Source organism: Lichenostomus cassidix, chromosome 2 (assembly GCF_008360975.1).
Source record: "Lichenostomus cassidix isolate B80296 chromosome 2, HeHo_3.0, whole genome shotgun sequence".
Taxonomy (NCBI): Eukaryota; Metazoa; Chordata; class Aves; order Passeriformes; family Meliphagidae; genus Lichenostomus; species Lichenostomus cassidix.
Window position 1 is genome coordinate 69,776,329 of NC_139482.1, and position 60,948 is coordinate 69,837,276.

Here is a 60,948-nt window from a genome sequence, read left to right on the forward strand (position 1 = left end):
GGGGAACAATTTTTAAACTTTTAACAATAAAATCTCTAAGGTGCACAGAGCTATATAAAGCTGTTAAGTCCTGTGACTATGAAAACATTTCAAAAAGAAATGCTGCTGCACCAAACTCAACAATGCATAGCACAAAATCCCTGAACTCATATATGTGTAAAAGAGATGGCAGTTTCCAGCTGGCAAAATTGTATATTTTAAATGAAAATGAGTCAACCAGTCCAGCCCTGAGACCACATCTGCTCAACTGTACAAAAAGTCATCATTGAAGAGATTTTATTCCATTCAATCTCAACAAGCTGTCAAGACCTAACATACAAAATGCTATGCAGAAAAGACCTAGGTGAAATATTTGTCCTTGGTCTCTTATATAGAATGCCTGTGAATGTCCCTGTCTACTGAGTTCAAGATGATAAAAGCCTCAGAAATCTGCACTTATGCTCATAGAGGGCAAATATTGCCCTTGAAGATACATGCAAAATTAAGAAAAATACAGTTTCAGATTTCATTTTTATTCATGACAATTTATGCTGGTACTTATGTAACAGTAGGAAAAAAAAGTCCTGAAATTCACTATGCTAAATGTTGTTCAACAAACATAGTAGTAGCAGCAGACTGTATATTTCGCAATTTAAGAAAATAAGTTACATTTTTATTTCTGTCCTCTGTAAAAAGATCAAGTGAACAGTAGCAAAATGTGCCCTGAGTTATACCTGCAATCATTTTCTTAGGCTATTTTCATGTGCTGAATGAATCTCACTATGAACTACAGGAATATACATCCTGAGTCATTCCATTGCCTGGAATAAACTAACTTAATCCAGAAGACAACACATGTATATATACACACCTGATTCGAAAATCAGCATGCCTTCAAGCATTTACATATTTTGAATTTCCAACTTTAAACACTAAACCAGGAGTGAAAATTAACATAACTGAGAAATATTAAGAGTTTAGCTCAAAAGTGACAAATTTAAGTTTTCTTCTCTGGGGAGGCACAATCAGAACCATTAGTGTACTGTGGCAGGAAATATTGTCACCATCCACTTCAGACCCATGGAGAACCAGGAACCATGGAGAATCCCAGTCTGAGGACCATGAACTCCTCAAAATCCAGTGCCTCAACTCTTGCCCCAAAGCTCATTCTTGTCTCTAATATCATAAATTTTGTTGTCAGTCTTTCTGGTCCTGAATACAGCTTTAATTCTTTCCCTCCTGGGCTCCATAGCTGCACAACACCCTCTCTGCACCCAGAGCACTTAGTGCCCTAGGAATAAGAGCTCTTAGGACACAGCCCTCCTCCATCAGGCTGCTGTGGTTTCAGTGCTATTAAAAGTGGTTACGTATGGCAGCCATCCAGCTGGGAATACCACAGCAGCAGTACCCCTGCAGGCACTATGGAAAACGCAGAAAAGTTCCCAAAGACAGCTGGTGGCTTGCAGTGCTCCTGCTTTTCAGCCCAGAACATTTCCCAGTGCAGAGGAGGGACACAGTTGCACCACAAGTCCATTGCATGCTGTGTCCCAAGTGCATGAGCTTTGTACATCTAACTGGATTGAGGTACCGTAATGGGATTTGGACAATCTGAATTTTACTTGCTAGTGATGCTACTGACAGCCTTTGTTACCTAAGTCAGATTGATCTGGCCAGATTCAGCATCATTTTATCAGCTAGAAATATACAGAGAAACAGAGGCTATATCTTCCTGCCTTCTCTGCCTTGTCTTTCTGCACTGTTAAGCTCTCTCAGGCAGTGACTTCCCTTCCCTGCATGGTTCTTGAATTATCCAGTTAACAGCAGTCTCACTCTGATACAACATCAGTCATCTCTAGCTACCCCTCAGCTGCCATGGCAGAGGAGAATCATAGATATGACACCTGGCTGTGCTGTAGGCATGACTTGTTTTATTGATGTATCCATCTACTCTTGGCCCAAGGTGTCCAGGCTACATGCAGTGTGGGCTCCTTCCCTGCATACCAAGATATGGCAGCAGGAAGCATTCTCCACAGCAGCTTACACAGCCTTAGGAAATGCAGGAGATCATCAGTGCCTGTGCCACATAATGCCACAGCAATGTGAGCACCAGTGCCCCAGGCACTTATGGGATGGACTTAGCTGAGGCCAATACCTATCCATATTAACATCTTTAACATGTTTTATTTTCATTACACTTAGTTGCACACAATCATTCTTAGAATATGGTAACACAGGAACTTCAGCACTGGGAAGTATTAGATAATGCAACAGTACTTATGCCTCAAATTGAAGTAATACCCTTAACATGACACTTCATTAGCTTCTCAATAAATAATCTTGATGTCATTACTCAGCATTCATGCATTCTTTCCTCAGGCAAAACTAGCTGCAAAGTCAAATTATAGCAGGAATATTATATGAGTAACACTTAAATGAGTGCAAGATTTAGCCTGTTATCTGTAAATGACCGAGGTGCCTTTTCTGATTTACTTTTTTAAATCACATTTGCAGAAAACAGCTGTTTTTTCTAGAGTTTCAGAAGCCAGGTCAGTGTGACTGGAAAGGCATATTTAACACTACAGTGATGTACTTACTGTTTTAGAGCTAGGTCTGAAAGCTAAATATAACATTAAATAATTAAAAATCATAGGTACAGATGACACAGACAGAATTACTAGCATCAGAAACGCATCTGAGAATACTCTGTTACACTAATCAGAATGAGAAGGTAAAGCCAAAAAGAAATTATACCCTGAGGAAGTAGTCTGTTTTAAATAAAAAGGAGGTTAAAAGTAGCCCAAAGGCTTCATGGTGGCATAATCAACCATGAAAGAGTAAAAGGGATGGTGTTGCCTCATCCTTTGAAGATGTAATAAGAAAGAAATGGATATATGTGATTTAACCCACAGTTTTCTTGAGCACTTCTCACCATTGATGCTATGCTTGAATCCTGATGACCACACAGCTATAAGGTTCCTTAGGAAATCACCATCTCTCCTTTCACTTTGGCCAATTTCATTTGTCTTCCACAACAAACTCTCTTTACCAGCTCATTTCCCAAAGCCTGATTACATGACTTAATCTTTCCTACATCACATCTTTACATGTTTGCAGTCGAGCCAAGGAGAACAGCTGTTAATGACCATGTCTAAAAATCAACCAAAGTATCCTCAACATGTGAGGACATTTCCCAAAATAAACCATCAACCAGATCACTTGAGGAAGAGATAACCACAACCTTCTCTGGTACAGGGGTGATTGTTGATGTGCCTTTTTCCCTCTGCCCAGAACACACGGCCTACTGACCATATCAAAAAGGTCCAGTGGACTTTTATTGCAAAATAAACCCAAAAAAGTTACACTGGAATTATTAAGTCACACTTGCACTGTAGTAATGGAGAGGTATTTGGAAGAATGGGGTTTACTGTAGTTAAGTTTCCCAGATACTCCGTTTTTTCCCTGAAGGAATTAAAGTACCACAGGGGAGGACGGGGCACTTATTCAGCAGACGTCCCCACATGCACACAGCAAGTTGGCTTTCCAGAACTGGTTTGTAGTTGGCTGCATGTTGAGTCACTTCCTCCTGCGCACTCCTGAGTATCGCACGTCACTTAGCCTCATCACTAACCCACGGTGACACTTGCTCACGGCTGTGTCAGCAGTGATGACACAGGGCTGGCCTGTTGAGTCTGGGGAAGGCTGAGAGGGGCTCTTGTTTAATGCAGCTATCTCCGAGGTGAGTGCCAAGAGGATGGTGCCAGACTCCTTTGGTGGTGCCCAGCGACAGGACAGGGAGCAATGGCCATAACTAAAACACAAGCAGTCCCACCTCAACATGAGGAAGAACTTTACACTGAGGGTGGCACAACACCGGGACAGGCCGCCCAGGGACATGGTGGAGTCTCCCTCTCTGGAGACGTTCCAAGCCCCACCAGGACACGATGCTGCGTCACCTGCTTTAGGTGACGCTGCCTTGGCCTTGGGGTCGGACTGGACGATCTCCAGCCTCCCCTCCCAGCCCAACCACCCGTCGGGAGCGGCAGGCGGGGCGGGCATAGCCGGGCGCTCGGGGCGGGCCGGAAGCGGAGGCGGAAGCGGAGGCGGAAGCGGCGCTCGGCGCTCGGTGCGGAAGCGGCGGCGGAGGTTTCGGTTCCGCGGGCGGCGGGGCAGGGGCGCTGCGCCACCGGGAGCTGGGCCCGCTCCCGCTCCGGTCTCCTCCCGCTGCCTCCCCTGCGCCATGGCGGGCAACACCGGCAACCTGCAGGTAGAGCCACGGCGGCCCTGCCCGGGGCGGGGCGGACCCGGCGAGCGGCGGCGGGCGGGGGGCGGCGCCAGGAAGGAGCGGGCTGGGGGTGTCCCGGGCCGGGCCGGGACTGCGGGCGGAGCCGGGGCACGGGCAGCGCCAGTGCCTGCTGCTCCGCGGGTTGGCGTGCCGCCGGGAGGGTAGGGCAGCCGCGGCCGAGGGGGCGCGGGGGGGCTCGGCTGGGGGCGCGGCGAGGCAGAGCCCGCAGGGTCAGCCCCCGCAGAGTCAGCCCGCACACGGCGGGCGCTGAGAGCCTGGGAAGGCGGGCCCGGGAAGGGAGGCCCTGGAAAGGGAGACCCTGGGGGCACTAGCCCCGCGGGACGCGGGCAGAGGGGCCTAATGTCCGCCCGGGAAGCGCTGTTGCCTCTTGCGGTGTGGTTTGCTTGTGTTGCCTGTGAGACTGACTGCTGGGGCTGTAGGAAGCCTTGCCTGCTCTGCTGTTCCGCTTGTGTTAACCCGCGGCTGGGGCTGTGCAATCGCTTCTGCGGCTGCCGGCAAAACAGAGCCCGAAGTGAAATAAGTGCGTTCCGAACAGTCCTTTTTTTCTGCTAGGTTGTCTGAACCATGATCATTTCCGTACGCAGTGTTTACACTGGCAGTGCGATGTTTGCATTGGCAGAGTTAAAGGAGATGTTACAGGGTCTATAACGAGCAGGAAAAGAAAGACACCTCTTTAAGCTGACATTCTTTTCTTGGGTGATGTTCATCAACCTGTAAACCCCTGGCCTGATATAACGTAGTTTGTGCCTCAGGGGTAGTTAGAGCTGGTCATCTATGCCCTAGTTCATACAACTTTCTAATAATGATTTTCTGTTTGATAGCAGAGGTGTTCTTCACAGTAACAGGCTGAGATGCAGCTGATGTAATGAAGTATTAGAGCTGAGAATCTAATAGCCAGGTAACAGATATTGGCTGTTCACAAAACGAGAGTATAGCAAAACCAGGCAATATGTGATGCAGACTTTTACCTATTTCAGAGTAGCAGGTCTGCGATGTGCCCTGTTTTCTCACAGTTCTGTTTTAGAAGGTGATCCTTGCCATTCTTTGGAATTAGTGTCACATGTATCACTGTCTTTGTTGTACTGGATATTGGGCTGCTCCATGGTAATTAAAGTCACTGACAGGACTTAAGAACTTTCTGAGCAGTTAATTTTTGCTCTGTTGCTGGATTTGAATGGTGCACAGAGGTGCCTAAGAGAGTCAGCACAAACTGGGCAGCAAGGAGGCAGCTGTCCATTCATACCAGGGAAATTGCTCATCAGCTCCTGGCCTCTCCAAAAAGGAAAGGCTTCAGTTCTGTTCTGAAGAAACAGATACTTACTGTGCTCCAACACTTTCCACAACAGAGCCACAGGGTCTGTTTAATTAGTTCATTGTTTTTAAATACCTTTGATTTCAGGTAGATCTGTTGAGATGATCTTTGCCTCCAAGACAGCAACACAAAACAATAGAATGCAATATTTTGCTGTTTTTTTCATTACTATTGTTTACTAGCTTTGTTCTGCCTGAAACACAGTAGAGTGTCTGGATAGTGGCAAGAGTATCTGTAGTGAAATGTCTAATGGAAACTTTTTGCTGCAGTTCAAGCCCTCAGCCCTGCTCCCTGACATTACATAATCATCCTGAGCATACCAACAATGCTTAGGAGAAGGAACCGCATGGGAAAAAGTAGGTGAGGGACTATAGAAGATTTTGTTGGTGTTGGTTAGCTTTGACCAACTGCTCCTTTTTAACTTAGGTGAACCAGTGGTCAAAATGACAGTTTTAATTGTCTTCAAGTGGTATGGCATTCCAAGGAGGAAAGTGTAATAAAAAGTAATAAGCACTTAAGAGCAATGGAATAGCGGCAATACCAGTAAATCTGCAGGGCAGTGTGTGCAGTACAGTGGCTTAGATCACAGTCAGATTTATTTGAAACTAGCTGAACAAATTAAAAATCCGTTCATAGCTTCTCACAAACTCTTTGAAGCTTGAGATTTGGATATGTTCTCTGTCTGTTTTGGGAGGTTTTTTCCTCTTCTCCCACTGGAATGATGGTTAGAATTTCTCACTGGGATATCGAGAACCTAAACCCTTCTAGAGAAGCCAAACAAGTAGTCTTCGAAGATGTCTCCCAGCATAATGGTTGAAGAGTGGTAGTGCTAGTTTCAGTGATTGTAATCAAGTACTTCCTGTATTGACTTTGCTGTTTACAGGGTTTATTGATGTCATCAGTCTTAGAATCATAGAATGGTTTAGGTTGGAAAAGACTGAGTCCAACTGTTAACCCAGCCCTGTCAAGTGCACCACTAAACCATGCCTTAAACAGCACATATTTATCATAGTTCAAATTGTCTAGGTCTGTTATAAAAAAATGCCAAGCCTTATAATGGATTTCCAAATCTTTCCATAATAAATGCAAGAGATTGGTAAGAAAAACTGCATAGACAAAATAGTAGTAGTTTCAGCTTAGTACACAGAAACTTGTCTTTCTCACTTGCACTTTTTTGTGTGCTAGTAAATTTCAGCAGTTTGTTAATTCTGCTGTTCAGAAAAGGATGGAAATACTGTGTCATGTACAGAACACCACCTGAGACAATCAATTGCCTCCAACTTTGAGGGGGTAAATGCTGAAGAGCAGGAAAAACTGGCCATGAAAGAACAGTAACAGTTTAAATGGTCTCTGGTCATGGAAGATGCTCTTGCACAGAAATTAATGATTTGTTTGTGTTACAGAAAGCAATAGACCTTGCTAGCAAGGCAGCACAAGAAGACAAAGTAGGAAACTATGAGGAAGCCTTCCGCTTGTACCAACATGCTGTGCAGTATTTTCTCCACGTTGTTAAATGTAAGTGTAATGTATTAGGTGATTAAGTAGAGTTTAGTAGTCAGATTGCACAAGAGTAATCTCTTATGTTGACATCAGTATTTAAATTTTTGCTCTCACCAACAGTTGATACTCGCTAGTTGTAGTTTGACTGAGGTAATATATTTTGCAGCTTTTGCCTTTACTGTGTTGTGTGCTTGCTCCATTCTTGTAAGAAATCAGATTATTTTTTACTTGTGTTTTGTTTTAGGTTTTTTTAAGACAGGAGGCAGGTGTTTGCTGGGTCTCCTCTGGACTTTTGTAGCAGTGTTTCAGCTGGCCACTGCACGAGGAAATATGACAATAAGTACAGGGATCCCTGTATTTCTGTTGTGCTGAAAACCATGTTGCACATGAAGTCTTTGCTGTATCTGCAGAGTGGTTTTTGCTCCTTTAATTCATGCTGCTTGCCTTTCTACAGCCTCTCTGCTGACATTTTTTATACCTTAATGTCATAGTCTTGATGTTCATCTTGGCCAAAAATATGTACGAGATGGACTTGTATGTAACAATTTTTCTTCAGTTTTCATATTCTCATTATTTTATGCCTTTTCACACTTCTGTGTACCTTTTGTGCCATGTTCAGTGTTTGTATGCAAGGAGTGGGCTTTCTTAATGTAGGTACAGCCCTAATGTAAGTGGGCTAGGGTTGCTTGCCTGACAAAAGTACACTTGCAGATCTCCATGATTTGAAAAAAATATTGTTTTCTTTATAGTCCTTTATTATTAGGATAATCTGTGTTTATTGCTTCCCATTCTTTTAAATCATACAAGCTTTCTCAGAATATAATTTTCTGTGCATTTAACAATATTGATGTACTTCTGGTAACTTGAAACATAAGCCCAATGTTAAATTTTGATTGTCAATTTAAATACTGTAATAGTGGCGATGAGAACAGTGTGGCTATTGAAACACACCGAACTCTTTCAGATGTTTTATGTAATGTGTCTTTTAAAATTAGCAGCCTATGGAAGAATCAAGTATGCTTCTAAATAAAAATTGCCTGGCACAAGCAGCTTCTTGATTAGCTATTTTAGAAAAGCAGTTATTAAGGCAATGTCTAGCAGCTTAAAAGGCTGACAGAAAAGCTTGCAGGGCTGTTGTCCTTAATCCTTTGGAGTCAAATTCTAAGCCAAGGCAACGTTCAGGTGTATATTGGATTTCTGTTACATGAAGACATCCTTCTGGTCACTTCTTTCCAAGGTGTAAAATAAGTAGTTGAGATGTTAGGTTATGTGGTAAGGCCTGAGAAAGGTAATTGATAAGAGACATAGAAGACAGATTTTTAGTCTTGGTTTTTTGATTGATGCACATGTGTTTTGCTGTTAACAAATTGTTTCTCTTCAAACTCTTAGATGAAGCACAGGGTGATAAAGCAAAACAAAGCATTAGAGCAAAATGTACAGAATACTTGGACCGAGCAGAAAAGCTGAAAGAATATCTGAAAAAGAGAGAAAAAACTGCACCAAAACCAGTTAAAGAGTCTGGGTCTGGTCCTACTGATGGAAAAGGGTATGTTTTCAGAGAAGGTAAAGCAAAATACTTTCTGAACTCAGCTTATTCTAAACTTCAGCTATTCAAAGATCATTTTAGCTTGTGTTTTTGAAATGCTTCAGATGACTGCTAATGCTGAAATACAGTGGGCTAGTAAAAATAACATGAATTACCATCACAAGTATTTCTGTGCTTGTTTACTAAAATGTGAGCATTTGCATAGGAAATTCACTCAAGAATGAAAGCTGCTGCAGACTAACAGGTGAATCCAATGATTATTGGATATAATGGCAGTGAGCCTGATGACCTTTAAAGTTTTTCTGCATTTAAATACTTACTAACTAGAACATAGTTGCAGAGTGATGATTACTGGGGTTACTGAGCTTGATCTGTCTCACACTTGATACGAGATGAAAAGCCCTATGTAGGGTAAAGTTCTGTAAGGTGGACTGAATCCCTCTAACGTGTTGCTGCTGCCTGGTCTCTCCACTGCTTCCCTTCTCTTAGATATGTTTTTCACTTTGCATGTCAGAGAGTTGAACAAGCACAGCTACCCAAACAAGCCCAGCCTCTTTTGTATTTGCTATTGCCTTTGTGGGATAGAAGAGAAGAAGGATTCAGGGTGATACCTTCTGGTGGGACTGCCCTTTTAGCAGTCCTGAACATCTAAAGTTGCTCAGTTGTCTCTTAAAACTTCACCAGATTTCCAGTCTTTTCCACTGTCTTCTCATCTCATGAGTTTTATTTTTTGAGCTGTACTGTGTTCTTCTTATTTATAATAGAAGGAAATAGTAATACCACAGAGGCTACACATATTTTCATGACCTCCACTCCAGTGGTTCACTATCTAGTCTCTTTTCCTTATTTAACTTCCAGTTTACTTTGCTCTGATAAGATGGGGGTTTCGTAGTACTAGATGGAATTGGCCAAGTCGTGTTGCAAGATGGAGGACAAGTGCCAATGTCTATGAACAAACCATTGTAGCACTTCTGTGTTGCTGGATATAAAGGCTCTGTTTCCTTAAGGCTGGCTCAAAGCATGCAGAAGTGTGCTAGAGGGCTCAGACCCGTAAAAGGAAGTTGAAATGGCAAAGGAGGGCGAATTGGGAAGAAATTGTAGTAAGGTGTGCTTCTACTTTTCTACAGTCAAGTAAGCCAGTAGAGGTCTGAAAGCATCTCAGCATTTCTTTCATTCTTCAGCCTGGTGGGTTTTCTGCTGTTTGCATTCTGATTTTTATCCTAAGAGAGCAGTTTCTCTAATTATATTTCAATATTTTGTTTCCAAATCAGGAACGACAGCGATGGAGAAGGAGAATCAGAGGACCCTGAAAAAAAGAAGCTACAGAATCAACTTCAAGGTAATTTGAAGCATCCTTTTTTTTAAATAGGGGTGATTTCAGTCAAGCAAGTTCCTATACTTCTGCCATCTGAATGTTGTGGATTAACCTAACGTCTGTAAGTGGCTCAAATAGTATGTAGTCTTCACATGCAAAAGCATAGTCTTTATGGAAGTAAAAGGACTTGCATGCCATGAACTTATACAGTCACTATATTGAATTGTATCTCCTGTACCCTGTGCTTCATGTTAAAATTGTATCAGCTATCAAACTAGCATTTTCCAACAGAAGTTGCAAAATCCCAGGTAGCTATTGGCTAAACTGAATCAGTATTTTTACTTTGAAGTGCATTAGAGTATTGCCTAGAGGCTAAGGAAATGATAATACAAATACTTAGTGTATTTACTTACTAGTGTAAGCAGGACTGTTTTCACAAACAGACTTGTATTCATGTTTAGGAGTTAAAAAACATGGATTCTTGCCCATTTATAATAACAGGCAGCATTTTCTCATATGCAGTGATGATACTCTCCCTGCTCAGTAGCATAGTTTGGGTTTTTGAACTCAACTACAAAACACAGTGAAGCAATGTGTAGCAGCTGCCAGCATTTTTGTGTGCAGTAAAAAGGAGGCTTTTTTGATATTTATTTCTCTTTAATTATGAAAAACTGTTCAGAGCTTCCCTACCAGAAGGTGCTTATAGAGCTGAAGAAACCTCATTGTTCTTCTGTTTTTCAGAGTAACAAAGATCAAATGCATTTACCAGATCTTGTGCCTGTGTAATTTCAGGAGCTGTTGGATCACATTTGGAAACTGCCATGCTTTTTCTACTTCTCTGCGCATTTATTTAAACCTATGCACAGTTACAAGGGACAGTTTCCTGGTTTTTAAAAGTAACAGAAAGTTGATGAGCACTGAACTCTGATCCTGTCTCTCATTATAAAGACTTTATTTCTTCCCACATGAATCTGACCTCAGATAGTGGAAGTAGTGGCTAGGATTACAAGATGTAATATTTTAGATCTAATAATCTATTACTACCTGAGTTCCAGGTTTTCCCATCTAGAAGTAGTTAAGACAAAATTTTTAGCATGTCAGACTAACCAGTCTGAAGAGAAGGCTAAATTATAGCTCACTTGACTGAACTCATTGGTTGAGGAAGATGAGACTTGGTGTTCAACTTTGAGAGAATGTGCCTTGACTAAGAAAATACTTCTGCAGCTAAGGAGAATCCATATAACCTTTCTGATGCTCTCAGCCCTAGCTCTCAAACCTCTTTTCCATTAAATCATCTATTTGTTTGCTGCACATCTGGAGATATCAAATAAGGTACTTCATCTGCTGGAGAATCTTAAAAATCCTGAGCCAGTGCAGCTAGGTTGTTTAAAATGACATTTCAAATCTTCTGGGAAGTGCAGTGGTGGTTTAGTGAGGAGATGGTGCCAGGACTTCTACTAACTCATTAATATTCTATTCATCCATGGTTTATTGTGGTAAAACAATGTGACAGATTTTTGTAAAAATAACATCCATTTGACTAATGAAATCTGGTGTTTCTATCATCTTAGAAAGGCCTTGTTTTTATTCAGCATAGACATGGGCATAGATTTTTTTTCACCAAATGGAATTTATTGTAGTTGTGAAGAGTTATGTGCATCGCTAACTTAGACAACCTTTTCTTACAGGAGCAATTGTTATGGAGCGACCAAATGTCAAATGGAGTGATGTTGCTGGCCTTGAAGGTGCCAAAGAAGCACTTAAAGAAGCAGTCATCCTGCCCATTAAATTTCCACACCTGTTTACAGGTCAGGATTACAGCATTTATTTACTATTGGCCATTCAGGACTGACATTGGGGCCTGTGAAGTGTTTATGCCATTGTATCAGAGACTCAAGCTGAGCTCTCAGCAAAGAGATTGTGATATATCTGACAGAAGTTTCATGGGTGGATGTGGAAAACCTCTGAGCACTCTAGAGGAGCATAATCTGAAAATAGCTTCAGTGTTTCTGTAATATTTTGAAGACTGCTGGTTTCTGTATTGCAGGCAAGAGAACACCCTGGAGAGGGATTCTCCTATTCGGACCACCAGGAACAGGAAAGTCTTACTTAGCAAAAGCTGTGGCGACAGAAGCAAACAACTCTACCTTCTTCTCAGTATCTTCATCTGACCTTGTCTCAAAGTGGTTAGGTGAAAGTGAAAAGTAAGTTTGAGTTGCCAGAGGCCCAGGAAAACATTGTCAAGAAGAAATTAATATAGAGTGAGATAAGTCGCTGTAAAGAATTTGAGGGAATGGTCTAGTCTTTTTAAAAACAAACTACAGGTGTTTCTGTGCTTCATGTTGTGGTGCCATGTAAAGATACCATCATGTGCTGCATTTTGAAAAACTATCTTCAGTGCTCAAGATAGTTTTTTAAACCTACTCAGAAAGATTTTGGGAGCACCACAAAGCTCATTTCCCTTCTGAATTCAGCTGTGATTGTACACTGTGTCAGTTTCATGTGCTGGGTTACTTTGCTTCTTGGCATCTTCCCACTCATCTGTCCTAGTAGCTATGTGGCATTTCTTTGTCTACATGGAGGTGGGCTTTTTCTTCATCCCAATTTCAAATAAAATCTGAAAGACATAAGATACTTGCAAAAATAGGTTGAAGGACAAGAGCAGCCATGAAAGGCAATTTTATGGGTCCCGGTTCAAACTCTTCATTTGTTACTGTGTGATATGTGAAGAAGAACAGGAAGCCAGAAGACCAGGAATGACATGTTGGCTGCAGTCTAGAAGCCTAGGAATTTGTCCATCTAGTCTTCCAAAAAAGATTTCCTGAATTAATAAAAAGCTCTGGGTTTACATAGAAAGGATTTTCATACAATGATAAGCATACTTGTCACAACCATGCTTTAATAGTTTGAAGTGTTGGACAACTGAGCAATGCTATTTAAAGTTGATAGAATGAGGAAGAAAGACTATTAGATAAAGTGTTTGAACTTACTTATTTTTTTCCCCAGAAAGCTGGAAACCTTAAGCTGCTTTTCTTCTGTTGCAAAAGGAATACAGAACGGGAGACTAGCTTGGCATTAAATTTTATGTTTGACTTTATTTGAGACTGTTGCCTGAGATTTAGTGCTGTAATATGAAGAATTTCCCAACATGTTCCTATTTATTTTTATTTTTTAACCTAGTAAAATGTGTTCATGAGAGATGGCAAGATGGCTAGGAGTATTTTGGTGTTTGTTTTAGGCTGTTTTGTTTGTTTTGCAAACCAATGTTTCTTGTCATATAAAAATGATCTAGTAAGTAAAGTTGTATAACATAAAGATTCATGTTATTTCTTACAGAATCTCTAGAATTAATTTAAGTTAGAAATGTTAAGAGAAAGCCTTGTTCTTTGGAATCTTTCTAGAGTGTTGGTTTTCTATAGTTGAGGCTGCCATGTAGAAGTGTAAACTGAAAAAGGGCTTTTTCTTGCAAAACTGGGCCTGGAGCACTCTAATTTTTTTCTCATTATGCTGGACTCTCTCACTCAGTATAATACTGAGTCTTGGAGTGGGAAGAATGTTGTGTCTTAGAGTAGCTTTATGTTAATTTCCTCTTGCTTTCGCTAGAGGAAATGACTGTGTCACAACTGGAAGTTATGTGTTTCTACTGTTGTAATCATTAATATAACTGAAGCTGTTTCCTTCTTTAAGATTAGTGAAAAACTTGTTCCAGCTTGCCAGAGAAAACAAACCCTCTATCATTTTCATTGATGAGATAGATTCCCTCTGCGGGTCAAGAAGTGAAAATGAAAGCGAGGCTGCTAGACGGATAAAAACAGAATTTCTAGTCCAGATGCAAGGTAAGTTTATTTGGTTTTCAAAATCAGACAGAGAAATTAAGATATGTATTTGAAGTGTACCTTGCATGAGAAAATATCTGCAGTTCCACTGTGTTAAATTTTCATTACTTTTTTAAACAGTCTGTGTTTATAATCTAAATAGTGAAATTATTTCTGCCCTAATATAGGGGTTGGTGTTGACAATGAAGGAATCTTGGTCTTAGGAGCAACAAACATACCCTGGGTTTTGGATTCTGCTATCAGGAGAAGGTATGACGGCATTGTTTTCACGGTGTGAAATTCACAGCTGGTGTGAGCCTTCAGCCAGAGAGTACTTGAGGTGTTCATCCAGCTCATGTTTGCAGACATGGTTAATGTTCTGCAACTCAATACCATGAAGTGGACTTAGCCAAAATAATAACCACTTGCCCTTTTAGAGAGAGGTAAGTTGTTCACTCTTATATTGGTCCTGTAGTTTATTTGATTTCTTGTTAGATGATTGTGCTTGAAGGAAAAGACGAGTTTTCTGCTTGCTTTTTGGTTTTCTGGCAGACTTGGGGGACAAGTTAGAAAATACACTCAGAAGGGCAAGAGTGGGTAGAGCTTTCATTTTCAGCTGTTAACAAATTGGTGAGTAGCTTGAGTTCTTTCATGGAAATGAAAGACCTTACACAGAAGCACCATGTTTTTCTACTGGCCAGTCACAACTTGTGATTTTTAACTGCTCTCTTGCAGATAAAGGGCTTCCATGCCTGTACCTGATTAGCTGTATCTTTCTCTGAGCTGCAGAGCAAGCAGAGGACAGACATAGTTATGTGACAAATAGGAATGTGTTATGATGAGGACACAGCTTGGATGATGGCCATTTTTGTAGGTTAAAGAATCATTGATTTTTTTTTTTTGTGACTGACACTGACTTTTATTTATATACTTAATTCGAACTGGCCTTACTTTGATTCAATTTGAGGCTGGACCAGGTGGCCACCAGATGTCACTTCCCATCTGTATGACTAGTGTTGTGTGAGCCAGATTTAGAGGTGAAGGTGTTGCTGAAAATTTCAAGTCATTCTTGAAATTCCAGCTTTGGTCAGGGGCCATGAAAATGACCAGAACGCCTTTCCTCTAAAGGCAAGCTATAAGAGTGGGGGCTGTTCAGCCTGGAGAAGAGAAGGATCCAGAGAAACCTTATTGTGGTCTTTCAGTATATAAAGGGAGCTTATTAGAAAGGTGGAGAGATGTTCCTTGTGTTTTTTTCCCAGGCCTGTAGTGCCAGGACAGGAGGCAGTTGTCCAGAATTGAAGAGGATAGTTTTAAATTGGGCATAAGGAAGAAATTTTTTATGAAGAGGGTAGTGAGACACTGGCACAGGTTGCCCAGAGAAGTTGTGGATGTCCCATCATTGGAAGTATTCAAGGCCAGGTTGGATGGGGCTTTGAGTCTGGTCTTGTGGAAGGTGTCCCTGCGCATGGCAGTGGGGTTGGAACTAGATGATCCATCTCAACCCAAACCATTTTCTTTTTCTCAGCAACATGCAAGTTCTCTAGCTCTTGCCCACAAGAACTAAAGGAGCTTGTACAACAATGGCTGTAATAAAATTAGTTTTTCGTGGACTTGGGCCACTTTCTCATGTGTATCTGGTTGTGTTCAACAGAATTTGGAGTTGCTCTTAGTTTGGTGGTGAGATGTAATCTCCACTCTGAGAACAGATGCTGCATCAAAGGAGGAGCTGCAGTTAGGAATGTTTTCTTTAGAATTACTTCAGATTTACTTCCATCTAGGGTGTTTTTTCTTAATTTAGTTGGAGACTGTAGAAAGTTGTTCCATCAATTTGTTATCAGGCAGTTCTTTCTTTGAGTGTGAAATCTGTTCAAATACACATCCACACTTACAGACTTCTTCCTCTCTGTTTTTTCTTTTAAGACTCAAACTCTGCTGGAAAAACGTTGGTCTGAAGAGAAGGTTTTTATAATGTAAAGGAAGCAGTTGTTATATTTTGGATGTTGGCTTATACTAATTAAAGTATTATTTATGAGAACAGGCTGCTGAATATTTGCCTCAGATTTTTTATTTAAAGGTTTGTTGTACTGAAACTGCTTCTTTCTAATACTGTTAGGAGCAAACTCATTTGCATGAGCTCTTTCCACTGTGCACCTGCGTGAGCTGTCATCTTGGGAACATTTTGGTTTTTTCTTTTTTAAACCAGGTTTGAGAAGCGTATTTATATTCCTTTACCTGAAGACCATGCTAGGGCTGCAATGTTCAAACTTCACCTTGGGTCAACTCCAAATGAACTAACAGAATCGAATTATCGAGAGCTTGGGAAGAGAACTGATGGCTATTCTGGTGCAGATATAAGCATCATAGTCCGAGATGCATTGATGCAGCCTGTTAGAAAAGTGCAATCGGCAACTCACTTTAAAAAAGTAAGTAGGAATCAAAATTTTTCAAGTTATTTCTTCCGTGAGAACAGTCTTAATTTGAAAATTCCTTGCAAATAAATTGAGTTTGGTTTTGGATAATACTGCATGCTTATGAATATTCCTTTTATTGACTGGAATTGACTGGGGAGAGCTGTTCTTCCTTCCCCCATAGACCCCCTAGTCCTGCCATAAGTCTGGTAGAGCTAATTTCTGAATATTCATGCTCTGACTCTGAATGTCTCTAGAGAGTGTTAAAAGCATTCAGTTTGCAGTTTGATTTAAATGGCAATGTTACAGAAGTGCTCTTTTTCTATTTCAAGTTAAGTGGTTCTTAACATGCCGAAAAAGAAATGTATCCCTCATCCACTTGAGAACAGATGGATTACACTTAAGCACATTCTGTTTACTTGGTGTATTTTTCAAAGTGAAAAATTAAGGTTCTTGTAGAGTTCTGGTAGAAACATTGAATCAGTGTTACTTGTGACAGTAATAAAGATGCAACACAACTGAGCAAGGTCTGTGTTTCATTTACACTGCTGTAATGTAAAAACCACTTTACTCTTATTTAGGTGTACACTGAAGAGCCTATTCAAACTATATTGTTTGGCTTATTTTCCAGTTGCCTCTACATGCTGTGCACAATATTTAGATCTCAGAAACTTTATCTGTGCAAGAACCAATTGGCATTCTTTACCACCAGTCTAAATCCATTAAATCTGGGAATGTCATTCCCCTGGAGAATTTACACAGATGGGCCTTGTTCAGTCAAACTAATTGTTCCCTACAAACTGTTAAATTCTTAAATGAATTTTTAAAACAAGAGTAATAATATCAATGGCTTTAAACAGTGTCTAAAATACATACAACACATGTATCAGTTAAATAAAACTTTATTTTTCCTGTGTAGTGCATTTTAAAGTAGACCCAGACTAAAAGTGGGTTTTGTTAATATTTTTAGTGCAAAGTTTGATTTTTACAGAAATTCATGTATCTTGGGTGAAGGTGGGTCAGGAAATTCTGCAGAGGTGCTAATTGCTGTAAAAAGAAGCTTAAATTTTTTGCTTCTTAAAAGAGCAGGTGTTGTAGGAAAAATTTTAGATCCTAAACTGTCAAGTACCATGTATGTTGTGTTGGCAGCAACTCTTTGTCATCTCAGTTACAATTATAGTTTTTTTAGGAGTCACTCAACCTGACATAAAAGGGTTAAGGGCTCTGAACTGAACAGTTACACTCACTTTGAAGATAGGCTCTTTTTTTCGATTTAGTTTCTTCCAATGATCTCATTCAGCCTAAGATTCAGAGAGAAAGACACACTTAAATCCAGTAGGGTACAAAATATGAGAGGACAGTAAGTTTTAACTTCTGGGGACAACTCACAGTAACAATGTGATGTAAGCTGTATTTGTTGATAAATAAGCAGTTATTTTGATACATCCAGGATCTTCTAGATGCTTCCCTCCCTTAAGCAGTGATGTCTGAAATACTTGTTTATTGTTGACTTTAAGTGACAATGGCATTTCTGACTAAAGGGCTGTTAGCTTTTAGCGTTTTGTTCAAATTTGGAACAATCTGAGGCATGTTTCAGCTTGCCATGGAGCAATGAAATAACCTCAGTTGTCACAGTTTGCAGAATAACCCAAAAGGACTTCTTGCATCTTACCTATTTTTGCTCAAAAAATATAAAAAAAGGGAAAAACCCACAACTGCAATAATTTTAAGGCTCTGACATCTGACATAAGCCAAGCTGATTAAACTTGTGTTGTTAATGCTTTAATTGGATGTTATTTCATATTTTTATATGCAAAATCTTAGAGTTACTATTTGCATCATAACAGACGGCTACCCTCAGTTTGGCAGAGCTTTCCTCAGTTGTCAGTAATTAACTGTAAACCCTTCCTTGCCTTCCTTGCCCTATCCGTATGTGATAATGCAGGTTTGTCAGAGTACATTTTGAATATTACAATCAGCTCTCCAGCATCTTGCTCTACGTGCAGTTTGGAATAGCAAAGCTAGTTTTGTCAAAAATAGCCAGTTACTGTGTTGTCCTCTGCATATGCTCTGAGTTCCTGTGGGTGTGTGGTGCTTCAGGTACACCAAGGGAGGGCAAAATCATTGGTACCAGGGAGTGTACTGTAGAAAGGGAGCAGACGCCTGCTGCAGCTTTTTTGGGTCTGTCCATCTGTCTAGCCGGGGAAAAAAGGGATTTTTTGTTCTCCCGCTAAGTGGCGCTGTTTTCTGCGGAGCGCTGCTCAGGTGGTGTTGGGAAAGGTGCTGGGAGCTTTGAAACGCGGGATGTCAGCGCGAAAAGCACCGACTGGAAAGCTTTTAGAGAGCTGTTAACCGTGATGAATGAACTCCTAATGTGACCAGGGACCAGGAAGGGTGGTCTTCACCATGCAGATTTCCTGGCATGTCAGTTTTCCACAGAAATCCTCAGTCTTAAGAGGACATGGCTTCTGGGATTTGACCTGATGTGAATTTAAGTATCTGGCCACATCTGCTTGTTTTCAAGGTGAATAATACCAGTACACTTATACAATTTCACTTTTTCAGGACATGTCTTCCCAATGGGTAAGGCATCTGCATAAAATCAAGGAATGTTTTTGCTTAGGGTGCTGTTCAGCTTCTGGTTTCTGTCTTTAAAATAATAACTCCTATAAACTGAGTGTTTTCTTATTTTTAGGTAAAAGGACCATCAGTGTCTAATCCAAATATGATGGTAGAGTTATTCACCCCTTGCTCTCCAGGTGATCCTGAAGCCATAGAAATGACATGGATGGAGGTCCCAGGTGATAAATTACTGGAGCCTAAAGTTTCCATGGTAGGTATTCTTTGTAGCATTTCTCTCTTGCTTTGCAGAACTCTGAAAAGACTTTAAGGTGAAGAGTCTTTTTCAGGACAATTGGATGAGATGTTTGTTTTCAGAAATGCTGGGCGTACCAGATAACATTTGAATTTTCAGCATAGAGCAATACAGTGTGGCATGCTTATGAAAAAGACAGCTGTCTATCCCTGATAAGCACTTCTTATTATTGTCTGCTGGCGTGCAGCTGCCATTCTTTCATCCATAGACAGTATCTGGCTCTTCCACTGTTCTTTCAGTTGGCTTTTATTAATTTAAAACCTTTAGGGTCCCTGTGCCATGATACACTTTCCTTCCATCACTGTGGCATTAATACTGGGAAACAGAAAATTGCATTCCCTGTAAATTGGGAAGTGATGCACTATAGGTAAATATTGCCCATGAAATAGATAAAAGTATAAAAAACAAAATGTAAAAAGATTTTGGATGTAATGGTAGTTTTGGTTGAAATTCATCATAGGTGATCCACCTCCTTCTGCTGTTTTCTTTGTGGATATTAAAAAACCTGCTTTGGCCTAGGGAATTAAATATGTAAGACAGTTTTCAATTTTAGTTCACTGCTTAAGAAAAAAAAATTGCTGGACACTCATTCTGTATTTTTCCCCAAGAGCAGCAAAAGAAGATCTTGAATTGAAGTACAAAGTTTGTGGGAAGCATTTAGTAACAAATCTGTGCTGCTGTAGTTTCCTGTGTGCAAACATTCCTGTAAGGAATGAAGGAAATCAATGCATTTCATGGGGATCACAGGCACTGCTTTGTAAATAGAACAGTCACTGTATTTCAGAAAATAACTTCCTGTGTGTATTTGCATACTGAGGAGCAGAAAAAGATTTATGCAGGTGCAGGCCTGCCCTAAAACTTTTGACTGCATGGTCTAATTGGATTTTTAATCAGTCTTTCCTGGAATTAAAGACAGAAGCTCCTTGTGTGCTGCTAATGGTACCTGGGCTCTGATGCACTACAGGCAGCTGTTTCAGTGTTCAAAATCAGTTCTTGTCCTTAAAAGATAAGGTTTTAATTCTTTTTAAGCTGGGTACCTCTGGTCTTATGAGACAAATATCATGTGTAGAAAATAATGATACTAACTTTTAGATTTACCCATAATTTTATAGTAACATGAGGTGTTGGGCATCTACTTTTTTTGGTTGCCCTTGGCTAGGAATTGATTAGTTTTCTTTCCCCTTTTTATTCATAGGGTATTTTAACTGCTGCTTTCAGCTTCGTAGACCTATGAATTTTTTTCTAAAGTCCATTTCCTAGGATCTAAATATTTATCTAGGAAATTGACTGAATTGAAGAGACACTAATTACCTGTCATGAGCAGTAAAACTTCTCTAGAGGTGAATCACAAACTACTGTTCTACATTGCTGGACTGTGAAGAGTACATGGGAATATCTGATGATTTTCCACTCTAATCTGCGGTAGTTAATCACGTATTGAAAACAGCAACCTACCAAAAAAAAGGAAGTTCAGTTCTTTTCAAAAAAGAGATGAATAAAACTTGACTGGATGAATGGCTTAAATCTAAAGTGAGGTGGTGATGTTACTGGAAAACTCACTGACTGTTGAATGTCTTCAAAGGGTTAAAATGCTGCCTCTGTGTAGAAGTGTTCAGGCTTACTTAAAGTTTTGTGTAAATAGGAAATTTTTAATTTTTTTTTTAATGCATATTTGTCCTGGCAGCAAAATTGTTTGCAGTAGTGCTATACTTGTTTCTGAAAAAATATTTGGTTTTTTTTCTGACAGACTGATATGCTCAGGTCGCTTGCCAGCACAAAACCAACAGTGAATGAACAGGACCTGGAGAAGTTAAAGAAGTTTACAGAAGACTTTGGTCAGGAAGGCTAAACCAAAGATATGTGTGAAACATTAGAACTTTTTTTTTTCTTTTTAAAGTATTCTTGTGTCTTTATTGATGGCACTTCAAATAAATGCCAATAAAATCACTCCTTTCTTACTTTGCAGAAGGAACAGAAGATACCTTTGCAAAGACCCTTAAGCTTTTATATTGTATTGTTTTCCTCAGATGTCTATTAAATGTCTTCTATTGAAAAATAATACAAAAATGCAATTTTAGGGTGAGACAGCAAAGTGATGTGGTAATGTCTAATAAATACTAGAAAGCTTTAAATTACTAGTTCCATTTTAGGTAGCATATCAGACCTGGATACCAGTGAGTTTTAAACCTCCAGTAGGCTCAAAAACTTTTTTGAGGGGTGGAAGAAAACATATTTGTCAAGTGTCTTTAGTATCAGTCAATCAGCATACGTGTTAATTGCTCTCATTTTATTTAGGAAAACGCAACAAAATTTTCTAATCAAGCATACTGCAAGTGTGAGTTTGCTGTTAAAGTAAGAAAGAAGACTGTGAGGATAAGACTACATGGGCCAGTACTTTGATTAAATATTGATGGACCTGTTATTTGGCTTTTTTCTGCTATGCTGTGTTAAAATTTTGCCTTAAACAGCAAGCTTTCATTTTTAACTCTTTAGTAGCTGGTACACATGTCACTATGCAATTTAACAGAAGTTTGTTAAATGCAAGTAACTCAGAAGATGTTTTGCTGGCTGCTCTTGGGGGGGTGGTTTGGATTTGGTTTATTTGTTTTGGTTTTTTAAATCTGGATTCACTTTATGCAGAGGTTAGACGGAATTTAGAAAAAAGCATTAGTGATACCCTGTAAGATCCCACATGTTGAGGCTGGCAATGTATATGTAGTTTTTGGAGAATGTCTGGGAGGTATTTTGGGAAATAGCATACTTTCACATGCAAGGAGATTAGAAGAGATGTTTTAAGCCACAGATTTTCCAGTGATAAATTAACCCAGAACCCCACTGGTAATTGTAGCATATAGGTTACATCAATTTAGTGCTTAAACTTGGAGGGAATGCTGGCAGTTTAGTCTAGAAGTAGCACTTCCATTGCTCTTTTTCTGAAGAACTGCAAATGGAGATGTGCCTGAATGTAACTTAGAACACTACAGCATCAGCATTGAGTTTTGTGCCTTGTAAGTTTGCACTGGCTGTAGATAAAAAACACCATTAGGATATCTAGAATATTCTTATCTTCCATTATCATTGTACAACTCTATCCTGCAAATGGTTTGTTTAACCTGCATTAAAAGAAATTTGCACATTTTAGGTGTGTATGTTCTATGTACATATGCACATATATGATCATCGATCATCTTTGGATGGGGTTTGGTTTCTTTTATGTACATATTTTGTGTACTTTATAAATCATAGGATGGGTGACATTTTCTGTACTTAAATGAAGTAAAATGTTATAGTACAACATCAGCTATGTTATTTGAGTATTTCTTCAATGTTATGTTCAAGTTTTTACTGCTTTGTTATCTGCTTAGACTTTTGTTTCTGTGTTTAATAGCCAAACAAAATAGTTAAATATTCTTTGATCTGCAAGGTGCTGAGCTTTTTTTTTTACTAACATGATGAAACATTTTTTTCCAAAACCCTTCAGTCACACAGAGCTTTACCTTTGTCTTACATCAGAATGTATGTATGTGAATCAGTGGGCTGCAAATCTTTCTGTCAGCCTTTGGGGGCATGGCAGGAGAGGGAGTGGGTGAGGGCAGGAATTCCAGCGTAGGTACAGGCAACTATGGTTAGTAAACTTAATCCTCATTGCAACAAGATCTGTTTGTAGTTTTCTCTTGTAAACACTTTAGAAATGAGCCACATACTAGCAGACCTGTCATTCAGAGGTTTGAAGCCACTGTCTGAAGTATTTGTCTCTTGACTGTTTTAAAAATGAGTCCTTACTGCAATCCTGCAATCTTAAAATTCTCAGGAACATTTTCTTTTTTTCTTTCTTTTTTCCTTTTTGTGGTAAACTGATTTGTCCTATGGGTTTCCATTATGTTTAACTGTGTCATCTCATATCTTTAATGCAAAAGAGGAATATACTGTATGTTTTAAAGTTACATCTTGCTGCTTGCTCAGATGACATCTGTAACAGAACTTTTAATATTTGATGTTGAAAGTTGTTTTTAGAAATATATTCCAAATAAACTTTGCTGCTTAGAGTTGCAGCTACAAGGGTAACTTTTTGGTTTGCTGTCTTTGTAAAATGACAAAAAATTAATATATATCACAGAGCTTCTTAGGCAAGTTATCCATAGTAGGTGATAGCCAAATGAGGGAGCATGCAAAATCACTTTTTGGTTTTCAGTGTTAATTAAAAATGCTCTAAATTAAAGAATTAATTAGAAACTGTATTTGCTTTGAACAATCAAAACCTCTGTAAATACTGGAAAAATCAGTTGTACATTTTTAACAAGGTCTGATCTTTGGCTGGTTAGCTTACAAATATTTTTCATACCTTCTGGTGATACTGCTTACTCTGACTGCAATATGAAAAAATGTCATTTTTTTTCCTGTGTGTAAAATAATTTTTCAGTTACGTCACTTGTGTATGTGCTTGAGTTCTTCACAGATGGTTTCATCACACTGGCATTAAGTTTTAGATATCCTACCATTTGTGGTTTATCTCTTAATGCACATACTTACAGGGTTAGAATAGCTCAGTAAATTAACTTCATATTTCCTACATTGCCTTATGGACTTCAGGTTCCAGAGTCTTGTTTTCTCCCTGATTTACTTGTTACCCCTTTGACATTCTCTAGCATAACACAAACATACAATTTTTTAAAGTTTTCCATAAATCTCTTAAGTTTTTCATTTGGTTTTGTTTTTCAAGTCTTCTGGTCTTTGAATATACTGATATGCTTCTGTTTAATTAGTGGAGCAGAACAAATGTAGCTGAGGGAGATACTCTGGAATCTGCTTTTTTCATGTTCCTGCCTGTCGGAATTTGCTCTTTTTGTCAACTGAAGCAAAGAAGCTGCTGAATGTTCTCTAGTCAGGTGTTTTGATCTACTTTTTCTGTTTATTTAGTGTTCTTAATAAGAGTATTCCACACTTTTTGGTTGTTTTTCTGATGATTATTTTGACAGGAAGCTCTTTAATAGTTCTGAATTTGTTGAAATATACAGGAACATCTTAATTTTGCTGTTTACTCTCCTTCCTCCAGAATGACAAGGTTGTTTCATGATTGGCTTCCATACATGTTTTTGGTCTTAACCAGATTCGCCCTAGTAATCATGGTTGACTTAAAGCCATTCCTGTAACTTACGTAAACTATTGCAAGAACTCAGTGGACTGTTTGTTTCATACTGTGCTGCTATTCCAGCAGATAATTAATTCTTATCAAAACATTGTTCCTTTTATTTCTGAGCAGGCAGCTTTTATTGTAGCTCTTATGGCATAGCTTCAGTGCTTACCCCTTCAATTTTTCTTTAGCTTTTTATTAACATACTAATCTAGGGGTTTTATTCCACAAATCCTCTGTCATCATAATAAGCTGTGTAAAAACTTTTTTAATTGGTCGTTCATCCTCTGTCCTGGCATTTGTGTAGTGACAGCCCAGGTATTAGATAAGATTGTCCTGTTTTTATCTCTTGGTCCCTGTGACCTAATTACAATTCTTCCTCTCCCTCCCTACCCCTATCTGCACACACACCCTTCTGATGGGAGCTTTTTGACGAGGTCACTGGTTTGTGCCATTTTCTGTTTACTTGCCTTTGCAGCCTTTCTACCTGAGAGGCTCCAACTTGATGAGTAAACACTCAAGGACACTTCTGCCCTTTGTCATATCAATTCCAAGTTTGGGGATGCTGGATTTCCATCTGTCCATGCCACCTGTGTGTGGTACCTGCCACATGTACAGTCTGCTAGTCTTTTGCAGAAATACTTGACATTTTTGGGCTCATTGATCTGAATTTCTCAATCATTAGTCATGGAAACACAATACAATGTCTTTCTGCACCATGGCAGGAGCTCAGTTCCCTTCTAAATAGGTTTTGGTTGTGTTTTGAGACATCTCCAGGAAATAAGTCATTGACACCTGACACAGGCCTGATGTTGATAATGCAGCCAGAGATTTCTTTCCTGCTTGGTGACCTATTATCAGCAGTGTGACATGAATTGGCAGGACTTGCTTTTGCTTGCCCTCACTCCTCCTCTGCTGCCTCAACTCATTTAAATCCAAGCTATTCAAGGCAGGGACTTTGCTTTCAAACATGCTCAGTGTCACATGCGTTCTGTCAACTATAAACAGTAATTTCCTGTGACTCACTCTGTTGTCCGCCTGATGACCATCCACAGGTAATTTGTTACAAGAATCTCAGCTGGAGTAGTTGTCTTCTGCTGCTTCTCTGTCCATGTTTCAGCAGTAGCAAGTCAGCTAGGCAAGGGACTGGGAAAGTTGCTATAAATATCACCATCTCATACAGGAAATATAATGGCAAGTGGGGACTGTTACTTGCAGCCGTGACTTAGGCTCTGGTAGGGTCAGGTGAATTGTTTGCCCAATAGAAAGTTAAGAAAAAACTATATGAATTTAAATTATCATTTCTTGTTCCTCTCCTCCCTGAAGGCTGGAGCATGGGCTTTGCTGGAAGGCTTTGACTTCTCAAGACCTTTCCTTTATGTAAGATTTTAGAAACTCTGGAAAAATTGGCTGATTACTATTTTCAAGTGTCCATTTTAAATTGCCAGTTGAAATGCTCATGCTCTTGCCTGACTAAGTATGAGCTCACTTGAAGTTTTAATCATGTTTTAATTAATTAATCACAGCTATTAGTTGCTCCACAGACAACTGAGCAGCAAAGAAATTATTACCGTTTTAATCTTTATATCTGCTCTTGTTTTGATGTTGACTGGTGTGTTTGTGTCCTGCCTTGCTCTGTCACTATAATTTAAAAATGTTTTCTTTTTTTGTTTTGTCATTCTTACTGGTCCAAAAAGCTCATGCCCACAATGCACGTGTGGGAGCACGTAGCCAGTGTGGGAGCAAGCAAGGTGCTGTGCCTGCCTGACAGCAAAGCTGGTTTAGCTGCAGCATAGCAATAGTTTCCACAGGAGCCACAGGACCAGCTGACAGAGCCCAAAACCCTTCTGTCCAGCCTTCATCTTCACTGTCCCTTCACCAGCTTCAAGACAGAGAAGAGTTATCCCTATAAAGACACTGCCATGGCCCAAACTCACACTGAGGGCACACATGCACCCGTATGCAGGAATGCTGGTGACAAACACCTCAGAACATGCAGGTTCCTGTGTGGCCACCCGCCCAACACACACCAGGGAGGCACTGCAAATTTACCTGCATCCAGCACTTGGAGCATTGTGAAGTGCCTGCCTGTTCCAGCTTTAGATGGGCTCAGTCCAGCTGGGAACAAATGTGCTGGAGCATTTATGGGGTTTCTGTAGGGCAGTAGGACAATGTTGTTCTTCCTGGGCAGTCTGAGGCTCTGCGTGGGGTAATTGAATCCACAGAAGCACGTGTAGGGTCTATGCTTCAGATCCCCTGGAGCTGGCACAGGGTGGAAGTTGACTGGTGAACAAGGGCAGTGATGCTGACACTCTGGGCTCCTATGGGGTTTTGTCCTAGTTATCAGCTGTGTAAAATGGTTTCCACGAGCTTTGAGGCTATTTGGCATATTCTCTTGGGCCTGCTTTTGTGTAAAGCGTGCTCGCTTCACTGCAGTACATACTGGAAACGCATGATGCTTCTTAGAAGAAGAAAAAGGTTTTGATGAGAGTTTTCCTTTGATGTGAATGTTAATTGGCAATTTATGCCTGCCTCTTTCCTTTTGCTTTTGACTAATTTTCTGGGTTTTTTGCTGTTCTCTCTAATTTCGGTTTCTTTCTTTTTTTGTCTGACTTACCCTCTGTCCTTCACACAATTTTTTTTCTTAAACAGAAGATAAAGCACTGATTTCTTTTTAAATCCTATTTCAAAGCTCTTTATGTTCCAATATTTCTCCAGTGTTTATAGCAAAGCAAGTTTATACCCAACAAAGCAGAAGCTGACAGAGTGTCTTTGATTTCTGTTTTTCCTTTCAAAGCGACAGACCCATCCGTACATGCTGTCTTTTCCCAGGCTGACAGCAGGAAGGCAATGGGCTGTACTGTTGTTAGAGGATGGAGATGGACTTGGAGGAGCACAAGCAACTCTGATGTACTTGGTAGCAATGCAAGGGGCAGGAATGGTTGAAAAGCTTGTGTTCAGCAACCTGTTTTGTACTTGTTTCTGGGGTTAGAGAGGGAAAACTGAGCTATGTTCATCTAAGACATCTAAATTGCCATTGCGTAGCAGCATCTTCTCTGCAGTGCATGCCAAAGATAAATTAACAGGGACTGGTGGCAAGGGCAGAGGTTGTGTAATTTCATTTAAGAAATAAACAGCAGCCTCTTGCCAGTGCTGTCAATATCCTGTGTGTTACCTGGAACTGGAAACAGACTTAATTCACGTAAAAGATTAAGCAAACAAAGTTGGCTGAATTTCTTTGACAGAAAACCTGGCATGAACATGGAGGAGGTAATTTCAATTCTTCTTGTATTTTTAAGAGTGCAACTGTAAAGCAAAGAGCAGTGGGAGAGTACAATGCTGTCCCACACAGCAACATGGGGTAGAGCAAGCAGTTCTAGAAACTTAAGAGTTGTCAGTGAGAGGCACAAAGAAGACCTGGGGAACAACGTGGTGGTTTGCAAGCACAGCAACTTCCTAAGATCACCTACAGAAGGTACATTTTTGAGAGAACCAGAGGCCTATCAAGACTGCAAATCATTAATCTGGCCTTTTGTAACATCAAATGAATGTGAGCATAATAGACATGGCTTGACTGGGGTGGTGTAACCAGTAGCTTAGTCTTGAAGCAGAGAAAATTCACAAAAGTTTAGGACCTTTAAAGATTTAGGACAATCTTTAAAGATTATCTGGAGGTGTTTCCAAGGACACAATACAAAGCAGAAAATTATTTCTATTTATGAAAAACACATTAGCAGTTTGGGTGGTAGCAACTTCATTAACAAGTTGCTGAGTAGACATGGGCCAGAAGTTGCTGGAAGTCTAACTACAAAAGTGTTCCCCATCTGTCTAAAAAGCTAAAGCATTCATGAAAATACATATCTGGGAAGGTAATGATGAGAGTAAGAGGTAAAGACTGTCTCTGAGGGAATGCAAAACATGATACAAACATTGACCAAGCAATGCAGTAGCTTCAATGGTAACTCCTAAAGGTCAGAGTTGAAAACAGCCAGAAAAGGCTCCTTCCTTCAGCTGTCTGCCTAGAGTTTCTACCTGAAAACCTAAAAAAGTATAGTGATCAAAGAGCTAATTTCTCCACTGATGAAATTCTATATTAAAGCTCTCTCTGTCAGTATTGTAATAGGAGCTTAGAGACCATAGCTGCAGCAGCTGTGGATTTTCAAACACCTGGGGCCATGTGAAGGTGAAGCCATGGCAATCCTCACATTACTCTTATCTGAGTTTGTCAAACAAAGGGGCAGAGGGGCTCAGGCCTGTGACTCTTCCCTTTCATGATCCAGTTTTCCAGCAGAAGTTAAGTGTCACAGTAAGAGCAGCCCTAATACCTTCCCCTCTTCCATCCCCCTGAAGCACAGATTCCCAGTCAATGCGTATTTTTGATCCCTCTGGTCAGCAGATCCTTGGTTTATGCCCTCAGCAGTTCAGCTCTTCCTTAGGAAACTGGGGAAAGGGGCAGCTGCAGCCAGCTGGAGAACTGTGATAGAGAATAGGAGTTGCAACTGATTTTGCTGGAAAAGGAGGAAAGGCTGTACGGCCGTGCTGACAAGTGGAAGGCTGCAATGGGAAGGTGTGGAAAGCCAGAGCAACTCCAGAAAAGGCTGACACGTGTCATATCTTGAAATACTGTTGATTGTAAGAATGGCTCTACAGACCAATGTTATGATGAAGACCTTCAAGATACAAGCACTAAGCCCTCTCCAATAAAGACTACAGCCTGTCTGCTTATTAGAAAAAGGATTGCTTTTCATTAGGAAGAAAAGAATCCCCTTACCTGGCACTCAAGGTACAATAAGTAGTGAAGAAAATCATACTACACCTGAAAGGAAGGTGATTTTGGTGGAACTGCATTTTCAAACCACCCAGTGTATCACTTCTGCTGGTAATGTGCATTTTCCTGTGCATGTTCAATGGTCGTGGCCCAGAGAGGATTCCCAGGGAATAAGTGCAATAAGGTGGGAGGGGCAGTGAGGCATTGGGGGTATTGTTACAGTGTCAGGTGTAAATTGTGTGTAAATTGTCATGGTGTCTCTGGAGCTTCATCTACTCAGACAACTGCTGTTATCTGTAATATCAGCTGCGCTATCTTGTAACATGAACTTCCATTGTAATCATCTGCTTAAATATAATTTTTGAGGTGATAAGACCCTTTGAGAGTGGGTGATCTTATGTCAAGAGACAAAGTGGGTGTCCCTATGTAAAAAGCCTGCATTCACTCCTTGCAGATACTTAGGTTTTAGCTCTAAGCCTTTCAATGCAGAGACCAGCCATAGCCTGTTCCCTCCTGTAACTCTGCCTGCTCACTTTCAGCAGTACTTTTCCATGCCACCTGAGGAGGTCGGCTGCTCGGCCTTCTCTTCCAACCCACAATCCACAGCATCCCTAGGAATATTTAGCAAGCTAAAGGAGTCTCATGTCCAAGTGTGAACAGCAAATTGTTCCCGTGTGAAGACTGGTAAAAGTAGGTGTACCAAACGAAAAGAAACACAGATACTTAAATGAAGTTCAAGATCATCTTCGTCCCAAGTTTAATTTATGTCTTTTTAAATTAGAGAATAAAGATTTGGTTTTTCTACTAGGTTGTCATTAATCTTATTTCAATAGATCTAGTGCTCAACATGCCAAATATAAGTACCGTTACTTCTTCAGCATAAAATGAAAAGAAATTGTAACATGTAATGGTTCATCATTTACAAGTAGTTAATTTTGAATATTGTTTTTCTTTAACAACTATGCCAAACATGTTAAGCAGTTACATAAGTTTTGAAGTACAGTGTAAAGAAAAAATTCTGATTCAAACTGTGCTTTGAGCATTTTTGTTTCCAGAGCATTCATCCCAAAGCAGCTGCAGCAGCCCTGGGGAAGCAGGCTGGTGGTTGGGCTATATATGTCCATGTCACCTGCTTGTGTAGCACACGATCAGGCACCAACACCTCCTCTGCTCCCAGCAGGCAGCCCTGCTTCAAACTGAGCCCCAGCTGCCTACCAGCACCACCTGCCTGCGTGCACACAATCCTGGGGAGTGATTCTGCAGCAGCCCCTGGGCCATCAGCCTTGCCCATGTTAATTGTGACAAGGGTTGGTGGCTGTGAGAGCACTGGGATCCATCCCTGCTGCAAGCAAGCACCTCCTGGGAGATATACAGAGCACAGCAGCACTGGAAATGTCCTTCCAGAAAGACCTACAGGATCAGGCTGACATTTTTTCAGCAGAAAGGGTACCTGGACAGCGTGTTGTGGCCTGAGTATTGCTCGGGGAGCTTGTGGCCCTGCAAGACAAAGACAATTCTGTGATCTCTGCCAGCGTGACCACCATACACCATCTTGTAGCACACAGGATGTTCAACAGCTACAGCAGGGCTGTTTTTTTGTTTTGGAAAGTGCAGCCAAACAGACAACTTGTGTCATACCCTTTTCAGTCACCCTATGTTTGTCACCACCATGTACTGGGCCTCATTTCATTCCTCTTTCCCAAGTATTGTCTATGGACAATGGTTAGTGACAGACAGTATGTTAGATAGATCCTTTTCTGATGGAGTACAGCAGCTCTTGTGCTCTTATTAACTATTCTTCTTCAAGAGATAAGGGTCCAAGAATGCTGGTTGACAGAAACCACCTATTTATACTGCCATTATCCTAAAACCTTGAGATTCCCAGGAATCCCTGAATGACTAACATGCCTCTTATCTCTTGTAATGCTAATTTCTTAAGAGGGTTGTTAGGTGCCACATCTATGCTTGCTACAAGAAAAAAAAAAGGAGGGGTGGGGAAGGGTAGGACAGAAAGCAAGTTATTTTGGAAAGATAAAAGAAAAAAGTTATTTTCCTTGACCATGGAAGTTACTCTCTCACTGCTATTTGTTTTTCGAAATGCAGTAGGACGGGCTGGATGGCAATCGCACCAAGGAGTCTCCAGCTCTATCACAGTGTAGCCTATGGGACCCTCATCTTCCCTCCCCCTTCCCAACAGGCAGGAAACACAGCCAGGAAATTCAGTAGATGAATAGTCAGGCACAAGTGACTCCAAAGGCTGGAGGCTGCAACCATGCTACCTGCTCTTCCAAAACTTCATCTCTTCTCCCGAAGGCCTCTTAAAGCAAGATGTGTTTCTTTTACATGTACCTGACATCTTTTGGGAGCACTTATCTTTTAACAAGATCAAAAGGACATTTCTAATATCAGTCATTTGCCCTGCAGTATTACCAATTCACAAACTTGTTTCTACCTTGAAACGAGAACTTTGGTTCTGCATTTGCCACACTTTGGCTCATACAGAATATCTTAACTCACAAAATTGTCAACGCAAAAGTCTGTCGAAAGATTTAAATTAACAAGCTGGAGAAGCAGAAAACCACAGCTGCAACAGCTCTTATATTTTACTTTCATCCACTTGTATTCCCGGTCCTTCTCTCAACACATCACTGTTGTATTGATGCTTCTTCTGCAGATTAATTAGTAAAGTAATGTGTATGTTTTATCCATTCTTTCTCCCTCCCTGTCCTCAGGGTATATACAGACATTGGCCAGCTTGCTCTTGAAAATTATACACTTTGTGGTGTTATTTATGAAGGTCAGATTAATTAAGTATTGCTTTACGTATAACTGCAGTTTGGAGTGGTGTTGTGATGTTTATGTTAGCGTTCAATTTCCAGTTCCACAGTCATTGAGAAAACAGTTCTACTGTAAACAATTCCCTTGTGCCAGGAATGCATTTCCTCTGTGAATGAGGTCATGTGAGATGAATACAAACCAGGTAACTTGGGGAGGACAAACTTCAGTTTCCATTGGCATTCTTTAAAAGAATCAAAAAGGTTTGCTGGGGAATTCATTGGTAACTTGTATGGAGTTCATAAGGTCTTCCCCTTTGAATGCATTTCTCACACAGAAATGCACAATACTTTACAATGCAGAGAACAAAACAAGACCAAACATTATCACAGCTGCACTGTCAATTCCAAGGTTGCTAAAGTGGCCTTTTAGCCAAAAGAAAAAAGCAGTATGTTTAACCTTCATTTTACTGGGAGCTTAGTGCAGACAATTTTTTGCACTCAAGTCCTCACCTCACCTCAGTCTTGAGAGTTATATTGTGAAAGACAGATTTACCTCTGTCTGCTTTGCTTTACCCCTATAATGCTGACATTTGAGCTGCAAAAGTATCAACATCTTTTGTGGTGGAAGTCTAGAAATAGTTTATAGTTATGATCTGATTAATCTCCTCTTTTGTGTCAATTTGATATTGCTGGAAAGACAACACATATAGACTGTCCTATATGTAAAAGAGGAAATGAATATATTTGGTTGCTGCTTTTTCCTGTCCACATCTTATTTTGACTTCTGCTAACAACATAATTAAGATAATTTTCTTAGATGGATCACTAATCAACTTCCAATGTTGTCACCCTAACATTTTATTATTAATATCATCTTCCTCACTTCCTTGTACCTCAACCTTTGAAGCACTGGACTCAAAATGCCACCAAAGACATATTCCAGGTCAATCCCATTTCAAGACTAATCCTTGATTTTCTCATCCTTTTACTGCATTAAATTCAAGTTCTTTGTTCTCACCCTGAAAACTGCATAATCCCTGCCCACAACCCTGTTTCCATTTCCACCTACTCACTACTTCTAATCTCCTCCTCTCCAATATTATTTTCACGCCCTTCTGCACACCCTCTTGCCTGAGGGATTTTAGTTTTTCCTTTGTTTTGTTTTTTTTTTAGTGGGGGAACTGTTTTGTACTACCCAACGGCTGCAGATTAACTACTGAGAAAAAGTAATCTGAGTGAGTTTGTAAAATAATTGTAACTTAAATGAAAAAATATTGAATGCAGGCATTTATACGAAATAAATATCTAAATATCTAAGTCAAATATATGGAATTATTTTATTCAAACTGCTCCGGGTTTTTTGTTTTGTTTGTTTGTTTGAGTATTTGTTCTAATATTCTGCCTTAAAGCTGAAAACCATGCTTTTATCTTATTTTAATGTGAATAACATGAAAAACCTGTAGTTTCACCCAGCAGGGAACACCACACTGAAAAAACTTTTGGATTTAGGAGAGGAGAGCAGCATGAACAGAAGGCATTCAGCAGAGCCCAGTGGAGCTCAAGCACTGTGCAAACCAAGTCTCACAGAACCTGCATCTGTTTTTACTGGAGACAATGATGTAAAACAGGCTTTCAGACACACCATGATAAACTCTGTTAATTATCTTGCACAAAGGGTTTATGCTTCCTACCTCACTGACACATGATATTTCCCATAGAAGGGAGAGCTCTCTGCTCTCATCCCGTTCCGAGCGCACATCGCAGCAGCATTCTGACATTCTGACACATCAACATTTTCGTCACGGCAGTTGGTAACCTCAGGCAATGCATTAACAACTCTGTGTACGAACAGTGCTTCATACTTGGTACGAGAAGTCTGTGGAGACCTCCGAGCAACCTCCAAGTATCTGAAGGGGACCTGCGGGGAAGGCAGAGAGGGACGAGAGGGACTCTTGGTCAAGAGATGTAGTGACAGGACAGAGGGGCAGTGGGTACAAACTGAAAGAGGGGAAATTTAGGTTAGCTATGCAGCAGAAACGCGTTCCTGTGAGGGTGATGAGGAGCGGAACACCTTGCCCGGAGAAGCTGTGGATGCCCCGTGAGTGCAGCGCTCAGGCCGGACGGGGCTCTGAGCGGTCTGACCCGGCGGGAGGAGCTCCTGCCCATGGCGGAGAGGTTGCAACGAGATCTTTAAGCTCCCTGCGAACCCAAGCCACTCTACGATTCTGTGATAAACCAACATCAGGGTTTTTCCCGTTCCCCTCCCGTAGCCGGCGGTTCCCCCCTCACGGCCGGGCATTCAGGGCTAACCCCGAGCCCACGCCTCCGCGGCGAGCCGGCGCGCACCGCCCACCTCGGGCAGCGCCCGCCCTCACGCAGCCCTGTGGGGAAGGGCGGCCGGTACCGCCGCCAGGGCCGGGCTCTCCCGACCGGAGCCGCCCCTCGGTCCCGCTGGACAGGCCACAGCGGGCAGGGACCCCGCGGGGCGGCCGCACAGCGCCGCCACCGCCCCGTAGGGGAGCGCCCCGCGCCGGGAGCAGCTCCCGCTCCCCGCTCCCCGCTCCCCGCTCCCCGCTCCTCGCTCCCCGCTCCCCGCTCCCCGCTCCCCGCTCCCCGCCGCCCTTTGCCTCCATGGCTGCCCCGGCAGCGCCGCGCGCCCCAATCCCGGCCCGGCCCGCGCCCCGCCAACCCGCGCGTGCCCGCCCCCCGCCCGCCGGCCAATCGCGGCTCTCCGGCCCGCGCCCCGCCCCGGCAGCCAATCAGGCGGCGCAGCGGTGCCGGGCCCAGCCGCTCCTCCCGCCGTCCGCCCCGCCGCGCCGCGCTCGCTCCCGCCGCGGCAGCGCGTCCCCGCCGGTCCCGCCGCGGCTCGGGCAGGCGGACGGGCGGCACCGCGACCCCCGCGCCGCAGCACCCGAGGGCTCGGCCCCCCTGCCGCCCGCCGCTTCGCCTCCGCCGGCGCAGCGCGAGCCATGCTGCTCCTGGCCGCCGCCTTCATCGTGGCCTTCGTCCTCCTCCTCTACATGGTGTCGCCGCTCATCAGCCCCAAGTCTCTGAAGCTGCCCGGCGCGCACGTCGTGGTGAGTGCGGCTGCCCTCGGGAAGGGCCGGGGCGGGGGTCCCCCTGGCTGCGCCGCGGGAGGAGGCGGCGGGCGGGCTCGGCCTCGGCAGCGGGGGGGCTCCGAGCCGCCCGCCCTGCGCCGGGAGAGGGAAGCGGGGAGGGCAGGAAGCCGCTCCCTCCGAGCTGGGGGCGCAGGCTGCGGGCAGAGCCCCGCCGGCAGCCGGGGTACGGCTGCAGAACCCCGCTGCGGGAGCGGGGAGAGCGGGGAAGCCTCGGGGCGGGTAAGGCAGGTTTGGGGGCAGCGGAGCGGGGCTGGCGGCCGGGCAGCCGCAGCCTTAGGGGTGCCCGCGGGTCCCTGAGGAGTCGTGGAGAGCTGGCGGTGGCACCCCGAGCTACCAAAACACGGCAGCCACAAGTCCCGGGAGATAAGGAAATGACCTGTCCCGATGGCTGTGACAACCGCTGTGTTTCCCGGTTGGCTTACGGCGATGGTCTGAGTCACCATCTTCCAGTCTCGGCGCTGACTTTTGGAGACATTCCTTTTGTGCTCTCCAAGCCACCGGTTACCTCGAGTCCTGTTTTCTTCTAGCATCTCCCAGGATAGTCAAGCGGTGTGTGTACACGTAAAACAAAGGGCAAGAGCTATGATTTCCTTGGTCTGAAAAACCAAGTCCGGTGTGAGGAGATGGAAAAGCTAATAAAAAGGAAGTGGTCAGATGACACTTGGTTGCCTTTTCATCTTTAAGCACATAGATATGGATGTCTGTGAGCAATATTTTGACAAGATGGTAGAAGGAAGTCTTTGGAAGAGCATACTGTTGATGAGTGGTACACCCATGGATGAGTATGTGGCTTGGGAAGAGGGGACGGAACAAAGGAGAATAATATCCAGCTGCTTTCAGAGGGAATGCAAAGTAGTGAATTTGGACATGTGACAGCACATGAGTTAAGCGGTCCAAAGATTCAGGGTCCTAGAATCAGCTTCCCTAGTTTATCTCCAAATTTCCAAGGTATGTTCTGTAAGAGAAGCTATAGTTTACTGCTTGTTCAAATTTACTGTAAGTGAGTAGTTTTGGTTTGATTTTATCATTATTATTTGTTGGAGTTTTTCTTTGGAGGATGGAGCTGTCCCCAGAATGATTTAGATGTTTCCACGTTGCAACAGTGTTCCCAAGTTGCTTTATGCAGTAGGTGTTCACTTGGGCGCTGTAACTGGCTTTACAGCATCATATTCTGTGTGACGTGTGTTCGAGGTTGCATTAAGGTTTTTGGGTTATGTCTCTTTCCCCACAAGACTAATGGTTATTAAGACAAAGATGAAGGAGACTTAAGGGCTTTTTATGAAGAAATAGAATACCAAACACAAAAAGTCAAATGGATTTTATTTCTTTTTTTTTTGGTTTGGTTTTATTTATATATACAGTGGTTACCCAAAGTTTTGTTTGTTCTGTCTAGTGATTACGCTCTTTAAAAGCTACTGTGCTGGTTCTTCTGATCAGAAGGGTTATTTTAAAAAAGTGCACATTGAAAATGATGAGACTGTTCTTGTTGGAGAAGTCTTCCTGTTACTGCTATAACCTCCAATGGTTATTGCTGTTAATTGGCAGTTTAAGCTCAATTGGGTACTGTTGGAAGTCTAAAAAACAGTATTCCTGCAAGTCTTATAAAATAAGGAGCTCAGCTAGAAAAGTAAATGTATGAATATATTGATGAAGAAAAAGGCTGTAAGATATATCCAACATGATACAAATAAAATTTTGCAGGCAAACAGCTTTATTGATGCCACCACTTGTAGAACTACTTTTTCTATTTTGACTTCAGTTATGCTCTTAGTGTTCATGCAAACTAATGAAATATGAAACAGCTGGTTTGGAGGTCACTAGTTCTTAGATGTGTAGATGCTGTTAATAATGCTGGACACTTGTTCATGTGGTTCAGATTCCCTAATGCCATGCATAAGGAAAAGTATTGGATGATGGTAATGTAAATCAGAAATACTGCTCAGGAAGGTTTTACATGTTGTGTGTGTAAAGTGAATTCTTTAATGATATGCTGGGAGTGAATGTTCTCTGCTACTGAAATGACTGAGAGACTTCATGAAAATATGTAAGGACCATAATATTATCTAAGGGCTTCTTTGAAGTCTTCTCACAGAAAAATGTCAAAATCTGCTGAAGTATCAGGCCTCAGTCAAACCCACTATTGAAATAAATAAAAGAATGATGACCCACAAATTGTGTATTTAGCTGGTTGAGCCCTTTCAAGAGGGCAAGTGATTGTCATTGCACACTAAATATGGCTTTTCAAAATATACTTGAATAAATTGCTTTACCGAAGCAGAAAAAGTCAGTCTTCCCTAGAAACATTTCTTTCCAGGGGCCTGTTGAAAGTATAATGAAAATATACTGTTACCTTTTTGAAGGAAGGTCGTTGGGCAACTTCAGAGGCTATTACATACCAGTTATTGAATTTTCAACTTGAGTCAGCATTCTTTTCACTTTTAATCCTTCAAAAATTATTTCTCTTCACTCCTTACAGTTATGATTAGGAGATGTTTGAGTTATGGCTAAATAACTGACTCTGGGTGCCATTTTAGGATAGGAATTTGAAGCAGAAAACTTGTGGGTTTTTCTTCTGTCTTCTCCCAGAGTAATTTGTGTGATGGAAGCCCTTGCTGTGTCAGGCGAGACATGGTTTCTGGAGAAATCATAGAATTATAAGAGTCTCTTTCTCTTAGAAAAGAATAGAACTGCTATTCAGAGTGAGAGTCTGGAGAAATCCAAATTACTCATCGTCTAATCTTGTGGGTCCTCCCCCCACCCCGTCCTTATCTGCTATGTATTCTTCTTATCCCAGTTGGCACCATTGAGTGGTAGGGGCTTCTCTGCTGTTAAATTGGCATGGGCATTAGTTTTTTAGCTTATTTTAAGCAAAATGCTTTTTAGATGCTCAATACCTTTTTATTTCTAGCATGACTAGGAAAGTGTTCTCAAATAAAGGGTATAAAAGTTATTTTTGTGCAGCAGAGCTGCTGCTTCATGTGCTGAACTTCTTTGTGCTTTGAAATTGAGAAGACTGTTTCATACATATCTTATTTTGCCATCGGCTTTAACTCTCCCCTTTGGTCTCAGGCTACAAACTAGTACATGTCATGGATTCTGCGGGAATAAGCTAGTGTTTTGGTAGCTGGCTATAACAGTAGATAGGAATATGAAAATAGGCTAAGGCAGTCACCACTGCTTCATTTGACTTGAGCTCACCTGGACCACATTTAACTGCCCTTTGTCAGAGATGTTACACCTGCTCTATACATGTTCTCTCTTCAATTTCTCTACAGAAGTTCTTGAGTGATGTTTAAAAACTCTTTGCTGAAATATTAATGCTAATGCCCTTCCATTGTTTCAGCTTTAATCTTTCTAAAACCAAGTTGAACTTCTGAGTAAAACCCAAACCCCTGAGGTCTCAGTGTTATGAATGCAATTTATCAAAGTTTGGAGTAGCAGTGCCAGGAAATGAAAAGATGTGTATAGAACCTTCTATCAGAGCACTGTCTAAAAGCATGAAGCCAGCTTGCATCCAGTTATAAGTGAAAGTTAATAAGTTCTATTGGAGATTCCATATCAAGTCTTGATTTTGATCATTCCTGATGACAGTTTCGTTAATTTGGATTCGGATTGTCTCATCAATTGAAGTGAATTTCCAGCATCTCAAATTTGAAGCTCTAGTAGATCAATTCTCTGTACCTCACCCCACCGTTTCCTTTTATAAGGGGGAAATAAACCCTATGATTCTTAAAAATTGAACTCTGTTATTAAGGATCATAGCTCAAAAAGTTGGAGCCAGACACTTTTTGGAATACCTAGTTTGGAACATGTTCTTTTTAAGCATGGAGAAAGCTCAGTAACACGGCTCAAGGGCTGGTAGTACTGCATTCTGAACATCTGAATTAATACTAGGCTTTAATCATTCCTTCCTGTCAAAAAATTAATCTGTGATTTGAGTTGTGGTGGCAAGATTTTTATTTTTGCTCACTCCTCTGAGGCTGAGTTACAGTAAATTTAAAAATGGCATCTGTGGCAATTCAAATGTCTGGAATTAACGAAATGCAGTAGCAGTGTAGAACCACTGGCCACGAGGATAAATAATTGTAATAATGTTGTTTTTAACAGAGTAGATGTGTGTTCTTCTGTTAGTTCTGAGCATCTGTGTTAGGAATTTACCTACCTAACCTCATAGATTTGCTTAGGTTAGCTTCATTATAGCACAAAACAAACTTTTCACTGGAGTTGAGGATTTTTTTTTTTTTGCTATTGCATTAGCACTCATGGTGAATGTTCCTGAAAGATAGTGTATTAGTAATAACCTCCCACGTGCTTGTAGCTGCCTCCCACCTAAATGCTAAAGTTCTCAGCCAATTGATATTGCACTTTATCGTTGAACAATCTGACATGAGCTTTATCCAGTGTTTTGGGTGTGACTGTAAATAAAAACTTCCTTTTTCTGTTCCTTGCATGACTTCAGACATTGTCTTTCTGAAATGAACGTTAGTGTTGTTTGACAGGCTGGAGGCTTGGTGCCAGTACCTTCTCCTGCTGAGAATTCCTCAAGCACTGGTGTAGTCGACCCATTTATGACAGTCACCAGTTTGCGCTAGTAGAAATCACCTGTCTCACCAAAAATTGGAATTGTAGCAATCTTCCATGCCCATTGATTAGTGCTGGTGTACCTGCTGCTGATCTGTAGAAGCATCTCCCACGTGCTGTGGGTCTGAGGTCTGCCTGAATGTATCAGACTGTTTTAATCTTTTCAGATATGCATTGAAATATTGCAATCTATTTTAAGAATTTCAGTGTATTTGTTACTTCTTTCCATCATGAAGCATTACACTAATTCTGTGATTCTGCTGAAGTCCCAAATCAATAATTAACACTTATACTCTCATGGATTTCATTTGCTCTGAAAGCAGTAAACTACAGACAGGGTTTCACATTTCTGGAACAGGACCCACGTCTTGGAGTTATCCTCAACTGTTGGTGCAGTGTGAAGCTAATCTTGCAGAGTCAGTTAGAAGTTAATCTGAAGCAGTTCTCTCTAATAGCAGAGGAAACCCAAAGAGCTCAAATTAGTATTTTGTGAGTGTTACACCCAATCTTGGCCCATTTGTGGCTGAAGATGAACCAGTCAGAAACTGTGGATTGTGTTGTAAGTCTTTGCTGGGATTATTTTATTTGCACTAAGCTGTTTTTGAAGGCTAGGGCTAAAATACTCAAATGAAAGAAGAGTTTAGTGACTCATGGGAATGTACTTCTGACTCTTCTGACTTTACTACCTCCAGGAGTGGAAAGAATTTTGAGGATAATGCATCTCTGAAAACAAAACTGAGAAATTGCCTAATGAGGAGGCAACACAAGGCTTTTGATAGGATGTGTAGCTAGAGATTGGGATCTTTGCTCTTAGACTAAGTAGCTCAATGCCTCCATTTTCTTAAAATGGAGGAGGTAACCTTTCGCTGGAATCTTTGGAAAGCTTGTGTTAGCAAGAAAAGGATTAAGGTTTCCAGAGAAATCTGAATTTCATCTTCTTCCAATTCTTCTGAATTAATTTCATTAATGTGTTTTTCTTTATAATAACTGCTTCTAGGTATTTAGTACCAAAATTTTCTCCATAAAGTATGACTTCTATTATGCTACTAAAGGAAAATTAAGATAACCTGGGTATATAAGGAAGATACCAAAGGCACATGCAAACTGGGACTGATCCAAATTACCTGAAGATGTCAGGCAGACATTTTTATTTTAGTCAGAAAGAGAGGTGTTCTTGGGTGTGCATCAGCATCTCTACATCTTGTTCCACAGGCAGTTCATAGGTAGGTTTATTGAGGGTAGTGAGAGGGGTGGTGAGGTGACCTTCACCTGTGTGTTGGTATCATTTGGCAGGGTACCCTCTGCAGTGTGTGATGCAGGACAGTAGCCTTTACCCTGCATTTGCCTAATATTAATGAAACATTAACTTCCTGTTTGCATATAAGACTATCCAAGTGTTACAGCTCGGAGGAAGAGCAAAAGGTTGTGGAAGCTTAGGTGCTGGCATTCCCACTAAACTGAAATAGCAGGATGGCATGGGGGCAGTTCAAGGTTCAGACTGGGGGACTGAGAAATACACTGCAAAAGGCCAGTTGTTGAATTAATGGGATTTTTTGCTTCAATAAGAAAGAAGATATTTTCTGCTTATGTTTGTGATGATATCTCCAGCAGGCAGTCTGCAATAGCTGATTTTACAAATAATTTCTACTGTGGCCAGATATGAAGGGGCAGTACGTAATGGCACTATTATGGCATTAATGGTGATTTCAAACTTTTAACAACATGCTTTTAGAAATAGCCTATGGAACACGTGAGAGTGCCCACATGGGAGTGGTCTAAGTATGCCTGACAAAAGAAATGAGCAAAAATTACCACTGAGGTAAAACTGGGTTTAGGGTAGAAACAAAGGCTCATTGATCTGTTCAGATCTTATGTTTCATTCATGCTCCATAAGTAAGCTAACTTTAGTGCATCTCCTGTGTTTGTATCTCATCGGGTGGTATTTTAACCTCAGTATGTTTTTAGAATTTTCATGTGATCTGACTCATGCATATGGGAGAAGGGTTGAGAATAGTGGACTAACACTGCCATTTTCAAATAACTTTTAGGTAACTGGAGGCTCCAGTGGAATTGGAAAATGTATTGCTATTGAGTGCTATAAGCAAGGTGCTTTCATAACACTGATTGCAAGGGATGAGGTAAGTGTTTGTGTAATTTTCCTGGCTAAACTGTTCACAAAATCTGTATAGGTGGGGAATAAATTTGGAATTGACGATTATTCATACTTCTTCAGTGTATATTTTAAGGGGACCCTGAGCCTTCCAAAGTAATGCATTTGAATAGCAGAGGTGGCTGCCTTTTTAAGAAGCATAGCCCAACATGGAATTTGTGATTAGCTTGCCTTAAAACTTTGCCAATGCTATTGCTTTTGTTAATGGCATTTGTTATATCATTGTCGAGATCTGTGCCAGAGCACAAATCAGGAAAACCCCTATATTGGTAAACACTGTAGATTTTCCCTACAGTAAGTGACATCTGGGAGATTAATCATCTAAAATACATAAAATATGCTAGTGTCTAATCAGCATTACATCGTATTTTTTTACTAGAGAAAAACTTCATCAAGACTGCTTTGTGGGGGGGAAGCGTTGCTTTGTTGGTTTTTTGTTGTTTTTTAAGAGGTATTCAGAATTTAGTTGGTATTACTCTGTTTTCATAACAGGCTGTTTTATTTATTGTTAAAAAACCCAATTATTCTGGAAACAAAAGCACCTAATTTTTGGGGGGCCCTCAGTCCCAGCTGATTTGGTAATTTACTTACACTTGAGAACTTAAGTGTACATAACCTTGAATGTTGTCAGAATTAACAGAATTTTTCTTGAAAGGATTATTACTATTTGAATTTACCAAATTTTTGGGGTTTATGATTATTTCATGCCAGTGATTGTTCTTCAGGAAAGTTTATGTAATATTGCATAAATATAAAATAGAGCCCAAATAAAAGAGAAGAATCAATACCTACAGCCTTCGGTGCTCTCTGTAGCATGAAACAAAAGCATTAAATCTATAGAAGTCATTGCTGCCTTTAGAACACAGTGTGAAAAACAGAAGTGAGTTCTTGATAAATTTCATGTTTTCAAATATTTGTAAGTCTTCCAAATGACAGTAAAATGTTGTAACTAGTTGAGGATAACTTTGGGGGGGCTTTAGGGGATTTTTTTAAGCCTTATTGAAGTACTAAAGGCTGATACTGCTCTCAGAACTACAACACTTGAGCTGTTTTTGTGTCCATTTCAGAACAAGCTGTTGCAGACAAAGAAGGAAATAGAAAAGTACTCTGTTAATGACAAGCAGGTAAGATCACTGCCAAGAGGGGCTGTTGTGTGTTTTCTTTAAAACAGTCACTACAACACAGTTCACTGGTCCTATCTTTAAAACAAAGCTGTTTGACAAAACTGAGTGAGGACTCACTATTTGGATTCAGAAATACCAGTCTGTTTACATGAGATGTTCTGAGCTCTTGCTATATTTGATGTTGCCTAGCTAGTGCATTAGCCTGCTTTTCTTAGAAGATGTCTTCATCTGTAGGTGTAGAATGCTTTTTTGGATAGCTGCAATTTACTGTCACTTGATAAGCATTTTATTCTTTCAAATAAGGTGGAAGAACCAATTTTTTTCCCCCTAAAATGTCTTGTTTTTTGCAGTTCATGAATACAGCATCTGTCTCGGGAAGGAAGTTTAGTTGCTTGTTCCCAGGTTTATTTCACAACATCATATTTTTGTTCCTTTTCCTAAGTACTGTACCAGTTACACAAGTTAAAATTGTGAAGTTCGGAGACTTCTAATCATAGAAGCTGCTTTGCTGAATAGATAATGCACTCATGCATAAAAGCAATGGTTTAGAGCTTGCAGAAGTACTAGCTTAGAATAGCTGAGCTTGCTGTGTTCAAAACATGCAACCTTGAGGTGAACTGTTAGAATAATTTTTTCTCAGTACCAATAATGAAGGGGAGAGGGGAAAATAATATTGAAACTATTAACACCTTTGACTTCTTGTGTTCCAGAACTTTGTTGATCATGAAGGTAACTTAGTTACTAAGTAACTAAGTTCCTTTCATGATCACAAATAGAAGCAATTTATTTGTCCATGAAAAGGGATTTGAATTGTTAAACTAGATATTCTGTTGAAAAGAAGCAATGAAAAAAAGCTGAATATTTGCAGGCAATCATGTTAGAATAGTAGCTGATAGAAAAAAAAAAATTAACACTTCCATTTATAAGATAAGATTCTGTCTTTGCTTCCTTATACTTTTGTCAAATGGCTCAAGCTGAATTTTTTTTCTGTGCATGCTGCCTTACTCAGATCAACTTTGTTTGAAAATCTAAGCCATTTGAGGTGAGGAGAAGCTGTATTTTGCCCATTAAAGAAAAAAAACCCAACCTGATAACCATTTTCTTTTAGCTGCTGTAGCAGTTTCCCAAGCTTAGCATTACTGTTAATCCCTTGTCAAACACTGTGTCAGGATGTTCTTGTAAAAATCTGTCCTAGCTTGATAGAGGCAGACTTTTAAAAAGAGTATTACTCGTTGCATGTTCCTAAGAGTTTCGGTGAAAATTTCCAAAAGTACCTTCAAGCTTGAGCAAGCTCCAGTGTGAACTGACTAGGACTTTTTTGCAGAAACAGTTTTAGGCTTGCAGCCAGTTTAAGCTGTAGGCAGCAAAGGTGATGGGCAGGCTGGCACTTTTGTAGCTGTTGTTGGGTTGTGGACATGGTCTCAGGGAAGCCTGCCTGATCTGAATGCAAAGAACAGAACAGGGAGTCTGGGGCAGAGCTCGCACTGGAACTGCAGATCAAAAGCTGGAAATTGACAGTAGGTGAACAGAGAAGCTGTAGAAAAGGATTACTGAAAGGGTGTAGAGAAAGGCCATGTCTGGTATGGATAACATACGCAGACTGGTACCTTTACTAGATGACAGAGTCATAGAATACTTTGGGCTGGAAGGGACCTTAAAGATCACCTAGTTCCAATTCCTCTGCTGTGGGCAGGGACACCTTCAGAGCTCCTCAGAGCTCCATCCAACCTGGTCTTGACCTGATGAGGCATCCACAGCTTCCCTGGGTGATCTGTGCTGGTGCCTCACAGTAAAGATTTTCTTCTGATATATGCAATCTAAATGTACTCTCAGTTTAATGCCGTTTCCCCTTGTTCTGTCATTACACCCTCTTCAGCTTTCTTTTAGGCCCCCTTTAGGTGCTGAAAGGCAGCTGTAAGTTTTGCCTGGAGCCTTTTCCATGCTGCACAACCCCAGCTCTCTTAGCCTGTCTTCTTAAGAGGGTTGCTCCATCCCTTTGATATCTCCATGGCCTCCTCTGGACTTGCTCCAACAGGTCCATGTCCTTCCTGTCCTGGGGACCCCAGAGCTGGGTGCAGCATTGCAGGTGGGGTCTGAGCAGAGCAGAGGGGCAGAATCCCTCCCTGGCCCTGCTGGCCATGTTGCTTTGGATGCAGCCCAGGACACATTTGGCTTTCTGGGCTGCACATGCTCATTGCTGCGTCATGTCCAGCCTCTCATCCACCAGTGCCCCAAGTCCTTCTCCTCAGGGCTGTTCTCAGTCAATTCATCCCCCAGCATCAGTAGCGGGGATTGCCCCAATCCAGGTGCAGCACCTTCTACCTGGTCTTGTTGAACTTCATGAAATTCCCAAGGGCCCACTTCCGAAGCTTGTCCAGGTCCTTCTGGATGGCATCCTGTCCTTCAGGTGTGTCAGTTGTACCTCCAAGCTTGCTATCATCTGCAAACTTCCTGTAGATCTCTGTCTGTGTCATTGAAGACATTGAATGGTGCCATGTCAAGCTAAGAGGCAGAGATCCTCAGGAAAGATTACTTTTTTTCTTGGGCATGTGCTGTCACTGTTCAGCTCTTGGATACATACTTGAAACCAAGTTGCACTGACAGCCAGAGTCTGACCTGTATGTACCTTTAGTGTTTCATGTTTGCATGCGATACAGTTAGAGTGCTGATGATGTAGCCTTTATGGATATAGGTGTGTACTGGAGCAAAATCCTTACCCTTACAGGTTTTTTCCAATATTTTTTAAATCCTTTTTCTAATCTAGAATATTCCCAATTACTTTGCTGGGGGTTGAGTCGATCTTTTATTGGGAAAGCTTTATTAATGATCCAACACAAGGCAATATTTAGAACAAAATGTTATGAGCAGGGCTGGGCACATCAGACTACTTCTGGTAGCGTCTTCTGTGTCCTAGATGTGGATCTACAGTCCATATTTTGGAGTGAAGGTAATTAGTATATGGTAGCAGAAAGAATGTTTGATAGCAGATGCAAAAAGGTGAATTGTAAAATGTGGTAGCAGTCAATAAAAGCTATAGTGGCTCCTGAGTGTGTTGTTCACAGTATAACTAACCTATGCAATCTGTTAAATTAACAAATTGCTCCAATTTTGATAGAGGACTGTGATTTACCTAATCTCCCCAGTGGTCTTGCAAAGGCATCCAAGTAATAATTCAATGTTGTTTGCATTCAGCTGCTGTTCTGTTCCTAAACTTACGAAAAAGAGAAATGTTTCCAAAATGTAGTAAATGCCTTAAGGGGATTCCTGCCAATAACTTGTGCCACAAGTTTACTCTGATGTCCAACTACACACAGTGCTGGGAGGCAGGAATAGCCAACCTGCTGTACAGGAATGGCAGGCAGATTCTGTTTATGCAGCTAAGAAGTGTCGCAGTCTGACCAGGGGCAGGACTGACAAATCACTGGCTGCCAAAGCAGTTAGTTACACTGTGGTAAACCTTTTTTTTGTGTGTGTGTGTTTGCCCAGGTGCTCCATGAAAAGTGGTCATGAGCGTACTTGTTACAAACTACTGATGACTTTTAGTTCACTTCTGAGTTTAAATTAATTGACCAAGGTAACAGAAAGGATAAATTTGGAACGAGAATACTGGAATCACTCATTTTATTGCAACAGGAGATGGCTTTTCTTTTGAAAATGAGGAATTGCCCCAAAGCTCTGTTGATGGATTAGCAGAGGGGGTACCTTATTTGTCAGCACCTGGTGTTTGCAGCAGTCTTACAGTTTGGAAATGGTAACCCAAAAGAAGCAGTGCTTTCTTTGGCCAGAAGTTGATTTGAAGGTGCTTCAAAACACAGATTCTGAGACCATCTTGCTGAAAGTAGTCAGCAACTTTCAAGGAAAACAGCCTAACTTGCAGCTGCAAGAAAACCATACCACTGTCATCTGTGTTCTGTCATCCTGCCTCACCACCCCTACCCTTTGCTTCTTCCCTGGTTATTTTAATTTTTCTGTATCTTTCAAACTAAACCCCCTAATGTCTCATTTTCAGACAAGGAGTAGATATTCACATTACTTCACTTTTTTTAGATATTGATGACACTGTGTAATGAGTCAATATTCTTACAGATTTTTTATTTTAGTTTTGTCCTTGAGGTGTCCCAATTAAATATTATGCAACTAGATTTACTACTATTCTTAAAAAAAAAAATTATGAAATAAGGAGGTGGAGTGCATTGCAAGTACTAAAATTAGCAGGTTTTCACACTTGCTTTCTAAATTTTGGAACAGATTTTTTTGCAATGCTGGTGCTGCAGTTTCAGGGTAACACTGCAATCATGCCTTGCTGTGAGGTGGAAAAATATTTGTTTTTTAAAGATGAGCCTCAGCCACACAAATGGTTTGACTTATGCTTAGCTGATGAAAGTTAAATTTATCACTGGGAAATTTTGATTGCTTTAGTTAAAATAGCTTTTACTAAACTTCATGTAAATTACTCAGTCAATAATGTGTCTTAGTACAGTAAATTAAAAATTATATTTTGCACACGAGTAGCTGGTTTGAAGATCATGAGGTGCTTATGTGTTCTTAATGTAATCTTTATTATACTAGAACCTGTGTATGAGGGGGAAGAGCTTGGAGGGACCTGACTGCTTCCTCCAGTGTGGAAGAAGTGCAGAGTATATTGTCAAAAAGACTTGTTTTGTGGGAAATTGGGCTTGTTTCATTTTGAAAGGCTCAGAGTCAACTGGACTTAGTGTGTTGTGAAAATCTGCTTTCACTTTTCTTTTCTAGGTCGTACTTTGTATTTCTGTTGATGTGTCTAAAGACTATGAACAGGTGGAGAACGTTCTAAAACAGGTGAGAAAATAACTGATTCACTGATGTACCTTAAGAAACTTATCTCTGTGTGTTGTATTTCTATTGGAAATGCTTTCTTACATGGCATGGTGATACAGGAAAGTTTTTTCCTCTTAAAGAGTATCTTAACCTCTGTCTCCTCTTCCAGGCTCAGGAGAAGCTGGGGCCAGTAGACATGCTTGTAAACTGTGCAGGAACATCAGTTACAGGAAAATTTGAGGACATCGAAGTGAATTCTTTTGAAGTGAGTGAGCATACGTCTCTATTTCACCATGTGATAAATTCTTATTTTACCATTCTAACAATTAGATTGCGTTTCTGTGTCTGTAGACTTCAATAGTGTTACACTTGACTTGTGCTAGCTGTCTGAATAGATTTGCAAGGATTGCCTCTAAGTTCTCCTCTAACAATTTCACTTAGTTTCATTTTTTTCTGTTAAAGATTTTTCAAAAATATTTTAACCTGTTTAAGAAAAACGTAGCTTTTATCAGTGTTCAGTTCTGAGGTGCACAAATTGTTTCAGCTTGAAAAGCTGCTGCTCTGATGAAAAGACAAAAAGCAACCCTGAAACACCTTTATTTTGGTTACTTTATGCCCACAGCCCTCAGACCTCCATTCATCTGCAGATACTGTTGAATCATCTGAAAATACCAAAGCAGCATAATTTTATAATAAATTTGAATCATCCATTTTATTGCTTGTATAAGCTACCAATGGGGTTTTAGGTCTTGTAGAGAATGAAATTAAAAACTTCCCTTTATCCTGGCAAAGAATAGAATCTCTGAAACGTGTAAATACATTGCATTTTTCCTGTTTCCTGTTTTAGAAAGCTCTTTAAACTTTCAGTATGCTTTCATGCATCATGCATAAATGGATTGCTTCCTGGAGACTGTTCAGGTTAGATTTTCCCTCAAATATTCTTCTTTTCCTTCAGGGCCATGTGGTTCCCAGTATTATCAGTATCCTGGATGCTATTAAGACTTATAGGATTTCTTTTGGCTTGAAGTAACATTTTTAGCTATAAAACAGTTTATGAAGCTGTAGAATAGAAAACAGTTGTTTCTTTTGCCAGAACAGATCTGGTGAACTTGATTGTTAAAGCAGACTGAAATAGGGTGTTTTTGATAAATAAGACCAAACAGCTGAAGGATTCTGGATCTGTGGCTCAAACACTCAAATATTAATATTGTTTGTGCAGAGATTAATGGCAGTGAATTACCTGGGTAGTGTATACCCGAGCCGAGCAGTAATCGCCACCATGAAGGAACGAAGAATGGGAAGGATTGTATTTGTATCATCCCAGGCTGGGCAATTAGGCCTCTTTGGTTATACAGCTTATTCTCCAACCAAATTTGCTCTTCGAGGGTTGGCTGAAGCCTTGCAAATGGAGGTATGTGTGCAATAGTTTTAAGTCATTTTGATGATAAACGATTTTGTTTTAACTGTCAGCACAGGGCATTTTCATTTAAATAGGGGTGGGTTTTTTTGTATATAGCAGCATTGCTAATATCTGTGTGTTATTTGCCCTCATTTGGCAGCAATACAATCCTGTTGCTCTGCATGGGGTTGCAGAAACTAACCTGATTTCAATTGCATAAGAGGAAATAGATTGAATCTGTTCCTAGAACTGAGTATGACATCTGCAAGCATGTGCAGACATTTTTAATCTTTTATTTTAACAAAAAATACTGAATTTTTAAGACTTTTGATTAAAAGCCTTCTTCAAGGTTTTAAGTGCAGAATGATATTGAAGATCACATGGATGCATGAGAGACAGGCCAATGATTCCCAGTTTTTTTGTGAGCCCATGGTAAGTGGTATGTGAACCATATGAAACAGTACAACTCCTCAGCTAGAATTTCCAGATTGTCCACCAAAAAAAAAAAAAAATTGGGTAGACAGTGGCTCACCCTTCCACATTTTGATATATATGAGCTTTTTATACCACAGTGGTCTAAGCTTATGGTTGTGTTAAGACCAAAACCAAACAAACGCTATTTTCATTATTCCGTGGAACAGAGTGGGTGAGTACATTGTAGTAAGACAGAAAAAACTGTTTTGAAAATTACTTTTGTCATTTTTCTGTTAAGAATGTATATTTGAGTTGAGTGTCTGTATATAAAATGCCAGTGTTTGGTTCTAGACCCTTGCACAGTCCCTGTTGTATGCCTTGATCAGGGTAAGAATGTGGCGTAAAACTGCCTCTAATCACTTCTGGTCTGCCAAATAGAACAGTGTGAATGCAGGGTCTTTCTTCAGACTGGTGACAGATACTTCTGTGAAGACTGAATTATTCAAGACTAAAAATAGGGTGTTTATGGGCGTGTGATGTGGTATTTCAGTAAGTATTTTCAAGATAGAACAGTTCATATTATAAATAAAAATGCTTGATGTTTTACAATACTTTGCTTTACCATAGCCCTCTGAATATTTTCATTAAAAGCTTGTTTTATTTGTATTGGAGCACAGATTTGCATTGTAGCAATTTCTGAATAGTATTGCACCAAGTGATGTAATTCTATGACACATACATTCAAATACATAACTAAATACAGTCCTTGATATAGGACCTTCCATTTTTCCTCACATTTTCTACTTATTTTTTGTCTCCTTAGACTTTGACCTCTTGCAAGTTTATACCGTGGGTTGAAAAGACTTGTGACTTGAGTATACCACTTAAAGATAACTATTTGAATTTTACATTTTTGTTTTTTCCCCACAGTGAAAGCCTTTTTGGCCTTGTGTTTATAGATGCTGGGTACTGGTATTTGACAATGGTTTAGTCCTCTTTTAGAAATTGAAATTGGTAAACCTATAGGCCTAAATTACTTTAATATTCTTCCTAAGTGTTTTGAAAACCAGTTAGATTCATCAAATAATTTGCAAAGTTTTTAGAGATTTTTATTAGAAAAAGAACCACATCCACCTTTTTAAAATCTCTGCCATTTTGCTTCTCAGTTGAGAAAGCTGCAAGTCTTGCAAGTGCTGAATGCTTTACACTAGAAGCAATTTGAATTCATGCTTGCTGGATTTCTTAATTGGAAGAGAAATTAATGAAATTATAAGGGACATGTAAAGGTCATCAGTATTAAGATAACACTTAATGCTTTTGTAAAACACAGGTAAAACCTTATAATGTCTACGTAACAGTGGCCTATCCTCCAGATACTGACACACCTGGATTTGCAGAAGAAAGTAAAACAAAGGTAAATTGTCCTTCAGTTTTTGAAATCAGTATTTTTTAAAGCATATTAAGATTTTAGGAAGTACTCTTAAACGCTTCAATTTTATCAGTTTTTAACTATTCAAAGTTATATAGCTTGTAGGATAATTCTGTGTAGTTTATTGTTCTGAGGATTTAAATGGAAGAATGACTTACCTTTAAGATCTGAAACATTGCAGAGTATTCCTGCATACAATCAGAATATTGATGTGGAATGGTAAACTGTAAAATCACTATGTGTTTTGATATTAAAGCCTAATTAACCAAAAATAATATTCCTATTTTGCATCTTTGATTATGTGTGGCTGTTGTGATAGATGTGACAGATCGAAATAAACTTCAGTTATTTCAGTGGAGTTTGCAACCTAATCATGTTGTATGAATGCATGTAATGACCCAGTTCAATAATGGCTGTTCTCTAGTATTAAAGTAGAAGGAAACTCTCTTGCACTGTGTTCACAGTGGAAGTGACAGTATCATTTTTCAGAAGGATGTGTCAGCAGCAGGCTTTTTTTCTTTTGAATTACCTTAAAAGTGAAAGTTTTGACCTTTAGTCACCTCTTGTCATTTGCCATGTCCATACATATGAAGTATAATTCTAAAAACCACATTCAGGCCCCCTGTTCAGACTAAAGCATAAGGTAACCAGAAAAAAAAAATCTTATTTTTTATTTGCATACTGTGAACTAGAAATCTGGTATCTAAGGATATTGTCTTTTCGACATGCACCATCGTGTATAATTGGAAATTGAGTTTGAATTCCATTTTGTCTTTCACCCTTTGAATAGGAATCAGCAGGGATTGTGTAACACAATTCTTACTTCATCATTTCTTGATACAGATATTCTGTATTAAATGTATACTCCCACACATCCGCATAAAGTGCCAGAATTAGACATCTGCAGATACTTGTATAGCTTGCATATTCTCTAGGATTTTTTCCTTCATAATAGCCTATTTCAGGGAACCAGCAGGCACCAGCAGAATGTACTGTGCATCTAGGATTTCTCATTAAAACAGATTCAGAGAGGTTTATCTTATTTGTCAAAAAATGTCGTGTCTTTTAGGAGACAATTATGCTTTGTTTTAGCCTACATGAACTCTTTGAATGACCTGCCCTGCTCCTAGCATAATAGTGTACCTTAAATCTCTGCAATATTGCATTGCTCTGACATTTCAGATACTCCTTTATTGTTGCATTTATTTAATGCTACTGAATTTACTACTTAGAACATATGCCTCTACTTTGCATGTCCTTAGTCCTGTCCTGGCTATTTTACTCTGTAATCATTCAATATAGTAAAAGAAAATGTCAAGAGCTAGGATACAGCTTTCCTGTGTTTAGTCAATAAGTTTTGCCCCACCCCCCCTTTTTTTGGAGGTAGCTGCTTCACAAATGATAGCCATGCCTTGGCCAGCTGAGTAGCCAGATCAAGTATTTAATGGCTGATTTCTGCCTGCCTTATTCTCAACATGTCATCAATGTTAGCTGTTGCTCCTGAGAAGCTGCTATTTTTTTCCCCAGATTTAGAGTATTTGAATTACTGTTGATATCCCTATATCTCATTCGGATTTGTTTGATACCGGCCAGTAAGCTCAAAAGTAAATAGGGGCTATGAAATTGAGATCTGATCACATAAGCTGTATCACTCTAGTAAAGCATGTAAAAAGTATTTGTATGTGATTTCTGCTGACAAAGACACTGATGTCCCCCTGGCCACCCTTAAAATACACATACTAAAAAAAAAAAAAATTCAGTTGCTTGGTTGATGAAATCAGAACTCATAATTCTACAGATGTTGGGAAGTAGTCCCCTTTCTGTGAAATAAAGTTACTGTAGTACTTTGAATTGATGATGAGAAACCTGTAGTTGTTAAACTTTTCCCTAGAAGTGCTTTTTTTAACATAACAAACTCAGAATTAATTTCGTCCCAGTATTAAAATAGGCCTGAAAAAAAGAAAAAGCAAGCTGTTTTGTAGGATCTTAAAATATTTCAGGCCTATCTTTTACTTCATTTGTGGCAAAAAATGAGCTATTGAGGAGAAATAGTTTAAGCATTTTGATAGCTTCTACTGGAAATAAAATACCTGGGGGAAAAACCACTTTTTCATAGTAGTAATAAACTACATACAAGAAAAGTACTAAAGGAAAAATTGTCATTTCCCTTTGTAAAATTGGACTATTGTTTATGCACATGCTTATACCTTGCTTTAAATGGATGTTTTTGATGACAGTATGATACCACTTTCTAGCAGTGATGTCATCCATGAAAAAAGACCCAAACCTAAAATTGACATTTGTATTTTTCTCTCCTGCTTGTTGTTAGTCAAACTTAAATTGGTGTTTTTCTATTAAAGCCCTTAGAGACGAAGCTGATTTCTGAAACCTCATCTGTTTGCCAAGCAGAACAAGTCGCCAGAGTTATAGTGAAAGATGCCATAGTAAGTAAATTATGTTTTTCCAGCATGTTCTGTGTTGAAGAGACTAGGATCTCATGTCATGCTTGCCTAAGACTGTAAGATAATGGGTAAGCTAAATGCAAAACCAATTAACACAAAACAGTTCTCTTTGGTTAGTTTGAACAAGAGCTGTTTTCTTTATTCTTCTTTTGCCATTGTGTCCACAAATGATCTTATACAAGCTCTTGGAAGTAAAAGGTGTCTGAAGTTGTACATGGACAAAATAAAATGATGCATCAATGTGATGCAATTTCTCAAAGATGGAGTATGACTGACTTGAAGGCACTAAACTTTATTGACTTTTTATGTATCAAATGCCATTTATCTAGCCTCAAAAGCTTGTTGTACTCTCGTATTTTTCTTGAAGATGAGTTCATATAAAAATAATTTTACAATAAAATCAGGCAGTTGACCTTTTTTGGCTTTTAACAGCTGAAGTATGTGATTATGAGTGTTTAAAATACATTAAGTGCTATTCTTAGTGATTAAAGGTGTGTTGCCTTTCTGAGGATTTTTTTTCAATGTTTTGTGCTAGGGACTGCCTGCATACTTAATAAAGCACCTCAGAATAGAAACAAACACGAAGTTTCATGATCATAAAGCACACCCATTGAATCCTAAAATCTGCAATTACTGTACAGTTCCAAATACTCTTGATCATCAACATGATTTACATCTACAGCAGGTGTTCAATTGTGAAGTTTTTACAGTATTTTTACAAATACAGCACATAAACACAAAATTATGTCTGATTTTGTTTTTAAAGCAAGTACTACTTCAACACAATATTCTCCTTCAGTGATTAAGGAAAACTAATCTCCTCTCTCATCTTAAACATCTGGTATATCTGTGCCATACTTTCTACACTTTGGATGGTATATTAGTTCAAACGTGGTCTTTATGCACTCTGGCCATCAGCTGAGAGACAGAAATAGAAATGAGAAGGTGTCTAGGTACACACTGGCCCCTCAGGTGTGTGCTGGGAAATAACCAGATTTATTAACCTCTACTTCTTTGCATAGATTCACCCCTAACCCTGATTCAGGAATGCCACCTTTCCCTTTCACTCCCACATTCCATAGATTTAGTCCCACAGTGTTTCAGAAAGGCTGTTTTCCAGCATAAAGTCAAATGGAAACAAATGAGGGAAGCCTGAGAGTAAGAGCAATAGAATTGTAATTTTTGTTATTGAAATCTGAAAGTTAATTTCTTCCTGGTGTCACCCCTTCTTCTGCCAGCTGAATTGCTTAGCAAGCTGTGTCTTGCAGTTAAAAATCCTTGATGGAGGTGAAGAAGGGCCTGTTACTTAGCATTTTAAATATATCCTCTTGCCAAATCTCATGTGATAAGCAAGCTAATTTTAACAAAAGGCAAACTGTACTTTGTCATACAAATACAGTAGTGATTGGTGATCTGATACAGTTAGGGTATCATTCTGTTTCTGAAATATAGCTGTGAAGACTATCATGCATTTTCTCTATAAGTAAGCATGCCTCAAGAACAAATTAACGGCCTTTATATAGTGTAAAAATCTGCAGTAATTTAGCACACCTCTCTCTAAAGAGAGAGTAGCTTCCTTTTCCATTTGTAAGTGAATGCCTTTTGGAATGTTGCTGTATAGCCCAAAGTATTTTTGAATATTTTGTTTCTTAATTGTGGTAATATCTTTTTACATTAAAATTGTTAGTGATGTCAGTCTCCTGAGTCTATCAAGAGTAGCTGTTGAAATAAGACACATTATGAATTGTTACAGCTGAGTAAATTCCTTTTTTTTTTTTTTCCTTAATCCTTCCATCCAGCAAGGGAACTTCAACAGCTCAGTTGGATCAGATGGTTACATGCTGTCAATATTGACATGTGGAATGTCACCAGTCACTTCTATTACTGAAGGTCTTCAGCAGGTAGGATTTGGGAAGGACCTGTTGTCATAATTTCTGATAGTTTAAAATAATTTTAAAATGTAGAGCATAACCCAAGAGCAAACCTGAGTTATTTTTTCATCAAATGGCTGTTAACACTGTGGCAGTTGGGTTTAGGAAACTGCAGTAGTAGTTTCAGGCTGAATTAGCGAATTGGTGAGTGAGCTGGGAGTATTCCATGCTATTCAGACCTGAACTGTTACAGTTAGCTTGGTTTGGTAAGTTTGTTTTCTGAAGATTATATAACATGCCTTCCTAGAACTTTTTTTTTTTTTTAATTTCATGACTCAATAATATGCTGCAGTCCAGGATCCTAAATGAATTGAAAGCTGTTTCTCTCTGTTTCCAGGTTGTTTGCATGGGCATTTTTCGCATCGTTGGCCTATTTTACCTAGGAAGTTTTGACAGCATAGTTCGTCGCTGCATGATGCAAAGGGAAAAATCTGAAAGTGCAGATAAAACTGAGTAATCTTTACTTTGAGTGGAAAGAAGAATGTCAAGCAGTCCTGGACAGCTTGCTACTTAAGTGGGACTCAGTTTTGCTCTGAAGGATTTAGACTGGAAGTACTTGCGTGTATGACAGAGGAGTCCCCTCAAAAGCTATGAAAGAAAAAACAAAAGTACAACTCCAGAAAATGCCAAACTATGCAAAAGTATGAATGAGGATTAGATACCTTTTTTGTGGTGATTTGAGTTGGAAAGAATTTGGAGAGCTTATAAGTGATCTGCAGAGTAGAATTTGAGAATGGACTGTGTGCGGTAATTCTGGACAAATACTTAAAGTTTTCTCACACTTTGGTGCTTATGGACAAAATAAGTACCATGACAGACCGGGCTGAAGTAGGTTGAAGTCCCCTGAACAAGTTGGTACCTTTTGCTAACGTTTTGGGACTGCTTTTGATTTAGAATGTTAACTTTTCCTTTGGCCAATCTACAGATCCTTCTGTCAATGACAGCTTTCCTTATTCTATCCAACATATGACTGTGGAAACCTGAAGATGGCAAATACATTTGTATGATCCAAGCTTTCTCAGTGTGGGAGTAATTAGAAAGTATGCATATATTAAAACCATACTTTTTAAAGGGAGATGAAGAGCCCGTTCCCACAGAGAAATGCTAGGAGATGTGATCGGGTCTGTAGCTCTTCTGGCCTTCGAAGTATGGTGTGAACAAAAAAAAAAAAATTAAACCAGTATCAAGTGTGTCAGTTATGACTCAGCATTTTAAGCCATTGAAACAATGTACAATTTTTATAGATACTTAATCTGCCAGTCTTTGCTCTGGAAAGGAAAGTGGCTTAATGCTTCTGTTATCACATTAATTTCAAAGCTGCAAATGATGAGCCAAACCAATAGTTGATGATAGAATCAATTGTAATTAAAATGCCAGGCTCTTCCAGTAGCAGGAATGTAGCTTTTTAGGGCAGAGGGGTCAGGAAGGGGGAGAGGTGTGTCAGAATGGCATTCCACACTTCATTTTATCACCACACAGAAAAGCTTTCACATGAGAAATTACATAAAATACTCTCCTTATATGACCCACTTCTAATTTGTTTCATTTGCATTATATGAAACAAGGCTGCTCAATAACTGCTTCAGAATACACAGAACCCAGTGGTTGTTTCTAATAAATCTTGTTTAACACTGAAAAAGCTTGATGCATAACAATGATGTTTTAAGGGTGCACTATGTATACAGTTTATTTAATGGACCACTATAGTAAGTGCCTTGTGAGCTGCTTTTTTTTTCAAAAGCTGCATATTTTGTATTTGTTAGCACTGCTGTGTTTTCAATGTCGTATTTCCATTTTCATTCAGTACTCTGAATCTAAAATTATGTGTAAAACTGGGCACTTTCACTTCTTTGAAAGTAATACTTAACAACCAAAATAGGTAAAACTGATTGCTTTTGTTAAGAGATTATATCTATTTAAGAAGAGGTATTCAATTAAACTAATATGAAAAATGAGTGGTTAACTGGAAAACCCTAGAATGTAATTTATTGAGGCTATTTATTTTCCCTCTCTGAATTAGGCTGATCACTTGTCAAATCTTTTTCACAGAGACAAAACTTACTTTAATACCTGGTTACAACCATATTTTTTTAAGAGGATCACATTGGCACTCTCATTTTAAGTGGTGAAAATTCATTAGGTTGCATATGTTGAGGCACTGTTGAATTCTTCACAAAGCCTATGTTTTAGGTTCTGCCTCCTGATTTTGTTTAGATATGTGAAGATGTGCATGCCTATAATATGATTCTAATTCTGAGAATATAGTGTATTCCTGCATTTTTAAACAACTTGGCTTCAGTGCAAAGAAATCTAGTGTGCATATGTATTTCCTGTGCTGCTTCATGTGAATGACATAAAGGAGCATTTATCATACATCCATTGTCAACACTGCTGTGTTTCTTAAAGCAACATAACAATGCTATTCATAGAATCGTGGAATGGTCTGGGTTGGAAGAGACCTTAAGGATCATCTCGTTCCAACCCCCCTGCCCATGGGTAGGGACACCTTTCTAGTAGACCAGGTTGCTCAAGGCTCCATCCACCCTGGCCTTGAACAATTCTTCAGACCCTGTGATCTGTGTTGTTCTTCTTTTGATGCAAATCAAATACCCTTTTGACTACCTGCAGAAGACACCAAAATGGGTGAATTGGTTGTGTTGTAGTTTGAAAGAAATGCTTGTGTAAATGACTTGATACCAGCACAAGCTTGAAGGTCAGGACTTAAAACCAGTAAGCCTTCAGATACTTGAATTTTTGGATCTTCAACTTGGTGTGTTAAAAGGTTTGTGTTTAAGAAACATAACCCAGAAGGTCAGAGCACACACAACACTATGGCAGCTGGGCCTCTAAAGCTTTCAGGTTGGACATCTTAGATCACCACTCACTCCTTCTTGACTAGAGTCCTCCCGATAATGACTGCTAGAATTCAGTGCAAGTGTCTGTGAAGGATAAGTAAGACTACCAGGTGAAAGTTATGGCCCTGATCGACAGAGACTTCAGTTTTGCAGACCTAATTTTGCATAGTGTAAGTGATTGTATTGACAGTGAAACTGTAGGTTGAACCCCTCAGCAATTGTGGAAATTGGGACAAGGCATGTTTTTTGACGCAAGAAGAGTAATCTTTTTTCAATGTTCTAGTTTCTGCTGTTGCAAGTTAATGACGTTAATTTTAACTGATAAACTTTTCAACTGTTTTACTGTCAAAACAAGGTAAATTGTCAACTACAGCAACCTTTGGTGTCAATTTTGTTTTCTTATGCACATTCTCTATCTACCAATGTACTCATTTTAAGGTCCAATATAAAGTGAAGGAGATGCCTTGTAATCTTGTGGAAAAATGTTTAGCAGTTGAAAAACTCTTGCCAGTTTAAATGTTCAAAACCTCTGCATCGAAATGTTTTAGCAGTGTATTAGATTCGTGAAGATCTTCAAATAGGCTTTACTTTTTACTTATTGTCAAATTGTCAATAATTTAATCACTTGTGCCATATCAGTTTGTGTCTTGCTTCTCTCTTGTTTGCTTGGTCAGTCTTTAAGATTCAATTTTGGCTTTGATAGTCTTTTCCATTCCATGTAGTTTCTAATGATTGTCTGCTTTATATACAGATTCATTATAACTTCTAGTTTACTTCACCAAGGTGTTCATGTGCAATTTAAATAGATTTAATATTTTACTAAGGAAAAAATATATAGGTGAATAAACTTTATTTGCTGTGAAAAACTCTAGGCACTTTGAAATGGTAAAGATATATAGCATTATTTGTAAAAAGAAACTTTGTGCTTATTGCGACATCATTTTTTGTGCCAGAACTGTAAACTAGTTTTCATATTTTATATTTCTCAGAATAAATGGAGAATCAACAAAGCCTGTAACTTTTAAGTTCTTTGAGAGGATGAAGAGCAATGGATAAATTCATTTGCAGGGCTTTGGTGTGGTGGGTTTTTTTGGTTTGGGGTTTTTTTTTTTTCTTTTTTTAAAAGCTTAGGTTAGCTTAGCAGGAGTCTCTTAATTTTTTAGGACAGCAGAGGGGGCAACATATCCTTCCATTTTAACAGCTTAGGGCAAAGGTACAAAAGGATGTAAAAAATCTGACTGAGTATTGTCAGCAGACTCAGTATCCTGAAACTGGTAATGGTAATGAAAGTGAGATTAAATTGACAAAACCTGCCTTCGTTGCTGGAGGTGCTGCCAGTATGTAACTCATGCTTGTGCTTCTGGAAGTGCTTGTGAATCCTGAGGAGCCAAGTGATGCTTATTCTTCCTAGTGGAAAACAATAGAAGTAATAGTTAGGGCAGATGTCTTTCTGTACCAGCACTGAGCATGCAGCTGTGTACAAAATCACTGTATTATGTTGGAGCTCTGTAACAGCAAGGACTCGAGTGTGTAGCTTGCCCCCAGCACAATAGTGAGGGGAAAATGGTGCCAAGATACTTATTCTCAAAGTAAATTCAAAACCTCAAATGCTCATCTTTTAAAAAGACATTTGTATTAAATTATCAGAGAGACAAAATCAAGGATGGATTGAGGAAAGCATATGCTGTCTCAAATGTGTTGCTGATGTTAATTTTTAAATTCTCCAACATTCTAAGGTTTGAAATGGGGAGGAGGCCATATTGTAACTGGAGCTCCTGGTTTTTCCACTTCACTACAAGTAGCAGGCCAAACTAGATTTCTCCTCAATCTTTTTCATAATTTAGCCTTGTAAGTGAAATAAGATTATATTGTAATTCCATTTAATTGGGTTTTTTCCCTGACCAGCCAGTACCAGGCACACTGAAGAGTAAGTGTGTGCATGATTGTCTGTCAAAGTTAATAGTAAAAACTTCATTAAGTCATTTCCTTTCCTCTGTCACTGGAAGGAGACTTTAAACAAGACATAAAATAAATGGCTGTCTTGCCATACCTCATCCTCTTACTGCTTTCAACCTGAGTTGCTCTAAATTGGGTGAGAAAGGGTGACTGTGTTCATTTTCCATGGGTGATGGTGGGGGGGAAATAATGCTGGTGAGCTTTTGGATGAAAGTTGCACTGAAGGAAGTGGAAAATGCAAATACTTTTTTTTTTTTAACCCCAAAGATGTGTATCTAACCTTTTTGGGGGGGGGGGTGGAGGAAGGGAGCATCTAATTTGCTGTGGGGGATGCATTTTATAGAGTTGGTTGGGAAGGTTTGCTGTTTGGGAAGGCCTTGATGAATATAATACTAAGTCTCCTCTGTGGTAGAATGCTGCTAATCCAGTCTGAAATTTTTTTTTTTAAACTTGAAAACAAGTTTGTTTTCAGCTTGGAGAGGAATCGCTATGTTAATTTTAAACTTTTCCAGTTCTAACTCTGAAGTTGGTTCTGTAGCAAAGCTGCTAGAGCAGTGTAAATAAACACAAGGGGTGAAAGCAAAACATATATGACTGACACAATCATGCTACCAAGAATCAACTCCCTTGAATCTATAAATCCAACTGTAAATAATGTATATAAAATGAAGCCTAAAACCACATTTTTAATGACCTAGGTTACTTGCGACTGAGGGGAATAGCCTTTTCACAGCTAACAGGTGCCTCAGAGTTGTTAAAATGAAGTGTGTTCGCCTTTATCTCAAAGCATTTACTCAAAAAAAGTGCTTTCCCCCTTATTACTGTGAGAAGTTTTAACAGGTGTAATAAAACTTTATGAATCAGAGATGGATGTTCCTGTTTGTCTAGAAGACTGTTTCCGTTTCCTACTCCTTCGTGCAGAAGCCGCTTGCTTTGCCCTTCTGCAGTTTCAGGTGGGAAGTTGGTGTGCAATCCTTTTCCA

The 60,948-nt window shown here is 39.9% G+C and overlaps 2 protein-coding genes and 1 long non-coding RNA gene across 5 annotated transcripts; 2 read left to right on the top strand and 1 right to left on the bottom strand.

Annotated features, from left to right (window-relative positions):
- The first annotated feature begins 4,081 nt into the window (after positions 1-4,081).
- On the top strand, positions 4,082-23,116 carry VPS4B (vacuolar protein sorting 4 homolog B). 2 transcript variants are annotated; one of them, XM_085052062.1, is made up of 12 exons: positions 4,082-4,243; positions 6,998-7,109; positions 7,339-7,434; positions 8,484-8,640; positions 9,912-9,979; positions 11,644-11,763; positions 12,003-12,159; positions 13,643-13,791; positions 13,959-14,040; positions 15,974-16,193; positions 18,874-19,011; positions 20,801-23,116. In XM_085052062.1, exons 1-12 carry the CDS (start codon positions 4,217-4,219, stop codon positions 20,900-20,902), a joined length of 1,428 nt encoding a protein of 475 aa, XP_084908188.1. In that variant the 5' UTR covers positions 4,082-4,216; the 3' UTR covers positions 20,903-23,116. The 2 variants fall into 2 exon arrangements, with proteins under 2 accessions (XP_084908188.1, XP_084908190.1); XM_085052064.1 differs by lacking the exon at positions 7,339-7,434 and having other exon boundaries at positions 4,084-4,243.
- LOC146441610 (uncharacterized) lies at positions 18,948-34,313 on the bottom strand. Of its 2 annotated transcripts, XR_014849986.1 has the most exons (3): positions 33,421-34,312; positions 20,365-20,504; positions 18,948-19,062 (listed from the first exon to the last, which is right to left on the bottom strand). It is a non-coding gene; the product is annotated as an uncharacterized LOC146441610 (long non-coding RNA). The 2 variants fall into 2 exon arrangements; XR_014849987.1 differs by lacking the exons at positions 18,948-19,062; positions 20,365-20,504 and adding an exon at positions 29,681-33,334 and having other exon boundaries at positions 33,421-34,313.
- Positions 34,314-34,513: 200 nt separating this feature from the next.
- Positions 34,514-59,013, top strand: KDSR (3-ketodihydrosphingosine reductase). The gene is made up of 10 exons (XM_085052065.1): positions 34,514-34,806; positions 41,478-41,567; positions 42,667-42,723; positions 47,476-47,541; positions 47,690-47,785; positions 48,740-48,931; positions 50,664-50,747; positions 53,123-53,206; positions 55,024-55,125; positions 55,493-59,013. Exons 1-10 carry the CDS (start codon positions 34,699-34,701, stop codon positions 55,610-55,612), a joined length of 999 nt encoding a protein of 332 aa, XP_084908191.1. The 5' UTR covers positions 34,514-34,698; the 3' UTR covers positions 55,613-59,013.
- Positions 59,014-60,948: the final 1,935 nt, after the last annotated feature.

Bases quoted from the DNA above. Each gene is read 5' to 3' on its own strand.
- VPS4B (XM_085052062.1), top strand. From the start codon at position 4,217: ATGGCGGGCAACACCGGCAACCTGCAG. The intron at 13,792-13,958 runs GTAAGTTTATTT...GCCCTAATATAG, and splicing joins ATTTCTAGTCCAGATGCAAG to GGGTTGGTGTTGACAATGAA. The intron at 16,194-18,873 runs GTAAGTAGGAAT...TCTTATTTTTAG, and splicing joins CGGCAACTCACTTTAAAAAA to GTAAAAGGACCATCAGTGTC.
- KDSR (XM_085052065.1), top strand. From the start codon at position 34,699: ATGCTGCTCCTGGCCGCCGCCTTCATCGTGGCCTTCGTCCTCCTCCTC. The intron at 42,724-47,475 runs GTAAGATCACTG...TTTCTTTTCTAG, and splicing joins ACTCTGTTAATGACAAGCAG to GTCGTACTTTGTATTTCTGT. The intron at 47,542-47,689 runs GTGAGAAAATAA...CTCCTCTTCCAG, and splicing joins TGGAGAACGTTCTAAAACAG to GCTCAGGAGAAGCTGGGGCC.